General features: G+C 41.9%; 4 protein-coding genes across 9 annotated transcripts in view; 3 read left to right on the forward strand and 1 right to left on the reverse strand.

The window, feature by feature from the left end:
* The first annotated feature begins 2,360 nt into the window (after positions 1–2,360).
* gpcpd1 (glycerophosphocholine phosphodiesterase 1) lies at positions 2,361–15,323 on the forward strand. Of its 4 annotated transcripts, XM_041064092.1 has the most exons (21): positions 2,361–2,724; positions 3,017–3,106; positions 3,406–3,496; positions 3,658–3,742; positions 4,865–4,940; positions 5,873–5,914; positions 6,285–6,408; positions 6,687–6,927; positions 7,076–7,238; positions 7,340–7,469; positions 7,627–7,681; positions 7,770–7,862; positions 8,052–8,129; positions 8,253–8,292; positions 8,433–8,491; positions 8,698–8,763; positions 8,869–9,005; positions 9,462–9,597; positions 10,213–10,373; positions 13,596–13,831; positions 13,918–15,323. In XM_041064092.1, exons 2-20 carry the CDS (start codon positions 3,058–3,060, stop codon positions 13,792–13,794), a joined length of 2,025 nt encoding a protein of 674 aa, XP_040920026.1. In that variant the 5' UTR covers positions 2,361–2,724; positions 3,017–3,057; the 3' UTR covers positions 13,795–13,831; positions 13,918–15,323. The 4 variants fall into 4 exon arrangements, with proteins under 4 accessions (XP_040920026.1, XP_040920025.1, XP_040920028.1 ...); XM_041064091.1 differs by having other exon boundaries at positions 13,596–15,323; XM_041064094.1 differs by lacking the exons at positions 13,596–13,831; positions 13,918–15,323 and having other exon boundaries at positions 10,213–10,377.
* A 1,736-nt stretch (positions 15,324–17,059) lies between these two features.
* napbb (N-ethylmaleimide-sensitive factor attachment protein, beta b) lies at positions 17,060–23,673 on the forward strand. The gene is made up of 11 exons (XM_041064723.1): positions 17,060–17,345; positions 18,668–18,747; positions 18,876–18,992; positions 19,877–19,923; positions 20,359–20,436; positions 20,562–20,617; positions 21,326–21,410; positions 21,518–21,622; positions 21,706–21,774; positions 21,891–21,941; positions 22,402–23,673. The coding sequence occupies exons 1-11, from the start codon at positions 17,245–17,247 to the stop codon at positions 22,501–22,503; spliced, it is 891 nt and encodes a 296-aa protein (XP_040920657.1). The 5' UTR covers positions 17,060–17,244; the 3' UTR covers positions 22,504–23,673.
* A 656-nt stretch (positions 23,674–24,329) lies between these two features.
* gzf1 (GDNF-inducible zinc finger protein 1) lies at positions 24,330–28,760 on the reverse strand. 2 transcript variants are annotated; one of them, XM_041065217.1, is made up of 8 exons: positions 28,698–28,760; positions 27,181–28,157; positions 26,866–27,049; positions 26,568–26,737; positions 26,350–26,444; positions 26,013–26,180; positions 25,712–25,869; positions 24,330–25,517 (listed from the first exon to the last, which is right to left on the reverse strand). In XM_041065217.1, the coding sequence occupies exons 2-8, from the start codon at positions 28,143–28,145 to the stop codon at positions 24,741–24,743; spliced, it is 2,517 nt and encodes an 838-aa protein (XP_040921151.1). In that variant the 5' UTR covers positions 28,146–28,157; positions 28,698–28,760; the 3' UTR covers positions 24,330–24,740. The 2 variants fall into 2 exon arrangements, with proteins under 2 accessions (XP_040921151.1, XP_040921152.1); XM_041065218.1 differs by having other exon boundaries at positions 27,181–28,152; positions 28,698–28,733.
* Positions 28,761–68,932: 40,172 nt separating this feature from the next.
* The window catches only part of trib2 (tribbles pseudokinase 2), a 7,596-nt gene continuing 4,873 nt past the window's right edge, over positions 68,933–71,655 (forward strand). Inside the window, exons 1-2 of one of the 2 annotated variants that reach the window (XM_041064819.1) lie at positions 68,933–69,321; positions 69,905–70,308. In XM_041064819.1, coding sequence (XP_040920753.1) covers positions 70,039–70,308 — 270 coding nt within the window. In that variant the 5' untranslated portion in view covers positions 68,933–69,321; positions 69,905–70,038. Of the gene's footprint in view, positions 70,309–71,655 lie in introns of both variants that reach the window. The other variant, XM_041064817.1, reaches the window with a different exon arrangement.

The raw sequence follows: 71,655 nt of genomic DNA on the forward strand, positions 1-71,655 counted from the left end.
GTGAACAGTGTACAGTGTAAAAAAAAAAAACACACATGAGAAATAAATGTGTCATTTAGCTTGTCTGCAGCACAAGAATCAAAACGTTAGCTTGGGTCTCTTACTGTAAATCCACCCATGTCTTGGTTGAGTCAGGACATGTAAGGTCAAGTACTATTGGAGTCACATTAATAATAAATAAAAATATAGATTGTCTAATATTAGATTTGTCCCTTCATTTATTAAAAGAATAAATTCTTCTTACACTACAGTCCTGGCTGTTTAAGTCAACTTGCCAGCATAGAGCACTGGCCTCAGATTTATCTAACAACAGAGACAGATGACTGACCAGAGCATGCCACAGTAGCTAAGTAATACCAGCACTGAAGTGTTTTTGAGCAAATGAATATTCATCTGCAGTGGAGCAGTTCAGTGAACACAGCTGTGGTTTTGGGCAGTTTGGCAGTGATATAAACATGACATCAGCCGGATGCAGAATTCATTACATGCCTCAGTCCCTGGGCCAACGCTGCCCGAAAATTAACCATGTCCTCTTAATGATGTAGTTCCAGGAGAAATACTTTGAAGTTACTGGTCTTTGTCATTTGTTTCTGGTGGAAAAAACAAAAAACTTTAAACTAAAACGGTCGGGGTGTGATTTTAGAATAGGGATGGTGTGAAAGTGCTTAATGTAAAAGGCATTTAAGCCCTTTAATGCACGTGAGCCCGAGAGGATATTTGAGTTTAAAAGCAGCGTCACCTGATCCCTCTCTGCCCCCCCAGCCAGCCAGCCACATAGTGAGACTCCTTTGGGCCAGATCTTTATAAAAACTAGCAACCGACATATGTAATAAATGTATCTGTATCTGTCTATAATACTGTAGCTTTTAGTACGGAATAGCAGCAACAAAACACTACTGTAACAGATAATGATCATTCGTCTTTGACCCGCCGGCGACAAACAGCTGAGTTAAGTTATCACGTTTCGTGTTATGCAAGCGGACGCTTTCGTAGAAAGGTCTTTCTGGACAGGACATGACAGGACTATTTTCGTATGTTTTGCAAATCACTGCCAACTTTTGACGGGCGGTCAACAGTCAAGGATGCGGTGTCCGTGACATCACTGTCTGACGCCCCCCTCCAATCGGCCACATCTACAAAAACAAGTCACGTTTGCAACGAAAATGTACAAGTTCTGTGCTGTACGTTCACACTTATTGTTGCCTTGTTGCCACACAATGTCATTTTCTTTGACGTAAATTTTCTACAGCTAAGTTTATCCGTGTACAGTCGGTGGCAAATATAAACAGCCCCGTGATGCGACATTTTAAGTACCTCGTAAACTTCCAAACCGTACTGAACACGAGTACAGCCAGCTTGTTATTTCATTATTTTGTAATTATATAATTTCCGACTAGATTTGTTCGCAAACAATATAAACTGGGTCTGGTAACGAAAGTTTTTTTCAATTATAACTTGCTATTTTACTTCAGAAATATACACAGAATCACAATATAATGCAGCAACATATTAGAAAAGAAAAACGTGTTGTGCTTGGCCAGCAAATTTGATAAAGTGTATTTATTGCGTCGCGTTTACTGTCATCTGTTCCGCTAACATTTGGGCCATGAGATATTTTTAAAAGGCGCGAGATTCCCGTTTGTTTGGCCCTTTTTGTGGTCGAGCACGTGCACGTCAGCTTGTAATCGCGGAGTTTTCGAGGATACTTTAATGCAGCATAGCGGACAACGCTCGAGCCAGAACAGGGCGGAATGAACCTGCTTCGTCAAGTAGCCAGCGGAAGCTAACACAACACGAAACATGGGAAATTATACCTTCAGTATAAAATGTCTGAATGTCTGTAACGATAGCCTTGTAGTACTGGAAATTATCTGTGGAAGAATTGCACCTGAGGGAACTAAGTATTTTGAAGATTCCGAGACTATGCCCTCAGGTTAGTTTAACATACCAGCTCAATTTAACCTTAATGTGTGATTAACGTCCAGAAAAGCTGAGAAAAAGTGTGTTGTATCCCCCAGCAGCATGGTTTTCACATGTATATTATTTGTGTGTGGTTTACAGTATGTAGTCCATAATTTAAGCATTGCCTCAAAAGAAAGAAAGAAAGAAAGAAAAGTCGTTAAAATCCACGATGTGTAATATGTGTATGATTATATAATATAAACGTATCCCCCGGTCTTTAAATCCCTCCAAAGTACCAGTGATATTACCAGTCGTTATCTTCAGTCCATCCATCCCAGTTGCCTCATTATTTGTTCCATATTTTTCCTTGAATGATTGACTACGTTCAAGCGTGCTGTTCAGTAAACGTTTTACTTTGAAAGTATGTGCCGGAATTCACATTCTTTGTATCTGATCAACTTAACCGCTGTGTAGGAGGATGTTTGGTCTATAATTTCATCCTTTGTCTCGGCTTGTTTGTCCCCATTTAGGTTGTTTGACATTTGGTATTCGGATTAAATTCTTTTCGGCGGGGAGTTTTGCCACTATTGTATTTACCGCGTCAGGCCAGACATTATTTTTATGCTCGTATTTTTTTTTCAGTCGATGTCAAGCTAACATCGATTCGCTGTTTACTAAGCAGGGCAGCAATGGCTAACGGTGTACCGGCCGGTCACGTTTGCTTCCGCTCAGACCGATGCTTCTCAGCTGGATAGACAAATGATTTCGCTGTGAATTCTCCGTCTTCGAGGCTGCCAAGAACAGACACAGCAGCTGCCAAAAGTAAGAGTCAAAGAGTGTCTTAGCTGTTGTTTTTGCACCAGTGTTGCTATTTTCATAGCGCCGTTAGATGTGCAACTTAGCGGCAGGTAACTAGCTATTTATTTAACGGTAAGCTTCTCGAGTAAGCAGCCAGTGGGATGAATTAGCTACCTTTCAAGTGATGTTTTTATGATAAAAGTTATCAAAATTGACATTTGCCACATTTGGTACTCACCTTATGCACAATAGTGTAATAGTTACTATCATGTATTGAAATTACACCGTTTATTTAAAACCTGTTCATTTCTTTCAGCTTGTTTCTGCTGCCAATATTTGTACGTGCCTGTGTCAACTATGGAGACCACTCAGGTGACCCTGGCAGTCAGAGGAGAAACATCCCCAGGTATGCTTGTTAAACTTTACTGTTTACCTGAGAAGCTGCCCTTTACTTTCATTATGAATGTCTAATTGTAAAGTGTGGTTGTACTGTCGTTCTGTCTTTCTCCACATATTGAAATCATTGTTGGAGTTGTTCGACATTTTCCACGTAGTTTAGTTAAGTTCCTGGAATAAATGGAGGGTGTTGGGATTGTGAAAACTTGGTATTTGCCACGGTTGGACACATTTATTAGACACTAGGCTGTAACATGATGTCATTTTTTGAAGTTACATCAGGTAACAAGTCAATGTAAACATTTCTAGGTGAGGTGATTGCTGTTGTTGGTAGCTGTGAAGCCCTGGGATGCTGGAGCCATCAAAAAGCTGTGACCTTACATCCTGATTCTAATGATGGGTTGGTTAAACTTTACATATAATGTCTCACACATTAAAAACATGCCTTTAAAATATGACATACAGTCTTTAAACTCTGACAGGTTTCATGCAAGTAGTGGTCTGCATTTCTTATTATTTTGCTTTTCTAACATATTGATGTGAATGTTGATTCTCTGACAGAAGTACATGGACTACAACAATCACTGTACCTAGAGGAGTTGTATCCAAGTACCGATATTTCAAAGGCTTCTTTCTGGAGTCAAAGGTGAGCAGAGTCTCCTGTCTGTATTGTGGCATTGGTTAATAAGTTACATTTTTATTTGTTCATAGTTGTCAAAGAAATATTTTTTGAAAGCTATATTTGCTGTTACTTGTTAAAAAGATAAATACTGTTCAGTTCAAGGCCAAAGTAAAAGTCAATGTATTGTTGCATGTTTTGTGATGTGATGATTACAGGTTTTTGTTTTCTTTCAGTTGATACCTTTCCTTTTACAGCTCATCAGCAGGAAGGAGAGAAACAGGTTATCTTAGTTCTTTTCTGTTGCACTGTTTTTGAAAGCATGCTTTAGAAAGCATTAGATTTGCCAAGACTTGTGTAGAACTTTCCCTTCAAATATGTTAACGTTTTAGGTTAGTATTGTGCAGTAACCAGCCCCTGGCAAACTACAGGCTGGCTTGCTCTAATCTAAGCACGTGAGCCTTGCCCAAGCTACTGCTAAGCCCACCCATGTATAAATGTACACAAACATATCAGGGACCGATTTCCAGGAAAAGCACGAGGCAGAAAACGCGTCAGACATTTCCGTGGGGCACAAATGTAATAGTATCTAGCTCTCTCTTATTACTCTCTGGTACTATTGGTATGGTGTTATTTTGTTCTTCCAAGAGCGGAGCTCATATTGTGAGACCGAATGTCTGTCCTGACTTGACTTCCTCTTCTACTTGTGCTGTTTGAAATGGAAGTAAACTTATGAACCTTTTTTTTTTTAACTCATAGACCATGTTTTTCACAATTGCAGACTTCAGCAGTGTTAGGTGCTTTTTCCTCTGTGGAATGTTGTATTCAACACTGTAATGATTTCATTAAATTGCAGAGGTCAAAGAGAGTTGCTGCAAACATGTCATTGCTGTAGTTAATGATGACTTTATTACAGATAAAGGAAGCAGCTTAATGTGTAACTAAAGAAATGTTTCCAGGTTCTTTTTTTTTTTTTTCTTCACTAACAAATCCACTTTTCAGATTTCAACGCATGGTGCCCTAGCTGGGGATTGGTGACTATACCAGCTCTAATTCCTTTCTCACACTCTGGTCCAAAGGCAGCTTTGAGACTGAAACGTAGTTCAATGTATCTGAACCCTAACATTTTGCCAAACATTGGAATTGCAGAGTGCAGGTGGTCCCTGTCAAGTGATAGTCAATATGTGGGAGACCCATCATCACCCCCGCACGATGAGCCCCACAGGTATAGAACAACAAAGAACAGTGCACAGTGTGGTTGGGTTTGGTAAAGTGTGTCATACTCCAACTCCTATAGACCTCCCATTCCCTGCCCCAGCACTACATGTAAAAGTTGCGCATCAGCAGTAATGTAGGGTCAGTTATTGCTCACCCTACAAGTCAGATCTGACCTTGGTTTTGTTATTTTGGGCAACATGTATTTTAAATCTGACTGCAGTGTTTCCACCTCAAATGACGCTGTCTGTAATTTACTGGGAGCCTCTGGAACCATCTGCTTTTGTGGCGGTGTGTATACACTTTGGCAAAGATCAGGGACAACGCTTGGTGGAATAATCTATAGCCATTTTGGAAACACTGCAGTGCAGTAGATGTCACGTCCTGATATTGCAGACCTTTCCAGTTAAAAGCCCATTGTGTTGGCCTAACATAGACAAAGCTTGTTCAAAGTGAGCTTGTTAGGAACAATAGTTGCAGCCAAGACCACACCCTGCTTGATGTCTTTTTTGAACCCAGTCACCCCATTCTTGTTTTTTTTTCTTTTTTTCTTTTTCTTCTAGCAAATCCATAAAATGCTTTCCTCTTTAGAATAGTAATTTGTTACAAATATTAAGTTTATTTTTGTATTAAATCCTCTAGTGTTTTGTTTGATTTTTTTTGCGTAGTTTTGTAAACCTCCTGCTAAATTAACCCATATAACATGCTCATATTCAGAGTTGTAGTTAAAGACTTTTTTTTGAAACAAATGTGTTGAGTGGACTCTTGAATTTGAGGCAAATCAAATTCAGAGCAAACCAATGGAGGCTTAAATTTGGCGACTTGTTTAAAAAGTTTGTAATAAGGAAAACAATGGAAATGCTCTGGTTTGATCTGTCCTCAGGTTTTGTTCTGGTAAGATTCTTTGATCCTGTTTTTAAAGTCCTTTTTTCTTTATTGCAGCATCACACCAGAATATTGATGATGGGCAATTTGGAATCAGTAGTAAGTTGGATTAAAAAAACACACACACACACACATTCAGCCACCAATAAACTACAAACACAACAACTGTAACTAAGCAACTCTTCGCTTTAATAAACTTTTATGGGTTTATGCTCTGTAAGAGCTCCATGGAACAGAAGTACTGAAACACTAAATTGCTTAGTGATGTGCTTAATCCTTCAGGATAACTGAAATCCCTTCAGACTACATTGTTGTCACTTTCTGTTTTGTGTAGCAGAGGTTTTGAGTTGGTTCATTATAACAGAACAAACAAATGTCTGGTCAGCATTCATAGGAGACAAAAGTAGATATACAGTACATTGTGGTCAAATGCAAAAGCTTCCTGTCGGTGTCCTCCCTTTTTCTATAGACGGGGTGAATTGTGTTGACTCTGGGTGGCTCACATGTCAGACAGAGATTCGCCTGCGTCTGCACTACTCGAAGATGTCTCCGGTGTCCATCACTAAGAAGAAATTCAAGAAGTCTCGCTTCAGGTGAGGGATGACACCAAGGTCGATTTCAACTCCAGCTAGAGAAAGTTCTACTGAAAGGGACATGAGACGGATCATTACAGCTACTACTATTAACTTACCTGCTTGTCACATAACAGTAACCTAAGTCCTGCATACCTAATTATAGTAAGAGAAACTGATATTACAGCATAATTTGAACTTTAATTTATATGTTGATGCGTTTTCTTTTAATGTGGCTTCCAGTATGCATGTGTCTGTGCATTTACTCTTTACTCTTTATTTACTCTTAATCTATCCAGGATCAAGCTCACATTGGAGGGCATTGAGGAGGAGGAAGATGACGAGGAAGATGTGCTCAGTCCTTCATCTTGGCACAAAATGACCACCACTCTGGAGATCAGTATGATCAGTGCCAATGGCTATAAGTCGCGTCACTCGCAGCCTGAGTGTGGGTACGCCCTGGAGCCCTCCCAGTGGACGGAGTACAGTATCCACACCATGGACCCAGACAACCTAGAGCTCACCTTTGAGTTCTTTGAGGTAATGATTCAAGGGAATACTGCCTCATACATTTGTATTCTTGACTTATAAATGCGAGTGAAAAAAATAGAACAAATCAGACATCACAATAAGATTAATGTGGTTTCATTAGATCAGATTTGTTAAAGTTTTATTTATTTGTCTACAGGAGGATCTGAGCGAGCATGTTGTCCAGGGGGACACTCATCCAGGACACGTGGGCACAGCTTGCCTTCTCTCCTCCACTTTTTTGGAGAATGGCAAAGACAACGGAGTAGTCACACTGCCCATAATGGGTCGAAATTCCAGACAGACCATCGGAAAAGTTAGAGGTAAGATCCTGTAGAAGAGAATTCCACTTTGTACTTTGTTCACTTTCCTGTTGTTCACACATTTCACATGGTGAAACCTCTAATTTGTCACTCTGTTTCAGTGGATTACTTGGTGATCCGGCCCATCCAGGGGCTGCAGTGTGACATGAGCTCCTCGTACACCAAGTACTGGAAGAAAAGAAGCACTCTGGATGTGGGTCACAGGGGAGCTGGCAGCACACACGCAGCCAAGTGAGTCAAAGCAACAGTATTTGGCCTGGATAAGAGCGTGCACAGAGAAAACAACATGTAACAGATATTAGTGAATGGCACAACAACATCTCAGTAGGGTGCACGTCATGCATCGTTTCCCTTTCAACAAAATTGTCTTCTAATCTGCATTTTACAGGCACCACAGAGTCAGGGAGAACACAATAGCCTCATTCAAAAGCGCTGCCAAGCATGTAAGTTACGTAGATTATTAATTCATGAGTAAATATTTACTTTAATCGTTACTTCTGCCTCAATTATATGCCGATTGTGTGCACACAGGGTGCAGCCTATGTAGAGTTTGATGTTCACCTCTCCAAGGATGCTGTTCCTATTGTATACCATGATCTGACATGCTGCATTTCCACGAAGAAGGTAAGTTTAAGGCCTGTTGTACTTGTTGATGGACATTTGATTTTTGAACTCTTTTATAATTTATGGTTAATGTTATACTTCTTTGTTGGTATTTTAACTTTCACCATACAGTCAGAAAAGTGGCGAGCATGAACAAATGCATGTCACAGTTTGAAACACTTATTGTAAGTCTTCTTACCCCATCAACAGAAAAATGACAAGACTTCACTGGAGCTCATTGAGGTGCCAGTCAAAGATTTGACATTTGATCAGCTGCAGCTTCTGAAGGTAAAAGAAAAAACAACCTTTGTTACCCTTGGAAAGTGATTAAACAAGTAAGAGAATGTGTCGTAATGTAATCACTTGTCTTAGTAGCTGAGAGATCATACATGCTTTGTTTCTGTTGCACAGCTGGCCCATGTAACTGCAATGAAAGGAAGTGATAACAAAGGTATGCACCTACTGGTCGTTTTGTTTTTTGTTGTTTTTCTAAAAACCTGCATGTCCTCATTTTTGAATGCAAGTCTTGGTCTGCAGGTAAGTTGTGTGACTTGAATGAGCAGTCAGTCAACTGTTCTCTTTGTTATTCAGATCTGCTGGACGATGAAGACGAAATTGACGAGCATCAGCCATTTCCCTCACTCTCACAGGTAATGGCAACTCACAGTAAAACTAGGAACTCCATTTTCCCATATTTAATGGCCTTGTCTCCTAATGCCACTGTGAATTATCTGTTAATTAACCAATTACTTCTCAGTTATTCCCTACTTCTTCTTCATCATGTCCTGTCTTTCACTGTATTTTTTCATGTCAAAATAAAATCAATGAATAATATTTTTCATGCCGCTTTTTATAGATCTTTCAGGCTATCCCCGAGCATGTGGGTTTCAACATTGAGCTCAAATGGATCTGCCAGATGAAGGTGATTGACAGTGTATTGCCACAATTACCTTGCCTGAACGAGTCATTGTGAAGTAATATTTTCTTTTCATAATAAACCGATTTGATTAATGCTCTGTATTGACAGGACGGATCATGGGACGGGAACCTGTCATCCTACTTCAACATGAATACCTTCCTCGACGTCGTCCTGTCTTGTGTTCTGCAGAAAGGTGGCAAAAGGCGCATTGTCTTCTCCTGTTTTGACCCAGATATCTGCACCATGTAAGCACAAATGGAAACTGAAGATAAAGTTTTACCAGAGTTGATCAGACTGTAGAAATTGCAAACAGTTCAGAAAGACAATAATTCTATGGCAATAAGGTTATTGACTTGCATTCATTCTATTTTCTATTCTATTAGTATGCTAATGTAGCATGCCTGGCTCAGTTTTCCTCTCCACCATTAACATGTTTCAGATAAACAATTGTAGAATATCTTCTGCATTTAATAGGACTAATTACCTGAAAACACTACACCAAGATTACCCAGAAGTCCAGTTTCAGTTAGTTTAGGTTAGGAGATTTGAAACTACCGCTCATCTCAGAATTTAAAACTCCTGTAAAGATTCTTGCTTGAAGAACAGCCATGTTAGCCAGTAAACAGATGCTGTGTCTGCAGGGTGTAGTTAATAATAGGTTCTCTCCCACAGCTCCTGACTTCTTTTCATTTTTCTTTCAGGGTACGCCATAAACAGAACAAGTACCCCATCCTCTTCCTTACTCAGGGAATTTCAGACAGGTATCCCGAACTCATGGACATCCGCTGCCAGACCACTCAGATCGCCATAAGCTTCGCCCAGAGTGAGAACATCCTGGTGAGCAGTTGTGGCAGAAAGATATTTATCATAATGTGTCTGCTGAATTTACAATTCTGATTTTGTATAACTTCTATTTAAATATTTAATGAAAAGGTTACTGTGACAATCCCTTTACAGCTAAAGCAAAATGTCATCAGTTCTGTGCACGTTTTGGTGGACGCTGTTACCATAATACTGTTTACCTGTAATCAAATTCCTGATTCCAAAAATACAGCAGGATATTTGACTTGTGTTAGTTGCATTGCAGTGCCCTTGAGTAAAGGAACTACAGAAATAGCCCACAGCCCTCACGTCAGTTGAAACAGCAGTCCACATAACAAACAGGTCAGCTAACATAGCTTTGTGTCAGCTGTGTCTAAGAATGGTTTTAAAAGTGGTTTTAGGGACGGGAACATGGACTCCAGACAGCTTTAGGCAACATAATCTGACATCACTTGTTTTATTGAAGGTACATTTAGAGCTGAATTATCTTGCTTGTTATCAGTTATGATGACATAGGCACTTTACCAGTGTAACCAACATGAGAGAGTAAGAAGTTAATTTTATTTTGACATGAACTTAACAAAATTAAAGAAGAGTTCTGTTTTTTTTTCCTCACTGGGCTTCCTTTAGGGAATCAGTGCCCACACTGAGGAGCTGCTGAAGAACCTTACCTACATTGGGGATGCCCAGTCTAAAGGCCTGGTGGTGTTCAGCTGGGGAGATGACAACAATGACCACGAGACCAGAAGGAAGCTGAGAGAGCAGGGAATTGATGGGCTCATCTATGATAGGTAAGCAAAGATGTGACATGTTTTTCTGTGGCTGCCTTGTCTTTAGACCTTAGTGCTTGTAGTGCAGACTAGAAACACACAGACCCAAACACAAGCAACTCTGTACTGTACATCCAATGTTAATGTTCATTGTGGCTTAGTGTGGTACAAACTACTGCAGTCAAAAGTGAAACAGAAAATACAGGGGATTTTGAACATGTTATCTAATCAGACATTCATCAGTACACTTCCCTGCCATTTCATTGGAGATAGGACTTTACAAGATTTTATTGATACCAATGCCATGATCATTATCAGTGCCATTCAGCTTATCAGTCTGATTCAGTTTGTGTGGGGGGAAAAAAAGTAGGCCTAAGCAGGTTTTCAGCATCAACGCAACTTTTTTTTTCTTTATCTCTGAGTCTGAACACAGTGTAGGAACAGTTCAGAAAAACATCTCTGCATCGATTTTTGTCTGCAAACTGTACAGTACGCCCTGCTCTGTTTAGCCCACAGCCACAACCGAGTTACTAAGCAGGGCTGTCATTCTCATAAACTTGATTACTGCATTCATAGTGCTGCTCACTATCATGCCACTGTATGATTACAAAGCTCTTTTTTTATCAGGGCTGTTGTTCAGGATTCAAGGTTACATAATAAGGGATTGGCACACATGTTAATCATTTGGCACCTGCCACAGCTGCTGATGAAAATGGTTTGATTTGATTATTCATTGAGCATTTTGTGTGTGAGTGTGAAATTGGGACATGAATTGTGCCAGTACTGTTACATAAAGGCTGGGTCTCTAGCAGGGTGAAAGGGTTTTGTCTGGTCTTAGCAAAGCTGCGTGGTCAGCAGAGCCTGTTTGCTCAGCTGTTTCAGTTCCGTGTTTCCCTGTACCATGACATTTGCTCTACATTAATGACCGGACTTTTAAAGACCCCTGCAGAAAGCAGATTCTTGGCTTTGAGCTCTGTTACAACCCACTAGACCCTGAAGACTCCACAGTTAACATCTCAGATCAAAACATTTGACATCCCCAGGTTGTTGTTATAACTGTGCCTCTTTTTTTTCCAGAATTTGTGAATGCTTCGTGCCATATTTTGATTCAAGTCCTCCAGATTCCCGTAATGTCTTTCTGGTTCCTGTCTGTGTTTTGTTGATTTACTCACTGTACAACCCTTGGCTGATTTTTGGTCCCCCCCATGCCCCCCAAATACTGCCTGAAAGTTCATATCTTACTCATTAAAATGCAGCGGGAACAAAATAATGTTCCTTGACAATGATGCAAGACGGTTGACTTCTCATACAGTACTGTGCAAAAGTTTTAGTCATCAACCATCTGTTGGAGGACTCATTTCTCCTTGTCACTGAAGATGTTTTTTTTTGTCTCTAGTTGGATGTTTTGGCCCGTTGTCTTGCTTCCTGATGAACATGGGACAGATCAGACATCCCTCTGATAATATTGTGTGACGTACAAGAATCCAAAAACTTTTGCACAGCGCTATATGTGTGACGCTTTAAAAGTACAGTACAGTACTTGTTGTTTCAGTGATAATGGTTGTTCTAGTATTTTGGATTTTCTTAAAACTCAGATTGTACTAAACACGGTTGTTTGATTGGTCAACTGCCATGTTTATCATTTCTGAGGCTAGTTTCCCTTGCTGAAAGCTAAAGTCCCTTGCTGTTTTTTTTATTATTTTTTTTAATGCCTGATTATTGTTTTTTGGGTATGCTTTGGAAGACCACCTTAGCTCATACTTGGTATAATGCTCCGTGATATTCAGCCTAATTTTGGAAGCAAATGAGGCACCATGAGTGAATGGCTTGTGTCGTGCATGAGACTGTGTAACTTGACACTTTGTTTTTTATATGAATCAAAAAATACGTATTTATTTACGTGTCTCTAATGACCTTGATCCAAGAGATGTGCCTTTAAGCCTCATGCGTTAAGCTATTTACTTCACAGCACCTTTGTCAGATGTCACAGCATATTTTTCACAAGTATATTTTTCGTTGTTTGCACCTGTGAAGTTTGTGGATGATCTGCTTGTACTGCAGTTTGGTTTCTTTACAGAAGGGGTGATTGCACTGGACGTTTTTTGTAGGCTTGAAAATGAGCTGCACTGCTCTGTCTTCATTTGTTGAGGCCTTTAGCATTTAGCTTGTCTCGTGAAATTTGTTCACAATCAGATTATGTTGCCTGACAAAAACGAGTGTTGACGTGACATGTGGTACATCCATGGCTTAAAGCCAAACCTCAATCTGTAACCTACTGCAAAGCATTTTCTGTAACACTTATCAAATGTAATGAAGCACATGAATGAGGTTTGTCCTACATATAAGCTTGAATAGCAGTGATAGATGATACTGTACCTTCATGACAGTTTGTTGTAGCTTACTAGAATCACATTTATCACTGTCCATATGGGGATAGAATTATACTTTTGTTTCCCGTACCTGACAGGTGAGGGTGTTGGCCATACATGGGATTTAGCCTGGTAACATAGAGTTAATCTGTTTTCGTGTCAGTTGTAAACGGGAGCCACCCAAATAAAACTGCTAAGCCAAGATTCCACCCAAAATGATCTTGATAACTCACTAATTGCATTTTTGAGTCACGCCCTTGGATTTTGCTTCACAAAGTGGGGCATATGCCAAGCAGGTAAAAGGCGAGGTGCCCTAAATGCACAGATGGCATTCAGATTCCTCTGAACTCTTTATAAAACAATTAGAAAAGGCTCCTTCTCACTGCCAAAATGGCAACCAGTGCAATCATCCCCCTAGCCAAAATGAATGCAGAAGATGTTGCAGTTGTCATTAACATGGATGCATGAAAGAAATGTGTACTAATGTATGGTAACATTACCCCTCTGCTAGTTAGTTGGGAGCACAACTGGAGTAGTCTTTATAATTTTGCATCTTGCCCCATTCTGCTATTACCATTTCTTATATATCACATAAAATACAAAAAAAAAAACAGTAGATAGGAGGAAAATATTCTTACTATTATTCTGATTTATTGTTTAAATGTCAACCTTATCTCGACGTTTTACTGCTCATTTGTGTGAATGAATAGCTTTTAAACTTCTGATAGCAACATGTTTTTGGATCAGGAAAGCTCTGCTCTCACCTTGAAGTTTGAATGACGGACAGTATTCAAAGAAACTCGTGAGGCACCAGTAGATACACTAACTACTGACCACTCATCTAATTGAAGGACGTCTCTTCCTTTTCCTTTAGTATCTGTGAGGATCAAGGAGAGCAGCCAAATATCTTCCAAGTAGAGGAGCAGCACTCCCTGCAGGAGGTTATTACAGAGGAGACCCTGAAGAGCTCCACCTGTTCCTGCTACACCATTCCCTGCTCCATGGCTCCTTGCATCGCCTCCAAGGCTCGTGCTGGCAGCGCTGAGTCCGACTCTGGCCTCAGCTCCTCATAAACACACCTAAACTACCTATCAATAGAAGTCAATGCACGTGCGCGCACACACACACACACACACACACACACACACACACACACACACACACACACACACACACACAGACACACACACACACAGACACACACACACACAAACACACACTGAACAGGACCAAGGTGTACTTGCTTGGTTTGTGTATATATTTTAAATTTCTGACAAGATTTATTGTTTCTTTAAACCTGAAGATGTGCTCACAAGAATAACACCACTTAAACCACCTCCACTCCACTCAGTTACAGATTTTGTCTGCTGTTGTGTATCTTCACAGAAGGTTTGTTATTTATATTTTCTGTTAAAATAGGTGAATGGTTTGCCAAAACCTTAAGGCAGTCATGCACATGTTTTTCAATGACCAGTTTAGGGATCAAACCCGTCTGCACAGACATCTTCATAATGGTGGAATTTAACAGTGGATATTTATTTAGCCAATATGTTTTATCTCTTCACAGTCTAAGTGCTAAAAGTTAGTGCATATGATATTTTACGGGTGTAGATGGGTAACAGGACAGCAAAGTGTATGTCATACAGTTTATTTTGAAGGACTATGCTGTCTTATGTCTCAGCTGTTATGTCTTTTCTGCGTATGTAGCCATTACCTTCAATGTCTCAAATAGCAGTTGGCACTACCTCCTGATTGCTATTTCAGGTGTGAGAAATAATTTGGCCGCGGGTCTGGCACATCCGTTGCTGGGTTAGGTTTGCATACTACATACAGTGCTAGAGGATGTGCGTTTGGGGGACGGTGCAGGTTGCCATTAATGAATGCTCACCTCTCGGTGGACAGACTAAAGCACTTAGAAGACGCCTGCATGACCAATTAATTTCCTCTTGAACGGAGTGCTGAAAGTACTGGCGCCTCCTTTTCCCGCCTTCAAACTCCCGCTTATTGTCTTTTATGGACTAATAGCTATTATTATTAATTACATACTGCATGAATACTGGATGTATTGTATCCTTTATTCTTTTTATCTACTTGATTTATGGAAAAGCAGAAGAATGTTTTGTTTGCATCAGTGCACACATACCACAGCCTTAAGGGGGAAAAAAAATTATGTCTGTTCCTGGTCTTTTGTTTTAAAATTACCAGTACCTCACTCATCATCTGTTAGAATAGACTGAAGTTAGGATGTCTGTCCAAATGAACAAATACCTCCTACAAATCCTGTTTCACTTCACGCCACAATACTTTTCCTTGCACGGCAGATTATTTTTGGCACAAATTACACTTGAGATAATTCATCATTTGAGTATTAAAATATGTGTTGATATAAGGCGTATGTTAATGCTGCATTTTGAACACATCTATGTTTAGTAGTGCTGTCTCTATAACTGTCTTACCACACAATCTCTTAACTGCAAACTAATGAAGTCTCGCATGGTCTATATCTGTATGAATGAATAGAAAAGAAGCTGGTGTTTAATATTAAGTGCCACTTCAGGACAGAAGAGTGGAAATGGAAATGTAAATAAAATCAGTACCTGCATTTGTTTATTTTCTCTTTGACTTTTCTGTCTTTTCACATCACTTTTGTATGCGTTTAGTTTTACTGCATACATGTTTTGCTTATCAAATGATAGAGTGGTTGTTTTGAATAACTGGGAGGTGTTATTTGAATCCTAGATGTGAATGGATCTGCCTTTTGCTCCTTTCTTTAAAGGCTTCATATTGGAATACTGCACAGCCATTATCAAGACACTAAGAAAACTTTCAGCTGGTTCTGACATACACTTACACACAGAACATCTAAATCATTCACAAAACTAATATTTAGAGGTTCTACAAGATCTAAAAGTCAGTAACTTCAACCAATATCTACAAATGCGACAGTTTGTTTGGTCATGTGAAGCACATGTCAACCGGTGTCTTCTGTTTACAGAGGGTTTTAACTGAACACAGGCAATTATTTCTTCTGCATTTTTTCCCCCTCCTGGTTGATTCTGTTAATCCGGTTTAATCCAGACGTTAGACCGGTCAAACAGTCTAACAGAAGATGTTGGTTTCACCCTGCATGATCAGAAACTGATGTAAAATGTGGGTAATAATACCATTAGATTAGCTGAACACCTGACATTTAATCAACAAATACTTTATATTTTTATTTTATAGTTTATTTTCATGTACACGTGTACCCATCTTACACAAGGCTGTTAGATAACATAAGGTGAGGACAAGGGGCGTTAAAATCGTGCTGACTTTATCAGTAGCTGCTGTACATGCAGGTGTAGGTCCACTACACATGGCCTACACCCATATAACACTGCAGTTCTCATACAGTAGGCAATACAGGCACCTAGTTAATGATGGATCAGATAACACAAGTACACTCAGTCTTAGCTGGTACAACTGATGATAAGGGTTTTCTTCTCTTGTCTCAGGGTGATTGTCTATGGCAGTGGTTGTCAGTGACTCTTTAACAGGTTTATCAGTGATCAGTTGTTTCACTCGCACCCACATGGGCTATTGTTTAAGAATGATAAAGTGAGAGAGTACACCTCTCACTGAAAAATTACAACTATAAGGAGATTCATTTGGATGAGGTTACAGGTTTTTTAAGCCTATGGAGGCCATGTTGGGTGGAACAACACTGGGATAGGCCCCTTTTCATGGCAGGAGGAGCAGAAGATGTGTAATTAAGAACATGAACAATTGCTGCTTTGCTGTTTAATTACTAGGTGTGGCAGGCCCCGTTCTGCATGCTGACTCTCGGGTCACTAGACACATGGCCACATGGCTTACTAGATACAAAGCTTTGGTGAAGCCTATTTTGTATACTTTACATGCTGTTGAGAGATTTACTCTTCAGTATGCATCATATTTTCTAAATTAATGATTTTTAGGTAAAATGTAATGCAAGTTACAATCACGTTGTAATTGCAACGTGAATGTAACTGACATGAAGATTGTATGCTATTATATATTGTCGAGAAATGTACTCTGCAAGTAGTATTTGTAGTGTAATATTTTAGCGACCTCTGCTGTACGGATAAGCAACAAACACCGATTGTGCAGCTTCTTTTGGGATTTTTTTGGTACGATAATATTTTCTGTTTTCACTTTACAGCGAAGAGAAAATAAAAAGTGAATGTGTCAAATTTAATGACAAAAAAAATTAAGCTGAACCTTACTATGTTTTTTCGCGACCTGCCGTCAGGTATTACGTAACACGGGGTATAAAAATAGCTCCGTGTTTCTCTGGGAGTTGTAGTTTTTTTGCTTCGGGCCTCAGCTGTGTTCGTCGCGCGAGGCACTCCAACTCCCGCGATGCCACGGCACTCGCCTAAGCTACTAGCTGGCGCACGCCTACGCTAAATAAACCCATCGCCTGTAATCCTCACTGTACACAGCTGAATCCTTTGCGGGTATTTTCTGCCTCACTTTACGTTTGTTACAACTACAGCAAAGAAATGGACAACTCCGGGAAAGAGAAGGAAGCCATTCAGCTTATGGCCGACGCTGACAAAAAAGTCAAGTCCTCCGGCTCTTTTTTGGGAGGGATGTTTGGAGGGTAAGACAGCACTGCACCAAAGAACAGACGGCTAGCAAGCGTTAAGTTACAGCAGCAAAGTTGGCACGCAGCCTGTTTGCATACAGACGTACACATTTTAGTTTTCCGTGTGTTCAGTGGCAACACATTGTAGAAGTTTAGTTGTATAAACCAGAGGGAGGCGACACGTGACATTCAGGGTAGCAATTCCTGCAAGTCAGTTAGCTAAGTTAGCTATTATCATTGTAAACATGCCAACAGATCACGACTCTCTCATGGACCCAGCACTGGCCTGGAAGCTACGCAGCACACTGTGTTGAGCTAAACTAGAAGGTTAAACTATCTGCTTTGACTTTATTTACAGCCTCTTCTATAGTTTCACCCAGTCTCCGCATTATGACAGTTTACATAAATGTCATTGTGGGTTGCATTTTCCAAATAGTTGATTTCTTTGTGGTTATATTTCATTTCATGTCCTGGAATTTAGTTTTATGTTCTAAATCAACTTCCTCTGTATGAACCAAACACACTGTCCTCTGACCTAACGTCATAATCCCCCAAGGCAGTGAATGTATTGCTATTATCAGGGCAATGTTTACAGTTGTAAATGAATCCAAATGGTCACTTTCATCAGTGCTTCGATTAACACCTGAGTTAATCTCAAAACACAAAGACCCCAGGTTTCTGATAGGATAAGGCCTGTCAGCAATAATGTGCAACCAAAATTACATAAACAGAGGCAAAACTATGATGAAGGCATCTCATTTCAAGATTTGGCTCATCTTACTGTTAATAGCAAAATTAGCTTAAACAGATCCTAACAGTTGCCAGCTGTTATTGTCCCGTGTGATGCCATCTTTTTTCCTAAACCTCTGTTTGAGGTGACCCCACAGATGTTACTACTCAGCAGTTCCTGTACGTGATAATTCTTGGCAGCCTTTATACTGGTAATTCTGTGACTGACCAAGCAGTGATGTAATCCTCTGCCATGACTGAATGGCCAGAGTATTATTACAACCACAGGGAGCTCCCAGGGGTCCACTTCTTGTCAGGGAGGGACGGAGATCTATAGTGTCTGTGTGGAGGGATTTATTTAAGCCAGTCCACCAATCTGAGCATTGCATCAGCCTGAGAAATGAAACAGCCTGTCACGCTGTACAGTTCATCAACCTATGATGCCATTTAGGGTAATTTATTAAACAACATGTAGGCCGGACTGGTTTATTTGTTTTTTTTGTTTTTGTTTTTTTTTTTAAGATTAATTGGGATGCCATACCTTGTATGAACATCTTTATTATATTAAGTTTGTCTATAACTGCTGTCTTTTTTCCTTTGGTTTCTAGTGGACATCACAAAGTGGAAGAGGCATGTGAGATGTACTGCAGAGCGGCCAACATGTTCAAGATGGCCAAAAACTGGAGTGGTGCGATTGGCTGTTTTCTTCTCAAGATGTCCAATTTATCAATTTCAACACACTTGAGAGGCTGTAGGATTATGTGCTTTTTTTTGTGTAAGCTAAATGCAAAGTATGTGTTTATTTCTGGTTTTCAGCTGCAGGAAGTGCATTTTGCAAGGCGGCACGTCTCCATATGCAGCTGCAGAACAAACATGACTGTGCCACCAGCTTCATCGATGCAGGGAATGCTTACAAGAAGTCAGACCCTAATGGTAAGAGATGACCGACTGAGTTCAAATCTGACTTCAGTCCACTTCATACCCTTTTTAGCTCATAGTTACTTAAATCTATTTCTAACCTTTATGCTGTACAAATAAGAGAAACATTGACTGCACAGTTGGACTCAAGGCTCAAATTCCAGACATTTATTGCAAAATATATACAAGCTATCCCTGACTAAAACACTTATCATGTGTTTTCATGAGCACTGTTTTGTAGGAAAGTTGACTAGCTGGAGGATTTCCATACCCAGCAGTGGGGAAATGAGACTAAATAAGCAGGACATATCCTCTTACAGGAAATTAATCAAATCTCCTGAGATGAGTCATCATAGATCGAATGTTTTTGTAGATTACCAAAACACATTGTATCCCCAGGCTCAGGCCTGTTGACAGGAAATCAGGACAGTTTAACACTGAGTCTCTGGCTACGAGGCTGCTCTTTACTATGAGGCAGATTTCACTCTTCACAGTCTGCTTCAGTTACTTTGCTGTTGATATTTCAAGCAATTGATCATGAAAGAGTTATTGACCTTGAATTGCCTGGCATTTACCATTAGTTGATTTATAGGGCTCTTTGTTCTCTCGGTGGCCTCATTTAATATTCTCCTAAGCATAGATAAATCCATTTGTTTTGGGGGAGGGGAGCTGGCTGAGGGATTGGTTTGTAGATGAGGAGGGTCTTGCCTTTGGTTTTGTTTGATCTTTTGTACCTAACATCTGACTTGAAGCAGCAACTGGAAGTGTTATATATCATAATTTTCCCCATCCCTTGTTGACTCATCCTGGAAAAGGCGCAGTTGTCAGATATGAACAAAACTAACCATGTCTAACTGATGTCTAACTCTTCCCTCCTCTTCCCTTTATGCTGCCAAAAGAGGCAATCAAGTGTTTAAATGCTGCCATCGATATATACACAGACATGGTAAGATGCACGTAGAAAGTCTCCATCTGTGTTCTCAACAGTAAATCTGGCCTTTGACTTAACAGAGCTGTACATCTCATCACCTGGATAACTGAGAACCGTCACACACATCGAAGCTGCAGGCTGTCTCTCTGCCTTTCCCTCCACTCCCACGTTTCATTTTTGGACCCATATCAGCTTATTCTTAGCACACGTGCTCGTTTGTTTAACACTGATACCGTGATCAAATTGCCTACTTGTTATTCCTTTTATTGAGGATTAATTTCAGAAGCTAAAGCCTTGTAGATGTGAAGCCACAAGCTGCCACTTGACCTCGCCTCTCTGCACTGACAGTGTAACAAAGCACTTTCATTGACTTGAGAGGTGGCTGTGGATAGATCCAGTTAGTAATGATTTCACCTCCTCTTCCACCTCCTCCTCCTCCTCCTCCCCCAGGGAAGATTCACCATCGCAGCCAAACACCACATCAGTATCGCAGAGATCTACGAGTCTGATCTGGTGGATATTGAGAAGGTAACGTTACACTGTCAGAGGTTACGTAGTCAGATAGTACTACTACTAATTATTCAAACAACCAGTATAAGGAATATTTGTTTTGAAAAACACTGAAAATTACAGTTGTTTTTCTTTTTGTTAAGGCCATTGCACATTATGAACAAGCAGCAGACTATTACAAAGGAGAAGAATCAAACAGGTACTGTTCTCACGGTTTCTGTTACCGGGAGAAAACACTGCATCATCTGTATTATCTCTGTTTTTTTTTTTTCAGCTCTAAAATCTAATACTGCCACGTTGATGTGATGAGAGAAATGAAAGCAAAAGCTAACGTCAGTTTCCAAAGTTATGTGTACATCCAGACCCCTGCTGTACAGGTCTAAGACTACGTTGTTCAAAAGAAAGAATGGGCTGATGCCTTATTAGCTTAGTGTCAGTATTGGCTGTGATTATTTATAAAACTATTCACTGTAGTATTTATCACCCAAAAAGGTTCACATGTGATATGTGGAGATGAATGAATATCTGCAGTGAAAATTGGCCTGTATGCACATTACATGAGATTATCCATATAAAATACAAGGCAGTATTTACATGAATTTTGCATGGGTTTCTGGGACCTTCTCTCCCCATGGCTCAGGAGAGTTTGCAGCATTTTAAATCAGAGCTTGTTTTGTGGTATTGTGTAACTTACATCAAATTCTTCCCTCCCTTGAATGTCATAAAAAGGCAAAATATGTGTAATTTATTTCAGTGTCAAGACTGTTTCAGCTAAGAAGCTAATATGTATAAGCTATGACAGCTCCATTCACCGTTTTACTATCTAATGTTACAATGCTACTTTTTTAGTTTGTGTGATATTACATATGTTTGGGACCTTTTCTTATTGAAACTATTGAAACTTTAGTTCTGCCAACAAGTGTCTGCTGAAGGTGGGGGCTTACTGCGCTCAGTTGGAGCAGTACCAGAAGGCTATTGAGATCTACGAGCAGGTGGGCACTACTCGGATTTGTGTGTCATGCTTTGCACTTTCTCCATCACCAGCAACTGGTTAGTGCTGACATTTCTAATATATCTTGAATGATTTGGCTGTATCAAGGTTGGAGCCAACACGATGGACAACCCGTTGCTGAAGTACAGCGCCAAAGAGTATTTCTTCAAAGCCTCCCTCTGTCATTTCATCGTCGACGAGCTCAACGCCAAGGCGAGTTTATACCTCTGCGGTTCGGTCTCAGGATTTGGGACGAGGGAGCTGTGGTAGAATTTTAACACGCTCTGTCTCCACAGATCGCTGTTGAAAAATATGAGGAGATGTTCCCGGCTTTTTCAGACTCCAGAGAATGCAAGTTGTTGAAGGTAACTCGATGCTAAGAACACTGAGGAATCTGATGGCTTACTTTCCCCCCCCCCTCTTAATCTGTTCAGTTTCTATGAGTAACCTACATTTCTTTTTTTTTTTTTTGTCTTAACAGAAACTTCTTGAGGCGCATGAGGAGCAGAACAGCGAGGCTTTCACAGAGGCAGTAAGTCCTGTATACACCATGAAAGTTGTCAATTTTTAAAATAAAGCCTTTGGTGGGCACAGATATCCCACTGCCTCAGCTATTGTAGTTTTGTTGGATCCCCTGTGTATTCAGGAAAGATGAAGGCTGGATCTCAGGAATCCGCTCAGTCTCCCAGGACTGTGTGTTTATGTGAAACTAGCACTGACTCATGTGGTGCATCTCTTTTGCTGAGCTGAACCACTAAAACATTTTTCACAGTTAACTCAGGGAGGGAAGAGTCCTCATTTGAAATTTAGAGAAATAGATAAGAATTTTAACGGTGATTTTACACATAAGCATTGTTGGTGGTAGAATTTGAACCTAAATCAACTGTATATTGTAACAAAAATGCGTAACAAATTAAGAAAAGTGAGCAGAACTTTCTTATTTTAATTTGAGGGAAAAAAAAATCTTATCTCTGTCCCTTCTCCGCCTGCAGGTAAAGGAGTTTGACTCAATCTCACGTCTGGACCAGTGGCACACAACCCTCCTGCTGCGCATCAAAAAGACCATCCAGGGCGATGAAGGGGATCTGAAATGAGAGAAACGTGGGTAACACATGCAGCACGGAGGGGAAACAAATCCATCACGCATGCTTTCACACACAAACACAGACACACAAACAGACACTCGCCTCACTGTGTATAGCATCTGGAGAGAAGTGTCTGCCGATGATTTTCGAATATTCCACAGCTCACTGCTACACTGTCAGAGTCCTATCTTTGCTTTCCTTACGAGCATATCTGAATCTAGTCAGAATGTGAATCCTCTCGCCCTCACCTCTGTCTAGAGGATTGCTGCATACCTGTTTCTGCTGAAATCTGCCCCGGGGGATTTCAGAGCGGTATATCGTATTGGAGCTAATGTTAGTATTGATGACAAGCACTGCATGTTTTATACAATTATTGTTTCCTAGTCAGATGCGGCTTGTTTTTTTTTTTTTATCTAGTTTATTCTAGTTTCAGTTCGTTGTACATAAGATTATCATATTGTGTATGGATTTAAAAGATGTTCTATGATCTTAATTTGTGTTGTGTTGAAATAGAAGAGGAAGATTAAATCAGTGTCACAATTGTTCTTAAAAGGCATTACCATAAAAAAAGATTTAGGTTTCCTTTTTATCACCCGTGGGGAGAGACTCTTCGTGATGAAGGGCGATGATATGCACCAAGTGTAGACTGTTAAACATTTGTACCTAATCACCACCTGATGATCTTTTGTTCCCCCATTCACATTCACGATTTTATTACTTTTTGAGCTTATTTATTATTCCTTTAGTATTTGTTGTTGTAATAACACTTTGAATGTTTGAAGCTGCGGTTTCTAGGTTGCCTACGTGAACTGTATTCTTGAATGAAAAGCACTAACATGGAAACCCTTCCTCCTTAATCCCAGGGCAGTAATCGTGGGATAATGTGCATCATTAGTCACTCATCTCGTGCTGTTGTTGTGCTGTGAACTACTCAGTGAAGGTTTACTACTGCGGTGCACCTTCCAACTGGCCAGTCGCTAAGCATGTCATTGTGTATAGGGTTAGTGTCGTGTTACATTCACTAGTGAGCCAGACCAAAGTTTTTACAAAAGGGTCAGTCGCCCTGCGTATCCAGCCTCTTCCAGGTGGAATGACAATGGACTGTGGACATGATCTGTATGCTTGTGCGAATGGACAATAATAAAGGCATTATATCCCATACTTCCCAGCCTTTGATCTTTATATATATGTATATGTATATGTATATATATATATATATATATATATATATATATATATATATATATATATATATATATATATATATATATATATATATATAATCTATTATATTCATCTGCTTCATGTGCCATAAATAAAACAAATCTTTATTAAGGCACCAACTACTGTAAACGGCCTAAATACATTTAACTGCGTTAAAAAGTTCCTTTTTTCCGTTGAGAAAAAGCAGACGTTTTGTCATGTCATGGAGGCAGCCTTATGAATCCTTAAGGATTTCACGGAGTATCTGCTGAACATAACAAATACTTTAAAACACAGCTGCAGTTACACGTAAAATGATTCCAAAAGAGAGTAAAGCGCCAGGACTTTGAAGGATTTAAGCTAATTCATTTACATTCTGACCAGAATAAATCAACCGGGTTGTGAAAAGCATGCTGCCGTTCCAAAGGTGCATGGAAAGCTACTTGAGGATTCTCTGGGGCGACTGTTCTGTAGCTGCCAAGGACTCCTGACATGGTTCCCAGACTGGCCTACAGCACATCCAGATTGTAACTCCTGTAGTACATGATGTATGGGGAACAGGTGTCTGATGGTAACATGAGGACGAAAATGTACTGAACCTGATGTGATGTTTGGAATTTCATGAAATGAACTAAAGATCACCTTCATTTTATTTGTAGTCAATATTATTTATGCCACATTTCACACTGTACATTATAAGACTTGTACAATATTATTTCATTCAGTAATTATACCTAATAACACCTTGATTATACTTTAGTTGTATTTCTCTCAAGCATGTGACTAAAGCTCAACAGGTTCTTGTGATTCTTAATGAATACCTTGACGTCCCAGCAGGGTGGGGTGTGGTAAACACTGAACATCACATCCAAGTGACTGTTAATGAAACACTGGATTTTGGATGATGATGATGATGAAACATCACACAGTCAGAACACACATTCAGGCAATGCTTACTTCAAAGAGTATACATGAGGGGTTGAAATGGGATCACACACCCAGATGAAGATCTTTTTTTTTTTTTTTTTTTTTACATACATTCTCTACACAGCTTCTTGATCTGAGGCCCCTTTAGGTTCATCTGAAGAGTTATCCACCGTCCTTTGCTGTCCATTGCTTTGGACACCTGCCGTTTGTTCTTTTCCACAAACCTTGTCAGTGATGATCACAGTCTGAATATCGGGGTGTAATATGTCCATCTCAGAAGTGGTCTTTGTCTCTGAAACCGGAGCCAAAATGGTCTGTGAAGCAGCAGCTTCCAGGACAGATGAGGTCGAAACAGTCGGGATCTCTGATACTGACGCCAACGTGCCATCAGGAACAGGAACTGAGAGAACTGAGGGTACAGACAAAGAGGTGGAAGAGGCCTCAGAGGACAAGGGGATAGGATGAGCCATAGACACAGGTATAGAGAAGGGGACAGGGATGGCTGAACCATCTAAAGAAATAACGCTGGCCCCTGTGCCGTCGGCAGTCATGATGGGCTGGATCTGTGTCCCAGGAGGCACTTCGGTGTGGATGACAGTGATCCCGCCGAGGCCACTATGGCTGACCAGAGCAATGGTTCCATGGCTGCCCCATTCAGATGGGAGAGTGACTGGCTCAGTTGGGACCACAACAGAGTCTGTGTTGGTTTTACCAGCAGCACCAGCAGCGGTAGAAGCAGCAGCAGCACCACCACTTTTTCTCGCTGAACTCTTTTTCTCCCCTGCTCCTGCTTTTTCTGTCTTTCCTTTAGTGGGAGTTTTGGGTTTCTTGTCCTCCACATTCCCCTCCAGCACCACCAAGTAGGTCTTCCAAGGAGCATCTGAGTCATGAATCTGAAGATTTACAGAGCTCGTGTTATTTTCAACAGCAGCCTGACGGGGTCAAAGCACTTTAAACAACTTCTCAGATGATAAATAGCCACTGTGTGTAAAAGCGGGTACTTTCACAGAGCCACTTTTATCAACACAGTCACAGCTGAAAATACCGTTTCAGATAAGACAACTACAGTAAAATAAGCACTGCTAACCATAGTGTGCCTGCGAAGGGTGGACTTGTCGGTGAAAGTGCGGTTACAAAGGCCACACATGTAGGGTTTCTCCCCCGTGTGAATACGCTGGTGCCTCTGGAGAGCGTTGAGCTGGGTGAACTGCTTTTCACAGTCCTTACAGCTGTACGGACGCTCACCTGACAATCATTCCAGAGGGAACAAACATGTTCAAGTAAAATTAAAAAGTCACATCGAGTGTAAACAGGAAATCAGAGACAAAAAAGGAACAATGAATAAAACATGCTAATGATTTTCTTTTTTCTTTTTTTTTTACAATTACCTGTATGTATTTTTAAATGCTGGTGAAGGGAGTTCCTCTGAGCGAAGCCTCGACCACACTGTTCACACTTGTATGGTTTGGACCCAGTGTGGATGTTTGAGTGGTGCCTTAAGTATTCTTTAGAGGCAAAGCTTTTCCCACATGCCTCACACATGAAAGGCTTCTCTCCTAAAAAAACAGCAAAAGAACCATCTTTTCAAAAGTGCTCTGGTATGTGTGGACAGCCATGTGGGTACAATCTTCAAAGCCTACTTTAAAAAAAAAAACATTCTTAAATAAGGTAGATATTAGTGGAGATTAGGAAGTATAAATAGCTTTGATGTTATATCAGTCTTACCTGTATGTGATCTCTTATGATAGGCCAACATGTGCTTCTGGGTGAACCGAGCATCACACTCGTCACACGCAAATGGCTTCTCTCCTGTATGAGTCCTACACGTAGGGATACAGACAAGATAAACCCTCAACTATATTATACATGCTATTATAGATGCTAAAGTCAGCAACTCTGACTCCAAATCTGAAGTTTTCAGTCACCGCCTGAGAGTTCAGTACCTGCGGTGCATCTTGAGGGCAGAGTTCTGGGTGAACCTGGCCCCACAGTCGCTGCACTCAAAGGGCTTTGCGCCTGTGTGTGTCCTCTCGTGCAGCAACAGAGCAGTTTTGGAGCTGAGTGCCTTTCCGCAGTCAGGGCAGACATGACGCAGATTGTTACGTTCGTGTACCTGAGAAGCATCAGACGTGTAAGACAGAAATGATCAATCCACGATCAAAACATGCAGATAAATATGACACATCGTTAATGCATATTTCAATATTACGGATGTGTGTGTGGTATTTCATTAATCCTCACCTGTCTTTGATGGCGGACAACATCCTTCTTTCGTTTAAAAGTCTTTGGGCAGGAGTCACAGGGAAAAAGCCTCTCATTGCTGTGGACATGCTTTTCATGGATTTTCAAGTTGCTGCGGTTAGCAAAGGTCTGCAGGCAGGTCTCGCAGCGATACACGACATCTGCTTTCACTCCATGGTATGTACTGAAAAAGCAGCAACAGGTTACAACAGGTTGTCTCCATTAATATTAATAATCATATATCCTCTTTTGCTTCTGTCAAATATTGACAGTATTAATCAATAAATTAAACCCAGGACAACTATTATGTCCTACCTGATGTGCTTCAAGTAGCTTCTTTCATAGTGGAAGGTCCGTTGGCACTTGTTACACTGGAACTGGGCTTTGGACGTTCTTTTTGATGTCTCCTTGGACTGTCCCTCCTCCCCCTCCTCCCCCAAAGATAACGAGGGGTCTTCAGGATCAGTGCTCTGCACGTCGTTCTCAAATTCCCAGTCGTCCACATCAGACTCATCCCCTTTCTCTGCTTTATTTTCTGGCTGAGCCTCGGCTTTAGTGCTGTCCTCATACTCCTCTGAGTCTTCATTGGTAACCTGGTTTTCATTATTAAAAACCTCTCTTTTAATATCTAAACGCCTCTGAAGGACTTTACGGCCAGCCACCCTCTGTTTAACCTCTCCTCCTCGTCTTGTTTTTTCCTTCTCTGTGTTCTTTGCCTTAAATCTTTTTGAACTGACTTCTTTCTCAGAGCTCTGGGGAGAGAGCTGCCGCTTAAGAAATAAGCTTTCAGGCTGCTTCTTCCCTTTGGCCTCTTTTCCGTTCTTGTCACCCTGTAAATCATCTTTACCTCCAACTTTTGATGCAGGTGTTTTCTTAGTAGGTTTCTGTAGGATTCCAGCACTCATGGCCTCACCACAAACCCCTGACAGATCCTCACAATCCAACAACTGTGCCGCTGCTTGAACATCACCAATCTTATCTCTGGCAACCTCAACTTTACCAGTGTAAACAAATTCCAAAAACCTGGAGAAATCGTTGGAGTGCATATTTGAGATTAATAATTTGTCTCCGGCTGCATCCTGAGAGAGGAGGATCTTCTTGAAGTAGCCACTGGATGCTGCAAGCACCACCTTGTGGGCCTGAAACTCATGCACCTCGCCCTGGTAGTCGACCTGCACTGTAACATCACTCAGCTGTCCCTGCAGCCTCAGCTGATGCAAAGAGGCCAGGATGTTTTCATGGTGCGACTTGGAGGTGAGCTGGACCACTTTGACCCCCATAATTCATCTGTGCTGCAGACAAAAACAAAGGTGTGACTTGCAAGGCTGAAACGAAATGAGTTTCATTCAGTTTGTGAACAAACACATGCATATGCATTCTCACAGGTCCAGGGAGCTACAGTAAGATTATATTTTTAAGTTGCCCCAGTTCGTGCTTCTCATATATCATCATCACTGGGGCTAATTTTAGAGCACTGGATTGCCTTGTTCAAAGGCAAAATAAAGCTAAATATTTAGCCAGAACAACCTCTCTGTCTTAATGTGTATCTGAAATACTTCAAACCCCAGAATCTAAAGCCCAACAGCCAGGACAGCAGACTAAATGGTTTTGTTTATTATCTGCACTGCTAGGATTAGTAACTGCTAACAACAGAAACACAGAGACACAGTGGTAAACAAGCTAGGTTAGCTAACATTAACAGTCAACACAAAACAATCGGGATGGACAATGTGTTTAATACTAGTTCAACCTACACTGCACCGCACACAGTGCATGAGTGAACACGTAGCAACCAGCTAAACTACACAACAACACGAAGCAAGTTTTCTTACCGTAAGGTCGCTAAAATGGCAGCCCTTCACAAATGCTCTCTACGGCGGAAGATATTTCCTGTGCAAGTCGCTCCCGAAAACGGCTCTTGTCTGTTTTTCACTCGCCGACATCCGGTACCGAAGTGGCTGATTTGGGGTCAGTTTTCCATTTACGGTCGTGTTTAAAGTGAGAACAGCCGAGTGAGACTGCTGTTCCCGGATCATTTTACGCAGGTTTATTGATTATAAGCGCAATAATGTTATCGCTTGAAAAATAACGCCTCTCTTGTTGTTAAACGTTACATTTGAGGATTTTCCGGCCACACTTTCAAGCTTGAGCTAGGAAATATTCTATACAATAAAAATAATTTTATTTGTTTGGTTTTAAATATGCCCAGAATATAGTCGGCTTCAGTATCATTTTAACTGAACAATCAGGTGTTGCATTTCTAACGTTACTGCTATAGCTGTAACTGCGATTATATTTGAAGTTAAACTGTGCTTAATTTATTAGCAAGCTAGCTGTAAGACCGCATCATTTGAAAAAAATACGGGGTAAAAAGTATATATAGCAACAACAGCGTTACTGCTGAACTGTAAATAGTGATTTTGTAAAGTAATGCTGTTACCGTAATCCTAAACTGCAGTCGCCTGAGCAGTTTGTTTATTAGCGTCATTACAGCTTTGTACCCACATGGGGGCGCCATTGTACAGAGGGACACGACAGGATTTAACTGCTAGTTTTGGATTAAAAAGCACTTTAACCTACCTCTTTAACTGCCAAATTAGCATTTACCTCAGCATTATACAGCAGATGGTTTCACTGAGCAGACATACTCATTATGTATTAAACAATCTGCTTTAAAATAGTAGTTTTTTTTTACCCATTGTATGTTATAATAATAGTATACTGTGGTTGTATGAGAATGGTTCCAAAACCAATACAAAATAGGCCAACATGCTGAAAGATTTAAGCTGATTGGTTTACATTCGGAACAACACAAATCATCAACAGAGTTGCAAAAAGTGTGCTGTCTTTCCAAAGGTGCATGGAAACCTACTTTAGGATTCAGTGGGATGCTAGTCTGCAGCTGCCAAGGGATTTTTTTTTCTTCTAGAGGAAATCCATATACCTTACATTTGCCTTAATGTATTCTGCAAGCTAGCAATCTCCCCTGTTCCGGTGAGTCATGCTGCTCTCTGGACCAAAGCTGTACAGACTTTAGCCCTGACCTGGAACACTGTGTTCGCCTGTCTTTTATTACATTACCCCTCTGCCATACACACACACACACAATACCATATTTCGTAGATTAAACTTTTCATACAACTGGTCCTTTCTGATTCATCTTTAGAGTAAAGACGACAATATTCTACTTTTGCAGATGTAATAAGCTGCAACGGTATGCTCATGGGAATCAAAAATGATTTGCATAGATATTAATGCGGTGTAAAGTATGGTAAATAAACCCAGAGTTAAATGGATTACTGAATTACTATGTGCAAATTAATGAGACAAGTCATACAAATGAATTCTTGATTTCCATTAGTTCAACTTCTGACATGACTGAGATTAGAGAAGAAAAACATTTTTCACTATGGGTACAGTAGTGCAAGTCCACATGTTACAGAAATGCTCTAGTAAAATGATAAAATAACAGTTTCATATTAGGCAGTCACTGCTGTTATGATTGGCTGTTTGACATTTTCATTTTTCACATGCAGCATAATGTAACATATTTGAAAAGGCTGGTTCAGACTCAGGGTAATGTAAGTGGTAAATATTAAACCCAAGACAGTTCAGCCGTTGTGGTCTGTGATGTTGTCACAGGATGCTTTGTCAGACTGAAGATATGACAGAGAAGCAAACTTGAGGTTTCTACATGTCATCACTGGTTGGCATGTGTAATCAAAGGGGATGAATATATGCTGCTTGACTGAAATAACAAAAGGTCAAACAGTCATTTCAAAAACATGCCATTTTAATCTACTTTCAGCAGTGTTACTCATTGACTTTTCACATTACTCCAGGGAATTTTTTGTAATTTAAAGGTGAACTGGGGAGAGAGAAAGTGGATGTCATGTAACCATAGCTCAGATGGTGCCAGGCCATGGCATGCTTAATAACCAGCTGCACCACCAGGCAGTTCGGTAACAAATTAACTTCCCACAGATTCATCGTCACGTTGTCAGTGAAAAGGATGAGGTGCAAATAGCTGCTGAAAGGTGACGGGCTCAGCAAACAAAACATTTTTGACGACGATGGGCCCGTGTTTGCTCTGCTATGGGTAGACTCCTCCACAGAACTGAAAATATCAGCGCTGACGTTCCACAGAGCACAAACAACATTACAAAATGTGCGCTGTGTGAGAGAGAAAGAGCAAAAACCAATGCCAAGGCCGGTTTGAATTTGAGGCTACAGAGCACACGCAGTTTAAAAAAGCAAAAAGAAAAACACAGTAGAACTCGGGAGTTTGGTTGTGATGGTTGTGACCCGGCTCGGTTTGTGTGCTGGATCGTACAAACACTTTAATTTGGATGCAGTGGGGGTAAGTCACTCAGTCAGTGTCCTTGCAGGACCTCTCTACAGCTCCTTAACAGAGCTGACTCATAATCCCAGCAGATGAACTGAACTAGTGATGGTAAACACTAGAACATTACGTGGAAGTGCGGACACTGGTGGTCCAAGAATAACCGCAGTATTCTCTTTGTGCTTGCCCATGTAACCACACAGCTGATGCCAGACCAATCACAAACCGGTCCAAGTCAGTATCTGTGGTGTCTTTCTCTTCCCCTCCAGTCAGTGACCTCGGCTAACAGAAAACATGTTTCATGAACTTTTTTTCTAATCCTCTTAGACTTCTATTTCAACAGGCGTGAATACGTTTTTTATCAATGGCATGTTCCTGCTTCATCAGTGGGAAACATTTTATTGAGTCTATACATATTTGGAGAGTGGTTTTTGTTGTTTTAGTAAATGGACATGAAACTCCACCCGTATTTATGTAAGAAAGAAATTGGGCAGAAGTCAAAAATTGTACATGTTTGTGTAGCCCTGTCAAGGCCAAGGCTACTTTGCCAGGATACACACAGCAGCCCAGACCTGTCTATGGCAGTCTCTCCTAACACTTCAACCTAACTCCCTTCCCACTTCTCTCCTCCCTTTTTCACTGGCTGGACGCCACACCACATTCAGCCCATCCAGAATATCGCTGGAACCCCTAAAACCTCAAAGCAACATCAGGATATAAGAAACCAATGACTCACAAAAATTGCAGAAGATTCTTCGGGCCATAATGTGGAAATATGCTTCTTCTCGGTTTTTTACCAGAGGACACGACCTCACACACGACCAGATAGGATCATAAGCAGGAAACATAGGTCAAAATCTTTTGGCCTTGCTTGTGGCGTGACTCCAGGGATCTCTCAGTCCACCACTTTGGTCCAGACTGAAATATTTCAACATATATCGGATGGATTGCCATCAAATTTAGTACAGATATCCATGATCCCCAGAATCCTAATGACTTTGGTGACTTTTCATCTTGTACCATAATTTAATCAAAATTTAAATTTACATCCAAGTACTTGCCAAATTAATGACAATTTTGTCAGCCTAAAGTTGTACTTAAACTTAATGTTTAATGGTAATATGCAAACGTTATATCAGATTATATTAAACTGCACCTGCTAAACACCAGTGTGCTAGCAGCATGTCTGTAGACTGTTGGTCTTGCTCCGAACTTTCACTGCAGTGTATTGTAACAAACAACTTCGCCTACATGAAATAAATGTAGTGCAAAAATAACCTGTGAATGGTACAGTATCTGTCCTCTCCCCCTCAAATAGGCTCCATTTCACCGAACAGAGATGTTTTTCTTCTTGTGCCTGCCTGGTTCGGAAAAGACTTTCCTTTCATTGATGAAAAGATATATGGCATTCAGAGATGAAATTACTTTCCAAATGGCCTCTGACTCACCATCTCTATTCCCAGTGCTCTCTCACACTCACCCTCCCTCCCTCAACCCCTCTCCACCTTCAGCCGTCCTTGTGAATGTTCTATCTATTGTAACTGTATACAGCACTTAGCACTTCAGACGGCAGACAAACCAGCTCAAGGACAACCGCCCACTCTTGCGATGCTCATAAATAGACTATTTGTCCGGGCTTACCAATCACCTTACCCACCGAGCCTGTGTGGGTGCTTATGCACACTGAGTAGTTTGCACCAAAATAGATCTCTGCTGCTGTGTGAGGGTGGATTTGGGCCTCTAGCCCTCAGTGAGAGCCACCAGTTTGCACTGGGAAAAAAAAAAGATTGTTGTGCCTTTGAAAATTAACAATAATGACTCACAAAGTCTATCCCTTTATAATGTGTGATTTTATCATCCGTTTGCAATCTGTAGCACACTAAAACAGGTGGTGTCACCTCCGCAGAGTTTCCCAGAATGCAACACTCGCCCCGACTGCGTGGGACATGACCATCAGCACATTCCTAAAGAGCTGGATCCCCAGAAGCAACAATTCCTCCTTCCTCTCTTCCCTCCCTTCCTTCCTGCCGCCCTCGTGTCCTCTCCTTCGCTTCCGTGGATTGCATCACTCGTCTGCCTCCTGGCCTCCTCTGCTCGGACCCTTTAATCACATATGGCATACACACACACACACACACACAGAAGTAAATGTGTGCACACCACAGATACACACAAATGCAGACACAAAACACACACCCACTGCGGGCAGAAGGCAACCTCGTCAGTCCTCATACTGGTCTTGTGGCTTCAGTTGGAATTTTATGGTTGGTTTGAGCATAGGATTCTGGAGGATTTCCAGCTGCCCTCCAAAGACTCTGCTCCTCTCTTTCTCTCCCTCCATCTCTTTGTTCCTTCCCTTCGGCTTCCAAACCCCCCATCTCTCCCTTCCTTTCTGTCTTTCTTGGGCTCACACACACACACACACTTACTGTAAGCACACTGCACTACTCTAAGCATTCCCATACAGGAAACACATGCTGGGATCAGCATAGGCGGGTCAATGTGCCTTGCAATTGCACACACACACAAATATTCACACGCACGCACGCACGCACGCACACACACACACACACACATACTTCCTCCCACCAGGGGTCAACAGGCAATCCAGACAAGTAACATTTCGGCAGAAAAAAAAAAATCATAGCTCTCAGAGCTGGAGTTGTCATCTCTGAAGACTTTGTCCATCTTAAATCCAGTGGTTCAGAGACAGTAAACAAAAAGAGACTGATCCTTAACTTCTTTCCATGGAGTCACAGTCACTGGACTGCACCGACCCCAGCCAGGTTAACCCTGTTCCTCTGGGTTCACCTATTCTCTGAGTTGTGTAACATGGCAGAGATCCAGTACTTGTGTAATAACAGGGGCCTTGGCTGGCTGAAAGAACGCCAGTTCAGCTAGTCATCCTTTCATATCTTCGGGTTAATGGAGGAAAACACAGTCTTGCCCAATTAAAGGCAAGATCCTGAGTCTCACAGTCATAGTAACACAGATGCTGCGTTAGGGTTTTTGAGCAGAAAATAATGACTAATCTATATGAAACTGATTTTACTGTAAAGAAGTTTTCTTCCTTTTGTGGGTTTCACATGCTATAGTGATTGTGCACAACACAGGTCAAATTTATGATTCATCCATACATCACTATCCCTTACTGTGAAAGGGTCCTTTTCAGTCTCTGTTCACTTTCTGTGTTTCTCACTAAAATGCATTGTCTGTATTCTTGTGGGTCTAGCAATGTGTTGAATACATTTCCTTCCTCATAAAACATTTGCAAAACCGATCTTTCTGCTAATTTTGAAACCTAGATTGTTCACATGCTAACCAGCTGAAGAACCAGCCTTTGGAACATATTTCTTTTTGGTGTATGACCACTATCTGTGGATCAACATGAAACCATTGGTAAGAATTTATAGTGCATCACCCCCATTCTTGATAAAACAAACAAGGCAGGGGTAGTACAACCTTATGATCCTCCCAGGCCCCAAACAAATTTATTACATCCATTTCAGAAATAATTTTAATTCACTTTTCACTTCTAATATGTCCACGTGAATAACACTGACATAGAGAGCTACCTGGGCCCCCAGGTGTGAACCCAGGAAGTCAAGTCAATCACTTGCAGTGACAGGAGCTTTTAGAGAGCTGGCCATAGTGCTATTTCCAATTGATGCTTTGACAGGGAAGAAGAAAGACTCTCCCAGTAAAATAAACCACAAATAGTTCTCGAGAAACACTGCACCCTGCCACTCGGTTTCTGCTTGTTGATACAACGGTTCAAGACAGATTGTTTTTCAAATACGCAACCAGTTGTCAAATATACAGTGTCAAATTAACTTTGGAGTTGCCTCCCTTTTCTTTGGGTTGTCTCCCAGAAGTGGAGGAGACCACAGACATGAAAATACCTATGTGAAATGAAGCCCAACCATACTGCCAACTGGCTCGATCCACATAATATATCCTGCCTGTAGACATACAGTAAGATGGCAAGAGCACTTTTAATTATTCTCATGGTGTCTCTGCAGTTTATATTTTTTCAAATCTACTATGCATTTTTCTGCAGCCACCAGTTACTTGGTTCAGAAAAGGGCTGTGTAAGGTAAAATTCAGTCTCATACTTGGTGATATTTGCTGTTCATAATTATCCAATCCTTGAAGTAAAACCTTGAAGTAAACTCTGTCTGTACTCGGCACTATAGCTATGTGCTTTCACTCCATTCCTGTTGTCTGCGGTAACCGCAAAGCATATCACAATGCCAAAAGGCAAAGAAATCTGGCTAACCTCCGGTTATTGCAACATTCTTCACCCACATGTGCCTCCTTCTCTGCTGCGTTGTTTAACTGTCTACAGTTAACCAACCAGAAAACTGCTAACCTAGCTGCGTTCTCCACTCACCACACATTCTCCCATGACTCCCATTTCCAACAAATGTAAATTCACTCAATTGTTGCCTCCAAACAAATACGCCTTTTTCGAATTCCATGCCACTATGGTGAGTGGTCCAGTAAAAGTCTCTGTGGATATCATTTACCGTCCACCAGGACAAATGAGTGATTTTGTTGCCTCCCAAACACAGCTGTCTGCTCCTCATCCTAGGTGATATGAACATCCATTTAGACAATCCAAGGACTTCCTCTCGCTGATATACTCACTTAACCTACAATGAGTTTGCAGCCCTCTGAATCAAAAAGCCGGCAAAGAAACTGACCTCATTCTCATTCGAAACTGTGCCACAGACAGCCTAACAGTCATGCTTCTGCACCTCTCTGACCATTATTCCATTCGCTTCACTGTATGCCTCCCGGAGCAGCCCTCTGTTCCGCCACCTCCGGTCTCAATCCACTCCAACCTCCAGCCCTCTCAGTCCTTGGTTCTTATATTGCCAGACCCTTCAGCAGCCACTGACCACTGGATCCTGCTATCTGTGCTCTTAGAATCCGACCTCAATGGCTGTTCTTTCAGTGTTTCATGGCACGGATAAATGTTCATATCCCATTGCCTCCCCACAGAGGTTCCCCAAGGCCACTTATCTTTGCAAGAAGGGCCCCCTTGGGTCCGATTATCAGCTCACATTCATTCTCATCAAACTGCTATGCAGATGATCTCCAACTATTTGTTTCATTATGGTCTCAGCTTGTCTCTCAGACATGTCCACATAGATGAAGGAAAGCCACCTTCAGCTAAACCTTTCTAAGACTGAACCAGCTATCTATGAGCTGACCATGCCACTTTGCAGTGTACAACATAAGAAAAATTTTGTGACTTACCTGACTCAACTCTTGGTAAAGGCCATGCTTATCTCTTGGTTGGACTACAATGCCCTTCTACAGATTTCTTGGGCTACACACCTGGATGTCAGTCAACCTAAAAGGGCAAATGTCAGTCTGGTGCACACTGACGTTCACTGGCTACCCATGGCTGCCCAAAACAAATCCAAGTCACTAATACTTGCCTACAGAGGGACTTCTGGGTCTGAAGTCAGTCATTTCAGGCTTATGCTCCTTCTTGGCCACTGGGTTCCTCCAAAGAACATCATCTGGCATTGCCATCTCAACACACAAGGCAATCTTGTGTGTTGAGATGGCAATGCAAGCTCTCCTACTGCACTGAAGGGTGAGTGTTATCCCTCAATTTTGAGTTGCTTCGGATAAAAGCGTCTGCCAAAGGAGTAAATTTAAGATCTTGACTGCTGACCTATTCCATTTCTGCTCTTTGTGGATAACCACAAAATCCTGATAATCCCAAGAAACACAGCTTTGCTTTAAGAGCCACCATTTTCTTTTTGTGTGAACCCCGCTCTCCCTCAACATCCTTTTGAAAATGTCCAAAAAAGGAAAAGAGAGAGGAAAAAGAGCATGGGGGGGAGAGAGGGTGGATCTGACAGGCTGTTCCAGTGATGAGACCCATGACTGACAGATTTACTGTGGAACAAGACAAGTATGTGAGTGTGTGAGAGAGACAGTCACAGGGAGTGAGAGGACGAGATAGAAATAATGCCTTTCTCTCTTACACACACACACACACACACACACACACAATCACACAGAAAGTGAAATGTTAACAGATAGTGTCTCTTTCTGTCAGCTTAGTGAACTCACGGGATCGAAGCTCCAGTTCACTAATTTCATTCCATCCTGGCTTGGCCAGGGATTTTGCAGGGGCTCAGGCATCTCAGCAGGCCTGCAATCTCTTTATAGTCTAACTGCAAGCCTTGCTACAGACACTGATGTGTCACTTTTTCCATAATGAGCTCTCATTTGATCTGCTGCCATCGAAATGGCCTTCAGTCTGAGACAACTGTCACTGTTTATCCATATTATGAAGATAACAGGGCCATCTTCTGTGGTTTGGCGGTGTCAGATGAGTGGAGTGTGGAGGAGATTGTCAGAGGAGAGGAGGGTGATTCATTGTGTTGCTCTGTAATTGAATGATCCAGCATTCATCGTGGGCATTATGGTGAGATCATCCCCTAACATTAGACCTGGAGCTGGACTTCAGGACAGTGGTGTTGTTCACAGACATTTAAAGGACCATATGAGTGGTTTTGCATGTCTTTGCATAATAACTACAATTTGCAAACTCTTCACTTAACTGCTGACCATTTTCCAAAGAAGACCATAAGTGTTAGATTAATGACACCCCTTACAGGCTGCCACTGGTGTCCATTTATTTCACTACAGTGTGAAAGCCATTTAGCAGCAACTTGAAATTTCCTTGAAACAGGTAATCAATCACAGCAAACTTTTTCCTGTCTTTTCATTTTTTCTGAACTGTTTTTCGGGAGCCAGCTTTCATATCATGGATGTACAGTACCAATGCCTGTACTACTTTCACAAAAATAAAGGTGGCAAAATGTTTGCTTTAATGATCTTCATGTGTTGAGCCAGTGGATAGTTCCTATAATTTTAATTCACCACTATGATCTTTAGCTGAGGCAAAAGAGAGCATGTTTTACATAACTTGTGTGAGTGAGGTCCCAGTAAGCTTTCTTTCTTGATAGATTTAATCTAAATTTACATAAGCAGTGTGACTGTGGCATTTGCCTTAATGATGAATAGCCTGCATTGCACTTTACTGAAACAAACAAACCTTCAACAGCACCAGCAATCATTCATTAACATTCATTTGGTGGAGAGATTATTTTATGCCTTTAGCTATCCTACATGATCATGACAGTGAATCATGCAGATTTTTTTTAATGCAAAAAAGATGAAAAGGGAAACATTGTTTGTGAGTGACACAAGATAAGAGAAGGTGTTTGCCCTCTATTTAGAAGCCATCTGTTGAGTATGCTTTCAGTTCACTACAGGCAGTCCCTAATGGAATAAACAACAACAATAATTATTATGTGAGATAAGGCATTATGTGAGATTTACCCTTATGCCCATCCTTTGGAATCATGTCAAACATCTTTTTACATATTCCAACAAACTAACACATCATTTTAGATAAAAACTATTGAGGCCATGTGGCAGTTTAGATCACACTTCATTAGTAGGACATATTGCTATCATAACATTTTGCATACATGTCTGTAAAGCGGTAGCAGAAGCAGTGCGCGGGGTCACCTTGACTTTGCTACTGCAGTGCAAATCAGTAAGTCAGAGCAGGTAATCTTTTTCACATTTGTCCAGCGAGTTTCACATCAGACCACAAAGAAGCAATCTACCTTCTCAGTGTTGCACAAAGTAAATACACAAACTGCAGCCATAACCTTGCCTCCTCCCCCCTTGCCTCCCTCTCCCCCTTTCACCTTGTTCTGTGGGCACGAGTGATAAAAGGCACGAGGACGGGAGAAAGACTACTAGGTACACAGGTAGATGGACAAAATGATCCAGTTTGCTTCATTAGAGAAAAACGTTATGTTCCCGGCACTCCTGGTAGAGCTGGGTTGTCATGGAAACCAAGCAGCATTGTCGCAGACTGTTTCCGTGGGGTTCTTGTCTGCCTGTCTCTCCACATTTGTTCTTCATCAGGGACACTCAGATCACTGATATTCTACACCACGAGGCTATGAGTCATACACATCTTTTTTTTTTTTTTTGGCTTCTGGAACAAAAAGGGTTTGGAACAAAGTAACACACATATACTAGACAGGCCAGGCACACATACACACAACTTGTTGCGCATATACAAACATATGCGCACATGCATGTTCTCCAAATAACCTGTGCACATATGCAAACATGCCCAGAAGTGCTGCCTGTATTTTTAAAATCAGTTAGAGAGCATAGGTGGCTCTTATGCCTTTGTCAGTACATGACAGATGTGCACCACACCATGCAGTTCTCATTTCTGAGTGGTTATCTTCATGTCTCTCTGCCGGGCTGTTTCCCCTCATTATATATCAGGTGCATTATGTGCTTTAATCGCCCCTTTAGTCTCACAGATTGGCTGATGTGCTCAGTGTGTTTCCTGCTTATCTAGGCCACCAGATGTCAAAATCTGGGGCCTTATGGAAAGCCAGAACCGCATTCTCAGCGCCATGCAGGGAGAGAAGATGAATGATGTGGAGGAGAATGCCAAACTTTGTAAGGAGGAGACAATATGTGGAGAGGGGTTGTGTGAAAAGGGGCAAGATATCACAAACTGCTGTGGCAGCACAGGTAGGAAGGACATAAATGCCGACACAAAGGCAGGCTGCTGTAGTGAATTTGCTTTTAATGTAAGATATAAGGCTCACAGGCAGGAGGTGAGCAGGCAGGCAGGCTGACAGGCAGGAAGATACAGACAACAAGGTTCTTTACACAGGGAGCAGATACAGAGGGAAAGACAAGGTTTTTAGGTGTGAGAGTGAGGAGGGACGCTCAGGTGATTGGAGATGTGAAACAGGTGTGAAGGTGGATGAGAGAAGTCAGGGGATATCTGGTGGGCGTATGAAGAATGGAAGATCTGGGTGAATGAAGGTAAGAGCATGGCTTTTGAGAAGTTAGCAGGGGCTGGAGAGGGGAACTAGGAAGCAGGCTGTGTCTGCCAAAGATGTTTCAGGTACACCAGGTGATTTTGATTTCAGCTGAAGATAGGGAGCACTACATACTTAGGCCAGTGCAGGACACGCAATCACACACACACACACACACCCTGAGGTGCAAGATAGAACAAAGTGATGAGTGACCCACTGTCTCATCATTCTCCTCCCATTGCCTACAGCTGTTTCATCAAAGCCTTTCTTCTGGCACCTCTTCATGTGCCTGCCTGATGCACACACACACACACACACACTTACACACATATGCATGCACAGGCACACACACGCACACATGTCTCTTAGCCATTTATCTCTCCTGCCAGCTTGATCTGGCTTATCTCTTCAATCTTTCCCTAACTTGGATGGACACGCACGCACGCACACACGCACACACACACATACTTTAAACTGGCATTAACGACATATGGCTTAACTACATTTTACATTCCACATATGGATCTATGGAAGGAGGATAAAAACATGTTCAGGACATTTGATGTGGATTCGGAGAGAAAGTCTTTAATCATTACAATCCCACCACTGCAACATCTTCCCTCGGTTGTTCCTCCTCTTCACTTATGGATCATGTGCTTTCGATGTTAATCATTCTCAAAAAATCCACATTCACTGGTTTGTGTTTTATCATTTAGCATTTATAACCAGCTGAAATATCATTACAGAATCAGCTGTAAAACTTTAGTTTGCAGTCATTCCTGTAAATGAGACCATTGTTAGGAGCCTCGGTTTCTCAAAATTAGGACCACATTCCTATTAAGTCCTGGTTTCTGTCACAAGGGAATGCTGGTTGTTGAGCCTCTCTTTTCCCGCTGGGCTTTGCTTCATGGTTGCATGGTGGAGGATAAACGTGTTAGCTGGGATTTTTCAAGCTGCCTTTTATTTGGTCCACTATCTACCATTTCAAGAAATTTTTCAAGCTTCAGCTGTGTGTCCAGGAAGAATAGCAACCCCTCTGGCTTTTGTTCCTTGCAGTAAAACCATGTGACAGATTCATTTCAAATTTTTAACCAATTCTTCTTCTAGAATTTGTTTCATTTTATTAAGGTAACTGTTCTGGTCTCTTAAATTAATCTGGCAAGAATTTAGTCATGTGAATATCTCAGCATAACACCTTTAACTATGAAGTTCAGCACCACCTGTCTCTGTGTGTGTATTTTCAGCATGCACCTGTCATTTTGACCTTGAAAATCCTGACTTTGCTCTACTTGTTTGTTTTTCTTTAGCTATGCTCTTGTTAATCATTATAATGCAATACAGTAATTCCTTTAGAATTTGGTCTGTTAAGAATGTAAAACCTAATATAAAATCTATGAATTCCATTAATCTTCAAGCCAACATAACACACAAACAAAATAAAATGACACGACGCTGGAATAAAAATAGCTCATGACCTTGACCTAATCGAGAAAAGGCTGGTACGTTGGGACGCACGCAGAATTTTGCCATCCTGCAACTGCCTCTTTCCAAAACCATCTGTATCCATCTTCCAATGCATTAAATTAACTAATGAGGTGTGAAACTGGCTGTTAAAGTCACTGATTGCAAAGTGTGGTGCTGCTTCCATAACAGAACTGCATGGAAGATGTAAAGGCGGCTATTTTGCAGCCAACTGCAAATCAAACATCAGTTAACAAGAAAGTCGGAGTCTTGTATGAATCTCACCGGAGTCTTGAGCTCAGCGGTGCATAGCTAATGAGTTTCCTGCCTAACTGCTTCCAACCAGCCAGCCAGCCGCTCCCTGGCAAACCAGCCTGTGTATGACTCATCACATGGAGCATGTGATCCTTCTCTTAATGCACACGCGAACACACACACATACAATCACGTTTATCTGCCAGGGGCTTCCCTCCCCAACAGCGCGCTACATTAAGAAATCCCTGACAAGCATACAGAAAAGGGAAGCCCCTTTCTGTTTATGTTTGTGTCTGTGTCCACGTGCGTGTGCGCGTTTCTTTGTGTGGATACGTTTGAGAGTGTTTGTATTAGTGACAGTGTGAGTGGATGTGTGAATGGGAGTGTGTTGATTTTCCTACAGGGCTACCGTTTGATGAGGGATGAGTCATCTGGATGGAGACCCTGAGGAAGACTGGCAGGTCGGTGATTCACCCTGCTAAAAAAAAAAATAGAAAGAAAGCATGTGATGTGTGCGTGAGTGTGTGTGCATGTTCTTTCTAGTAACTATATATATATATATACACAATAAATCATTATATGTGCATGTGTATCCATATGCATATTTATGTATGTGTAACATTAATGAGAGTATACACAAACATATGTTATCATCACAAGTGTGTGTGTGAATGCTCAGGAGTGTGTACATGTGTATGTGTGTGTCCTATGGGTAGACAGCTTGCTTTGGGCTGTTTTTGTTTATCTTCCTGCAGAGTGGGGAGAGTGGGTATATGCATAATCAGAGAAACGCTACAGGGAATTGTTGACTCCATTAATCCAGTACGCAGGAGAGCGTTCCTCATTCCACACCACACACTCCCAAACTCACACTCTTATCAGCCTGCGGAAACAATATGAATGGCGTAATGAAACGTGGATGTAAGCATCTCCAGTTGTGCACAGATGTGATAGAAGTGATCTCATTATTTCCTTGTCTGATATGTCTATACCTTCAAAGCAGGAGAGTGCAACATTCTGTGGCGGAGAGGACTTTATCGAAGTTATCAGAGGCTGAGAGGACCGAATTGATATTCTGGTGGCCCTGAGATCTGCATCTTTTTCTTTTATTCAAAAGTCTTTTGTGTCTGGTGAGAAACATTCCAGATTTTCTGACAGAATTGGATTATTAAATGATTCATTTTGATCATCCAGCTTTACAACTTTCACAAAACTGCCTCCAAATGAAGACACGAGTTCTCAGCAAACTTTGGCAGAGACTCTTCTGGCAAATTATGAAGCGTCACGACAAACAGCAACAACTTCGTGCTTTTTTTTTTTTTTAAACAAGCGCCATTCACTAAGATTAATATAAGGTCAACAAAGGCCTTCAGTTGTGTTATGGACATACTGCGTGCATCATGGCATTCACAGGAGGAGTTCACAGAGCCCCGTAATGAGTGATCATCAGATGAATGCGGCTGTGGTTAAAGCAGTCAGAGTCTATCTCTTTACATTAAGATGATTGATCAGCAAGGCGGGATGCTTGGCTGATGATGAGGCAGTTATCTGTAAGAGACAAGAGCAAGATCATTAATCTTCCCCCATGATGAGGAGGCAGGGGTGTGTGTGTGTGTGTGTGTGTGTGTTTGTGTGTGTCAGGATGCACGTGTGGCTTTTTGATAGGTGAAAGCAGCACTTGTTTGTTCACAGCAGCAGATGAGGATTTATCAAAAATGGGAACACTCTGTCTCTCTAGGTCTCTCGCATACACAACACGCAAACACACACACACACACACACACACACACACACACACACACACACACTGATTTGCTCTCCCAAGGGTCACCTTGAGCTGCACAAATTGGCTTTGGTTGGTTGAGGTCTCAGCGGTTGCAAATTAGTCAGGCGCTGCATCTCTTTGAAAGTCTGAACTCGACTCACTCTCCCAACTGTCTTTCCAAACATCATACTTTCTGTCTTTTGTTCTCTCTCTTCAGCCCCCCCCCCCCCCCTTTTCTTTCTGTTTTTGCAGCACTCGCTCGTGTTTTTTCTTTCTCTTACTAATTCCCCTTTGCTTGCCCCTCTCATTTATCAAGCCTGTATCTCTTTCTCACTTCATCTTCGTCTCCTTTCTCCCTTCGCTCACTCACTCACTCCTCTCTTCCTCTTTCACCGCTGATGAATGGAGTGGAAAGTTCTCCTGCAGTATCACTAAACGCAGCTGCTGTGGCATTTCTTTACTCATTCATTCAGAAGGCTGTTAAATACAACGTTCCACTTTCCAACTGTTACTCTCCCTCTGCTGTTAATGCGAATGCATTACTTTAGCTTTACTTATCGTCGCGGCGAATGAGCTTGTTTGCTCGGCTGACATGCAGGAACTTGGGAAAGTGCTTTCATTTGGGGAGAATGATACTGCTGTGTCATCTACATTGTCAGTAGAGGGCATGCATCCATGTTCAAAATGGAGACTCAGAAGTCTGTTGACAATCAGGTGCATAAATAAAAAGTGCATCAATAAAATGACTCTATGAATGGCATTAGCATGTAAACGCATGTATTGATGTTGGGTTTGGCATTATGATGAGCAGCTAATATTTACTTCCTGGTCTTGTCAGTGTAGCAATTTGTATTCTGCAAGAGATCTGAACTTGCTGCATTTTATTGATTGTCCTTTCACATCACTCTAAGTATCCCTCCTCTGTTCTCTATACTTGCAGATTTGAATATTTAGCCACTTGTTTTTAATCAGTCTAATTACACTTTTTTGCATATTTTCCAGTTTCTCCTCTAACTGATCACTTCATGCACCTCCGTAATTAAACTGGAGCCATTTTAGCTACGCCTTAATAAGGCGCAGTGCATCACACACAGCACTAAAGCCATATCTATTCTCTACAACTGTTATTCTTGTGAATCCCAAACAGGGGTTGATTGGGGGTACTTCTGCAGTTGCCAAGGTGTATGTGGAAAGCTCAGTCAAACTTGACAGTTACGATTTAATAAACAAATAAATTCTCATATTGAAAGAAAATTAACAGCTAAAGAGGATTACAAATGTGTGATGCTGCTTTAAGTGAATTTACATTAACCAGTAAGCTGAATTCTTTCTTTCATTCTTCTTCAACAGTTACAGTAGCTAAAAGTGGGTGGATGGATAAATGATTTAACAGTTTATAGTTTTATAATGTGTTAGCTAAAACTAATGAATAAACTATTGACACTGTTAGCTGAATAGGATAAACAGTTGAGCTGGTTACATTAACTAAATATAACGAGTAAATAGTAGAAACAAACAGCTAAAAGTATCCAAAACAGCTGAAATAATGAAAAGTATTAGAAAAATAGTTGAAACGACCAGTTTCTGTCACTCAGAGTGCTAGTATTATGAACACAGAGTTGTCCAAACTGAACTTTTTGACAATCAAAAACACTATAACAATATCCACTTTTATATAATGTATGGTGTTAAATAACATGCAGCTCATAATCAAATAATAATATATTTCTAATATGTCAGGTGATTTCGATGTACCCCCCAGAGCCCTGTCATCTGACAAGGCTCATGGGGTACATCTGATGAAAAAGGTAGGGAGCCACTGCTGTACGATAGTTTCTCTTTTTTACATCTCTGTGTGTTCGCTGTGTCAGTTTCAGAACGTACTAGATAGCAAGAGCAGCAACAGACTGAAGCAGTGGTCTCTTTGATCAAAACCAACTGAGCCCTCATCTTTTGTCTTGCCACTGGCTGCGTTGGCATGGAAACCCCGGCAGAGTGGGGAACACTGTGGTCGATCAGCAAATGGGTCACATGGAGAGCAAAACAAGCACAGACCCACACACACACACACACACACTTAAAACTTATATGGCAATCCCCTTAGCATCTAGTGCAGTGTTACAAAGTAAAGAAACCCCTCACCTATTTCACCACCAGGGAAAAGAATGAGGCCCTTTCTTTTGCACAACATGCTTATGTTGCAACACACAACACAGTTAAAGTACAAGCCATTAACCAAACACTGATCAGCCACAACATTAAAACCAGTAACTGGTTTTCAGGGTTGTGGCTGATCTATGTATGTTTCTCTTTGTTAGTGCACTATTTGGGCTTTTGCAGAGGACTGTGCATTTCACTTTACTTTTAAACGTTCCTTTTAAGTTATTTATTATTGATATCTTAGATGGCTGTCGGTTTGAAAGATGGAAAAGCCATTTGGAAGGCAGATGCAGAGGAAAGTGTCTGGAAAAAGTGTCTTGTAAAATTAACATCGCCCCTCTCTGAGGCAGCCGCAGCTTCCTGCTGGTGATGCTGATGCAGAAGTCAGGAAGAGGGCTAGGGAGGCACCGGCCTCTCTGCAATGAGGAGAGCCCCGCACAGTGACTCATTACTGGTTGCAGGGAATACTCACTGCAGACAAAAGAGCAGGAAGTAAGGAGAGGAGATTAGGGAGAGAAAAGAAGAGAAGAGAAGAGAAGAGAAGAGAAAAAGAGGTCATGGCAGATCATTCTCTGACATTCATTCAGCTCTTTGACTAGATGCCCTCCTGACCAGTTCACAGCCTGAGACACTGTGCGCTTGGCTCCAAAACACTTGTATTTATGATCCACAAAACCACTCAAAAGATTTAGTGTTACAGGAGTTTTTGTGTGCCTTGGTCCATTGCCACATCTTGGTGACCTTGTAAAAGTATCTGCAGGGTAACGTGATGCAATAAAAGATCATGTTTACTGCAGTGAAATCTGTGGAGGCAAACAAAAAGTTTGCAACAGGAAATAAGTTCTCTGTCTGACAACCTTTTGCAATTAGTAGTAAATAGTGATACAAGTGATGTAAAGAGATATAAAGAACACACACACGCACGCAGACACTCCCACATTTCTGTGTGTCTGGCTGGCTCTCCTACTTGGTTTAGGGCTGGCATTCAGTTACATCATTCTTCAGAGAACGGAAGCTCAGATTACAGGAAAGGCAAACACAGGCCTCTGGGGTCTGTATCAGTGTGTGTGTGTGTGTGTCTGTGTGTGTGTGTGCAATTGCTCTCCCTGTATGCTCTTCTTATATAACCAATCAGAATGCCCGACACGTTTCTCTCTATGGATGCGGTTTCGTTTGGGTTCAGATTTCATCATTCAATTTCACACACAGTTTCGGGGCTGTTTGTATAGTTGAGATTTGGGTGATGTGTTTGTCTCTGAGCAATACACTTGTATCACTTTCTGAGATATTCCCTGTCACTGTGTTAGAATACACTGAATTAAATGATGAAAATATCTCAAAACAGCTTTGATATTTCATTAAAAATATATTTTGGTAATATTAAATGTGCTCAAATGTAATACCTGCATGTTTAATACACATTTACATATTGCAGCACCAGCATGGAAGCAATACTAGAGCTAAATGAACCAACTGTTCATGCATTTTGGGGGCTTAAGATAAAAAAAAAAAAATCTAGACTGAAAAGGTCATTTGAGGTCTTTGCATTTTATCTCACAAGTTGAGCCTTCAGTGTATTTAGAGCAAAAATCCTCTGCATAATCTTAGCTGGAAGGCAACATATTAGTGCTGGATTTCTCCCTGAGTAGGTAGATAATATTTCAAGGCATTAGAGCAGTTAACCACGCAAAGGGCTGCATAATTACCATGGAGACGTACAGTAGCTGAGAGCGTCATCGTGAGGCAGGTTGAACAGGAGATAAAGTAGAAGTCAGGACACGGTGCTCCACAGTTCACCAAGCATCTCCTCCCTTGTCTCTGCCACTGAGCATGTGAGTTAAATTACTGCTGTATAATTAACAAGAGCAAATGGGCTCGCAGATGTTCCAAAGTCAATTGAACATCAATAACTCCAGCTGAGGCCGCTGACCGTCTCTCACTTTATCTCTCCAGCGCTCCCATCCCTTCTGTTTGTCTCTCTCTGTCTTCCTCTTTGCCCAGCTATAAGTCAAACTCTGTCCCTCCATCTCTCCCTCCCTCCCTCCCTCTCCTCTCTTTAAACTGTGGAGCTGAGATGGATTTTACAGTCTGTTTAAAGCTGCTTTTTCAGTCACCGTGGATGGATGGGTACAGTGCCTTTTCTGTTTGCCGCTGCTGATACGGCCATTTCTCCCTCTGCATCTCCGGAGCTGGCGAGCTGTCACATACGTCTGCTGCTCTCTGCTTTGTGCCACTCACAGCTTTCATGCTCTGATCACAGTGATATAAGCCAAACCTATTGATTATGTATGCGGCATATGGAGGGGAGTGCCACCCCCTGCACTATTCACACATCATAATGTAAGTAGGCATGGACTGGTGCCCCTTTTAGGCTCACACTTAATAATATTAACCAAGGCATCTCTGCATAGAATGAAGCTTCACCAACTGCCAAAATAAAACAAGGTCTGAGTCCAGCTAATGGAAATCTGGTGCAGGTTTTGGTTTTGTCTGCTTAGTCATATCCCTGTACACGTGATAATAACAGTATGCAGGTTTATAACCACCTGTCTTGATTCCTCAACATCACACTCTTATCTTTGATGTAGGTATTCTATACTCAAGGTTCACTTACTAGCTTGTTCCAGAGCTTTTGGCAAAACCCTAACTAAGCATAGAGACAGGAAACAGGAGGAAACCGCTAATTTGTCTCTGTCCGAAGCTAAGAAATCTTACCAACCAGCTCACTAATTAACACGTTTTATGGGGTTATGTGCAGAACTTGTTATTGAGCTTCAAACATGCTTACAGGTGGATTTTACTATCTCTGGAGGGAGCAAAGAAGGATCGAAAGGTGTGTGTTAGGTGTTGGAGCTTAGTGCCAAGATTTGTGTTTTGTCACGTAAAGGACTCCCACTGGGATGCGTCCCATGGCTCCTATTGAGTTAGCACAGTCTGTTTTAGTCTCAAGCTGGGGAGTGATTTTCATTATTCTCTCCTTGTACCCGTAGTAAATAATTCGTGAGTTTAGAATATTTTACAACAGATGTGTCCAAGGTCAAGAACGAGTCTCCATGTTAAACAGGGCGAAGTCTCTCTGAAAGTATGTGAAGCCATTCTCAAATGTCATTTTCAATGCTGTGAGCTCATGCTGTTTCAGACGTAACACTTAATACTCTAAAATGAGACATTGTCCTAATACAAGTCTGCACATGCATCCACACATTGATATGCTGACTAGATTTTGCCCAAACTAGGCCAACATCCCACATGACTTCAAAGGCTGTGAGGCGAAGAACACACGCATTGTGGGTTTTTTCAGCTAGGATTCTCAGAGCATTACAATCTTTTAAAATTTGTCTAGAACAGCAAGTTCTGCTGTTAATTAGTTCAAGAAATAGTGCACTTCCGCCCCAAGGCTTTATTAGCAGAGAATCAGATTGAGCTATGATTAATCTGTGCTATGGTAAAATTGAAGTAAAAGGGCACTTCATACTGCACGCGCTTAACTGTGCTGTGAGACACAAACTCGCTGAAGTCTGAAAGGCTAATTCACAGGAGGGCAGGACAGAAACTCCCCCTTAGTGAGTGCAGATTGAATTCACCCCTGCCTGGAGAAGAATGTCTCTCCCTCTCCTTTTTCACTCTCTGGAGTCTCCTTCACTTACTTTCTATAATGCGATTCAGCAAGGTGACAATAATGTGGCCCACATGCAAAAGCTGCCGGCCATATGCAAAACACAGTCACTCAACTCAGGGGGAGGAAGACAAAGCTGATAAGATGGCAGTGATGAAGGAGAGCACGCTGATGGCTAGAGGTTGATACTGCGGATCCTAATTTCAATTTCGTAGCTCTTTCATAAATCATAGGCGGAGATGGTTATCCGTGAGTCTGCCACTGCGGATGTTGTCCCACCATGTCATTTTTCCTCGATGTGGCCAGCTGCACCAACGTTGTGCCAACCGACATCTTTTATCCTTGTCTCCCTCTTGAATTATGCTCTTTTTAATTGTTGAACTCCCTTCCTGACTCCATTGCTCTTTCTCTCTGTATTTCAGCCTCCCTAACTGTGGCAGTAGGGTGACTCATGCACACTGATAGGCTGACTGACTACTCTGTACTACTCTGTTCCTGCTTTTCCACGAAACATCACAAGTATCATGAATTTTTTTTTTCCCTGCCCAGAGTCAGGCTCGGAGAAAGGGGAGATGATAAAAGGGGAGCGTAATAGAGGCGAGGTGGGGGTAGATTGACAGAGCCATAGAAAGACACTGGGAAAGGCAAGGATAAACTTTTGACTTGTAGCTCTTGAATGAATAATCCGCCACGAGAGAAAGGTAGACAGAATGAGAGAACGTAGGAGGAAAAAAAACCCTCTCTCCTCTAGGAGTGCTGTGATGTGGTGTGTGAGGTGATGGCAGTGAACACCTCTCTTAGCAACGAGAAGATGGTGTTCAGCCAGGCAACAAAGTACAGTCAGGGTTATGTTGGTAAACGAATAACCCACTGATGATCCTGGCGGTTTTGGAACATCTGGCCTGTGAAAACACAACACGAAACTCTCTTGCAAACACTCATGCCTGCAGAGATCTACAACAGAAACAGATTTGGAGAAACCACTTTTAGAATTTTACAAGCTTCTAGCTTTTCACAAAGAAAAATATGGGGTGCTATATCTGCAAACGTGTCATCTGAAACCTGCAATTACTGACTTTTTAACCTTTTGTGGGCAGCACACACTTACATATCATCACCTTTTACATTGATATGGCAACTGTATTAGCAAACATGACATGGATCAATATTAACATTCATTTGGAGTTGTATTTCTGGTCCCCTGGCAAGTGTAAGTCCAATATTTACTCCCATTCACAGCCAGTTGCTGTTCTGCTGCTCTTCACAGATGATTCTTCTCAGCTGCTCTTTGCTGGAGAGGGTTTGTTATTCTGCCTTCTGCTCTGAAATAGTCCAACAGTTTTATAGTGGATTGAAGTCAGGGACACACTTGGCCAGGTATGAGTTATCACTTTTTCCTATTTACAAACTCTTGTGTGATTGCTGCAGTGTGTTTGGGATCATTGTCATGTTGGAAAATTCCTCTCCTGCTGAGCTTCTTGAGACTGGGAGTCTTCTTTTGATTCAGTATTTGGGTAAACAAACATACATTCACAGTGCCGTGTATAAATGTCACCTCCCCTGCACCTTTTGCACTCATGCAGCCACATGTCAACACACTCCCACCTCCATGTTTTACAGTCAGAACTAGGCAACTACTGTGGTAGTTCTGGCCAAATCCACACCAAACATGCTGGACCTCATGTGACCAAACACATTTATTTTGGTTTCATCTGACCTCTTTTCATGTTCTTTGGTAAAGGTTGTCACAGTTTCCTGCTATTTTTGTGAGCACCGGTTTTCTTCTTGGACGCGGTGTCATGCAATGTCCTTCACATTGTCTGATCAGACACTAAAACACTAATTCCACAGATAATCCTTGTGCCAAGTCAGAAGCACTTACCCATCTGTTTTTCAGTGCAAGGCTGTGTAAATACCAAACTGTGTGTGTGGTGTAATTTTTCGAGGACAACCACTGCGTCTTGTTATTGGTAGTATGGCTCTTCCTGTACCTCCTAACTGCTGCTGCAGCTAAGTTTCAGCTTGTGTTCAGTAGCTTGCTGATGCTCTGATGTACCCTCTGATCTGTCTTTGTGAAGTCTTACAATCTGGTTTCTTGCATGTTCAGGCACTTCCTGACCATGTGGAGCCGTGTAGCACTGAGACACTTTTTGCAGTGATCACAGGTAAACTGACTTTTGTTGCACTGAGGTTGAACCTGGGCCCGTATTTTCACCGTAGTCTATCTAACCTGTTTAGTTTTGATTTATACATAAGATCAAATGTCTTGCACACTACATCACAGTGAGCCCATAAATAAGTGAAGCTCAGTTTCAATCCATTTTCGGTCTCCATGCGTTGTGTCGTCTGCATCGCTGTGTGACTTACAAGCAGTGACTTTGCCATCATGCCGTCAGTGCCAGTGGATCACTTCTCAATGTCAAATGATGTAAATCTATGTAAAGTATACGCAAACCACCCTGGAGTGATGCACATGAGCTACAAGTTTGTCCCTCTGAAGCGTGTGAGACCATGTAAGAAATCAGAGAACACAGCATCAGTGGTAGTTATCTGTAAACCTGTGTATATAAGGATTTCTCGTTTAACAAGTTTGAACTTGCAAAGAAACAATACGACAGAAATTAAAAGGCACAGACCCAGTGACTGAGCGAGTAAAGTATCAAATGTTGAGAGGTTATTTTTTCTTTGAAAGGATGAGCACTTTGTACAATACTGTCACTTGTTGGCTATTGGCCATCCTTTACTGCAATGCAGTATATCACCACTGCAACAGTGTAAAGGAATCAAACATTTAGTTTCTGTCTCTGTGATAAATATTGTAAGCAGAGGAACTGAGACCAAATAAATTTAAAACTGTCGCCCCAGTGCTTCAAAAGATGGTCGAGGGGGGTGAATTATTCGCTGAGGCTTCCTGATTAAAAAGTGATTAATCAGTCCATCCAAGCTGGCCCAAATGGAAGCACAATCTTAAAACACTGCAGAGAGGTATTAAGGTTGGTTGGAATATATGACGACAATCTCATTATAGAGGCCAACAGCATGTAATCTCCTTTTTTTTTTTCTCCCCCATCCTCTGTCTCCCTGTTTCACTTCCTCCTTCTCTTATTCTTGCTCCTTCAAACATGCAAAGGAGGCATTTCCCCTTGTGCTGTAATGAGCACAAAATATGCAAAGCAGATCAAAAGTTGGAATTTAATAAGTTTCACATTCACAACAAATTAGGTTTTTATTGAGGTGTCTCCTCCCCCTGGTGCAATGCATTTATGAGTTCACTCATGTTTAATTGCGGAGCCTCAAAGCTGACCTTGAAACAATGAATTTATATAAAAAGACACAATTTTCAACACAATTACACCCTCCCAGCGAAAGACTGGATTATAAAAACTTGAGAATGGAGAGGTCAAACACGAGCAGGTCCTTATTTTTGTCATGCTAGAGATGATGTGTAAGAACGGCAGCAACCTCTCTCTTTGAAATGACACAACCTCTGTTATCTGTGCTGCAAGAGATCTAATGTAACTCAGAATCATTCTTTCAGTGTGTCTGTGTCCTAAAACCCACATCCATTTATTAAACTAGGCCTGCTGAGTCACACACATAAACACACATACGTATGCACACACACACACACACAAAGATGCCTCCGGCTCTGCTTACTGTTTGTGTGTCTGCTGCGTGTGTTTATGAGCTGCATGAATGTGTAGGTAAATGCGAGTGTGCATATACATGTAGATACATGTGCGCCTGACACCTTGTGTGTGTGTCAGTGAGTACTCATCATATCATTATGAAGCTACACATCGTGCACTCCCGAGATAATTTTTTATGCCAAGCATGAACCCTCAGGGGTAATGCATTAGCCTTAACTCATAAACTATATTGCTAATAAGCCAGGGGGCGATGTTAATGTTCGTCTGGAGAGTGGCTGCGTTCTGAAGCATTCGAGTATGACTGACTAGTTAAAAAAGGACAAGAACAAACTCACCAAGAAAAAGTATTTAAAATGTTGCTGCTGTTTCTTCCGCCACTTTTCCTCTCAGCATGACAAGCAGAGGATGACCCCTGCAGAATGGCATTACGGAGTGACGGCAGGAAATACTGTGGTTATGATGATAATTGCCCTGTTTTAGTTGTGCAAAAAAAAAAAGAGAGAGAAGATGGTGTTTACTGCCAGAGTGCGCATTGGCAGGGAAAAACAAAAACATAAACCGGAGGCCAACATGTTAATTTCACACCCACTAACCACACTCCACTCCCACTTGCATGTCCACATCACACAGAAATACGTACGCCCTCTTGGGCTCGTGCACGCATGTAGTTCCGACTTCCATGGGATTGAATTAGCAGTCAAGAATCAGTTTAACCTCTTTCCTCTAAAGTACTCATATCCTGCCTCTGCCTGTCTGAGTTGGAGGAATGACTCCGGCATGGCTTCCAAGAAGAGAATCAATTTCCATCCAAGCGTTAAAGCCATCCTTAAAAAGAAATGGTTGAATCCCAGTGATGTTCTAAGACAGATATATAATAAGAAAGAAGGTGATAATTACTGTCTGTTAGCGTGAGCACACAACGTGAGTTTAACTCACCACTGTCAAGCTAACACACATGCGCACATTCAGAAGATTAACACGAAACCTCGTCTTGATCTTCAAAACATCTTTGTGTCATTTGTTGCTGAATGTTGCAGATTCGGTGCATATTTGTGCATTTCTCTCTAAAAACACGGGACATTCTCGCCATCTTATCAGTTCAAGTAAATCTTCGTCATGGGGCCTTGTATCTTTCCTGGGCTGGAGCGCAGCTTGGTGTCTAAATGCCTGAAGTCAAGTCAGACCTCATCAGCAACAATCAAGGTGAGATCCCTCTCCCCGGGCAAAGCCGAGCCACCAGCCACATGTTTCTCAGTCACTGCCCTGCCTTGCATCATGTTCTGATCATAGCCACAACAAGAGACATTACATTGGAAAGACAGCACGCTGCAGTGCCCAGGGCTGGGGCAAAAACTGCAAAATTTTACATCAGAATGTTTTTTTTTTTTTTTTTTTTTTTTTTTTAAAGACTGGGTGTGTCCAAAATTGCTGAAAACTATCGGAAAGAATTTATAGGGTTTCGTTATGTGCCAAATTTCTGTGATTTCCTGTGTTGCTACATATGTAGTTTTTCCTAATGGCCTACAAAGTTATTGATTGCCTCTGTTCTGCTGCTCAGAGCCAAGCAGCTACATCATAAGTCCGTCCGCTGTGAGTCTGTATCCAGCCGTGATGAATGGAAGTGCTCTGGTACTCCCCCATCAGGAGACGTGCTTTCCTGTTGTCCTGTCCATTAATGCATTATAAATGAGCTCACTAGCATCTTCGGAGAGAGAGACACGTGAGGCTCGTCAGACACCACAGACCAGTGCTTCCTGTCTTCCAGTAAGGAGCACCCAATGCCGCGTGACCATGTCGGCAGGAAACCATGTGACACAGCAGTCCAGAACCACCAGACCAAAGACTGACTGCAGATTTAAAGAACAATAAATCCACACAATGCACAGTCATTCAACTTAATGCTATAACTATATATTTAGAATTCCTCCTTACCGTGTTTTGACTGAGACATAAGGAAACAATCTGACAATTTAATTTAACAGTTCAGCAACATTCACCTTCACCACAAATCATTCGAAATACAGCATCTGTAGCCCAAGAGCCAATCAGTGAGACAGTAAAGCCACAGCCTGCATGAAATTTTCATATGAAGTGATCATCTGACTTGCAAAGAAGTCACTTGTGACTGGTAGACGTGCCTGTTCTCATTTTGAGTGACACACCATAATGGCTGACTCCTTTGACTCTCAGAGCCATATCAAAGGCTTGATTTCGGGGTGCTTTCTCCAGGTATTATGCGGTAAGAAAAATCCTGTCCTTACAGTGGTACCACGTTTGATGTCTGAGCCAAGAGCTCTCAGCTGAAGCACTGCTGCACTTTGAAGCTGCTTGTTGTGCAGGCGCAGCCGAGAATTCATTAAAAGTTCAGATAGTTGCAGTTTGTCACATGATGGGCTTAAGCATGAAAGCTGAAGCTCTGTAAGGGTGCGAATAAAGATTTCCCTTTTAAAACCCCTGGCTCTGCGCTGTGCGCCACCATATGCTCTCTGATGCTGTATCCTGCCCCATGCTCACGGCAGCCTCCAGCTATCTCTTACATACATAGAGCACAAATAGAGCAAGCACGACATTAGGTAGACTGGAGGAAAGAAAGAGAGATCGTGCTGCGATCCACTTTGGTTGGTAAAGCCCCAGAGCAAGCACAGTGGTTATACGAACAGCAGCAGACACACACACCACAAACACACATATAAAGACACACCTGCACACACACACACACACACACACACACACACACACACACACACACACACACACACACACACACACACACACAGAGAAAGTTGCCCTGGGAGTGTGGGAGCCACAATGGAAACTCTGAGTCATGAGCTCTCCTTTGCCATTCTGAACCTAAATCATTGTGGCATTGAGTCACTACAGGGCTTCCTGTGTGTTCATCTGCGTGTCTGCATGTGTGAGCTTGGACAAACTCAATCTACAGTCTGAACTCTGTGTATTTTAAAGATGTGTGCTGTTTTATTTTGCGTGACCGTATAGTCTCATCTCATTTGCAGCGTTTCCTGTCATGTCCGGAGGGTGCTCGGGGATTGTACTGGCACATAGAATATATATGATATATGTGCATGTGTTCATGTATACATTATGATCTAGAGGAAACCCCTTTTATGAGAGCAGTGGAAACTGCACATACGGTATCCTGTGCTGCTGAAGCACTTGTGTTGCAATGATTATGAGAAGAAAAGAGAAGAGAAGCGAAGAGCAGAGAAACCAACCTGTACTCTTAAGTGTAGACTTCAGCCCAAACACGTGTCTGGTGGGCAGCTTGTCTTACACATCAAGGGTGTAGGCAGTCGAGGATGCTGCAAATAGCAACATAGAGGGGGGATTTTTATTTCTCTCTTATTACTGTCTTACACATCTTTCTCTTGCTCACCTTTCACGTCTGGAGACATGCTTGCCTGGCCCCCCACATGCACTCTGACTTTAATTTTCTTAACAGCACAGCTCAGTCCCAGAGCTTCAATGCATTCTGATAGCACATAATAGGGTTGACATGTCAACACAACTCTGGTCAGCAATCACGCATTTTCCATTGAGATAATGAGGGCTTTTAACATTCCTGCGGCACCAACAAGATTGTGCAAATGCACACAGGTACATGCACACGCACACACACACACACATGCACGCATACAGAGCTAAGGGGAAATGCAGAGGGCATAATGACCTGTAGCAGCGCTGAGATGTGTTTGTGGTCGCAGTGGCTTGATAAGCAGGATACCTACATGAAAATGAATGTGATAAAACATTATACATTGTGCTTCCTGGCCACGATGTGCCTCAATTCGATGCTATCGCACAGCACTTGGCAGCCAGCTAGCAGTCATGGTAACATACTTCCCACAGAATTTAAAGATAGCATTTATAGACCAGTCACCACCCAGATATATTGCAGTTCATGGAGATGAGAAAAGCACTGTTGGATTCTGCTGAAGGAATGGAAATTTTAGACCAAAACAGTGTTGTGGAGTTCACATTGTGGCCAATCGCAGTCATTTTGAGCAATCATAGAAGATTGTGCGAACACCAAACACCCCTCTGAGACCACAGTGAAAATTTTTTTTAGGCATCACGATTGCCAGTTGTTGATCAGAAGTCATCTCAGTCTGAGCTGGGCCCCGAATTGATGCGAAAATCTGTAGGAGTGATTATGAGACAGGAAGGTGGGAGGCTTTGAAACTGAAACCAGCCCAAATGGAATCAGATGCATATTCAGCCAACCGCCATCAGCCTACTGCTGGCTGCCTAAAAGCTTCTGACCTTTGAGAATTAGACGGATATGGAAATTGTTGCTTAACAGGTTTTGAACACACACACACACACACACATACACACGACGGGCCTGCATGAGTATCCACATGAATACACACACAGGTTCTTGGCTATGGTGACTGTGCAAACACTCGCAAAATTATCAGAAAAATATCAGTAGAGAAATGTGTTGCAATTCAGAGGTACACACCAGCACTAATCACTAAGTCAGTCTCAGGAGTGGTGCATGGTGGAGGCTGCACTTTATTTGTTTTCTAAAAGGCATGATCCACCAGAGAGAGCAGGTAGTAGCTGAGCTTTTTGACTCTCCTCCACTTCAGGCAGGCAGACCAGGAGAAATGAAGCGGCTGGCTGCCTCAGATGACTCATCCCCATTGATGAGCTTAACAGCCATCAATTCCACTCTAGGGAGCAGGGCCCAGCACTCTCCCCCACCCGCCGCACTTCTGCTTGGGCTAGGCTTCCTCTACACTCCCCCTCTCCCAGCAGAAGGCCTGGAGCTTAAATTAGAGCTCTGGCAGTGGGCCATGAGAGAGAGGAGCAGTGAACAGGCAGCAGCCATTCATTCCTCTGGAAGCCTGAGTCAGATTCATTGTAACACGGAGACAGGGCTGGGGGGCTGGCTTAGAGTGGGCCTGTTTGTTTTTCCACAATGGAGCGGAGCTAGTCTTCTTCTGCAGAAAGGTTCCATCACAGTTTGAGAAGAACTGCTGTCAAAATTGCAACTCAGCACAAATTGCAGATTAGCTTGTCGTATGAAATCTGCTCCTGGTCCACATGATTTTAGTGCTTTGTCGTTGTTGTCCATACAGAGAAGACAGCGTCATTTCAGCATAATAATGTACAGAATGCATCCCTACACACGAGACACTTCTTTTATTTATTTATTCATTTTTGTACATTTTTTTGTACATTAAAAAATACAGCACTGTAAAATATACAGTATATGAACCAATCCCCACACAAAGTTAAATTACTGGAGAATCTCAAAATCTGTTTTTAAGTAACTCATCAGTATCTTCCATATAGTCTTCAGTTCAGAGTTTTTTAGGGGCTACTTGAACGCAGTTATTTAATTATCATGTCTTTCCTGTTTTGTGTCTCACATGTTCCTATACTTATTATAAAGCGTTACCAAAGAGGGAATTGCCCAGCACAGCACGTCTTTATCTGAATGATCTAAATCTGACCAACGTACTGGAACGTAAAGGAAAATGCTGTTAGTCATCGGTTACTGGTAATAGATCTGGAAGCATCCACAGGTCGTTGATAATATACTTAATACGTGATTAACATGAATGTTATTGTTATGCATGCTACATGACTGACTACTCTTCCTGCTGCTATCCTCAGTATGTCATCAGCCTGTCAACATTACCCACAGATCATTTAAAATACCTCTAAAGGAACCTCTAGTGTCAGGGCCTCAGAGCAATACCCAACCATATGTATCTCACACTTCGATCGGCTGAAATCGATATAGAGTGAAAGACTCATTACACAGACATCTGCGAACTATTGTTGTATAATATTTGATATTTTCTTTCAATCCAGTCCCTTTGTTTTCTGTGCCTCCAAAGTGTGATGTTATCACTGTCTGAGGAGATTGCTTTTTGGTTCGCTCCCTCATTTCTTTGGCAGTTATTACATCTGAAGTCAGAGAGGTCACCTCAACATATTGCACAGGTTGTAGAAAGCCATCTGTTAGATTTCATATAATGTAGTGGCCCACTGGCACTCGTGGCACATTTCAGAGCAATAATACACCACATCCAAACTACATCCCCAAAGTAATTTGCTCCACAACATCTCTGACAGGCAGACAATATGTGCTGTAGCTGTGCCACATCTGATACACCACTGCATCACAATAGGACACATTTCAGAGAATGATATTAGATACTAAAGGTGCTTGTTCATGTCTGTGGGCTTTTGTGACTTTTGAAGAAAGGCCTGTTGAATATGTGAACCACTCATTGCTCTAATCACTCTCCTTAGTATCATGATCATTAGGATTGGCATCTGCTGCAGCAGCAGTGACTTTGTTATTGTTAATGATCAAAGACAAATATTATTCCCAGGCACCTCTGAGTTTATGTGAAAGCGAAACGGTCTAAATCTACTTGATTCTTTAAAATCACATTTTCTTTAGCATTAATGGATGTTTTTCCCACACATGGCTCATCGCAGCTGAACTCATTCAGAGACAACAGTGGACCATCAAGCGCAGTTGATGATCTGGCGATGTCAGCGGTCAGGGTGGGATGTGGCTACAACATCTGTTTAGTCTGATGGAGAGCACTGTGAAGGAAATGTCTTTCCCTTCTTTCCTAGAGTACACACACAGCAACTTTATAAAAGAAGCCATGTGACTGTATCCCCTTGGGAAGAATAGTTGGCTGAAAGACACAATTTCCAGTGTTTTTTTTTTCTTCTTTTTTTTTTTTTGCCTCAAAGAACATACTTCATGATATTACAACAGAGATATAAATATGCCTCCTGCATTTTTAGTGATTGTTTTTAATTACGTTACAACAGCGGTTCTCATTTGCAGGTCATTCCTCAGCAGGAAATGGGTAGAATTTTCCATGGCTGCAATAATTACATCATGCTTCTGTTATTTGCATCTGTGCGTGTGTGTGCATTGTATGTGAACATGCGTGTGTGAAAAGAGAGAAGAGGAAGCGTAATTAGATTGGAATGAAAATGAAATCAAATGAAAATGGATGTGCATCTGTGTGAATCTGTCGGTAAACAACACTGGAGGGAGTTTTCTGTGTCCTGAATGCATCACCTTTCCTGACTTTGTTTGCACGAACGCTGTGTTTATTGTTAACAGAACACACTGATGACCCATGATGGGGGACACAGGATGATGACCTTCAAAAACAAAGGAACCTTGTGGGAAAGCGAGCAGGCAAAACTTTCTCTTTCGCTTTAATTTGCCTACACGCACAAACACGTACATACACACACCTGAGAGGTCAGCATTAAAGCAAATCTCGTCCTACTCAGCAGAAAGGCGCAGCTGAGGTGCTGCCACTGAGAAACTAGCAGCTGAGCTGTTCTCATCCTCAACCCTTATCTCCTGATCTGCGCTCTACTTGCGGAGGTGTGCTGCAGAAGGGGTTGTCCTGTTCTGAGGAGGAAAAACCATCAAAGATACAATCACTGCGATGATATCTCAAAAGCTTGCTATAATGCTCCACCCACCTACATGTCCCCCCTCTCCCACCGTCTGCATGATAAACCACATTAGAGACTTATTTAAAATCTGACTTAAAATGAGTTACAGGGCCTTTCTGGCAGACAGTTTGAAAGGTTATGGTAATGGTTTATCTGAGCCATCAGCAGAGGGCTTTCCAAGGCCTTTTGAGCACCGAGACATGGCAACCCTTCTCATTATCCATTTCTGTGTAAGCCATCATTTTCAAAAAGAGAGAAAGAGGGAGAGAAAGGACTTAAGAGCATAAGCTTTTCTCTGCGCTGGCTTCCACAAATGCTTTGGTAGCAGACTGCAGTCATTTGAGCTGTAATGGTATGCTAAATACATTGACCTATGCCCAGTGCTGATTGCCACAGGCATGGTTTGTTTGACATGCCAGCCTCTGTTAGCCAGATATGGTAGAAACAGATCATTACTGTCACAGCTAATGCTGTTAATGTTGCTTACTGTGACAGTAATCGCAGGTCCTTCACTCCTCCCTTTCTCTTTCTCCCTGTATCCGCCCTCTTTGTTTGTCTCTGTCAGGCTTGAGGCTATTTCGCCTGAAGCGAAGGCCTTTTGAGACGACAGTCAATTATTATCTCAATAGCTGCACTTCCCCAATATGTGAATACATGCCATATTCAAAACCGTTTGGCAAACAGGCCACACACACAAGAGTCTCTGAAACTGCTACGGAAGGCAGGCGTTCCCTTTGCGACTCTCATCGTCTAACTATTCATATTTTTTAAACTAAATGATGCATGCTCTTATCTGATATCTGCTGCCCTCAATCTCGCGTGACCTAGATCCTCATTTTACAACGACTTCCCCGAACAGATTTCACAGCACAATAGGAGGCTTCTGCCAATTTGATTTTTCTTAAAGGCAATGTCTAGAGTAAACAGGGAGAGAGCCTTGTTTGTTTGAACTGATTGTCATGCAGCAGTTATCCCCACTGTTTTCAACAAGGGGTTGTTTGACACCCACAGTATAATGAGTGATTGCACAGAAGTGGGATTTCAAAGCACCCTTATATGTGTGTGTCTGCGTGTGTGTGTGTGTGTGTGAGAGAGAGAGAGAGAGAGAGAGAGAGAGAGAGAGAGTGTCTGCACCTGCCAGTGTCTGGTAGGTACAAACACAGAGACTAGGCTTGTCATATGAGACATGGCAGCACTACAGGCAGGAAGTTGAGTGATGAAGTGCGGTAGCAAGTGATGTTCTCGCCTGCACTTTATCAGCGTCTGCTTCACTGCTACATCCCCACGTCAGAGTCTGCTGCTGTTTAATTGTTCTGCACAATAACGGCACATAAAGTAATTTCTCAGTATTCTTCTAAAATTGAACAGTGCACAAGCTGCTGCCTCACCTAAACGGATCTCATTTGTATAGATTTCAGTTTTGTTGTCGCATGGTCTCAAAGCTGTTTCAGAGGTTGTTCCAGCTCATCAGGAAAAAAGACATGGGGAGCAACGATGTCGCATACAAAATGAATACGGCATAATGAAGCGGTAATTCACTTTTAGATGATGGAAGTGGCAGTGAGCCGACCATGATCGTGCTACGATGGAGTTCTGTGACTGCATCATGATGCATGGTATAGCAAAAGCAAAGTGAATCATGTCTTATTGCCATGATTTTCCTTTCTAAGGAGGCATGAAACGTACCTTTTGGCACAAAATTGCTCACAAACTGAGCAGAGTGTTCTTTCCCAGGAGATTAGAGCACGGGGTCCCTTATGTGTGTTTCACTGTATGTGTGTATATCGTGTGTGTATGTGTTTGTGTTTATGTTTACGGTCCTGTACAATATTCCCTGGGGAATAGAAACAGGTTGCCATGGCAGCAGCTTGAATGTTGCGTGAATTGCAGTGATGTGCGTGTCTGTGTGCGTGTGCGTGTGTGCGTGTGTGTGTGTGTGTGCATGCGTGTGTGTTCTCATGTAGAGGCCAGACAAGGACAGTGTGCTCTCGTCATTTCGTAGCTTATCATACAGCCTCTGAATCACTGAAAAAGACCAGTTTTAAGTGACCTTCAACAATGTGAATATGCCTTCAGTGTGACCAGAAAGTAGTCACATTAGACATAACAGCCACCTACATAGTTACAGATATCACATTTTATTTTTAAACTGCTTTCAGCCACAATATCATTCATGTTTTCTTGCAAGCCACCTGGAAAGGTTGTGTGGCAAACAACACTGCTTGGTTCAATTTGTGTTTCGACCTTGTCCACTAATGTAAGCATGGCACAAAAAACCTCACATGCAGTCGTTTACAAGATAATATTATAGAACATATTACACAGGAAGTGGACATAAAATCATCATTGTGAAATCAGGGTTGTATGATATTTTAAAGCATACCAAAAACCCCTTTCAGTGCAGTGACCTCATATTTGTCAGCACATGCCGGTATTATTTTGGCATAACAGTATAACATGCTGCAGTCCAGTACAACGACACCACATTATTCATGTCAGAAAAAAAATCTCTTACATTTCTGTTTTCTGCATGACACAAATCTATCACACTGATTTCCTTTTCACAAGATCTGCCGTTCTCTGCTTCCAGGCCGTTCAGTTCATACATCACACTCCACCGTCTGTTTTTAATAACCATGTCATCATACTTTTACAACTACCAACAGTCCAGGAATAGTCATCAACGTCAGCCTGTATTTTTCAAGTGTTTCAAATGCCCAATTCATAATAATAGGTCTATGTATCTGATATTCTACTCCCACTAATTTTTATAAACTTTGACCCACAGCATTTTATAGTACCAGCCAGTTTTATTTTGAATGTACATCAGTAACAGTATTGGATGGTCATCGCTGCTTGTTTTGCTTCTGAAATTTGATGTTTATCCCTCAGAGCAGGGCCACATCAACCTTGGCCTTAGGGCAAAAGTGAGCTGCAGGTGTGCCCCTGCTGCACCTGCTGTCTTAGTTTTTGGTAAATGGATAGAGCACAAACTTACTTAGGAATAGAAATGCACCATGTTAAGTACAAAATAAACCAAAACAATCATCATTATTATCATTATTTGTTATCACCATTCTTAAATCATCATCATCATTATTATTAAAATAGGATTTCAATTCATGTTGTGCTTTTGTTGCGCTTAAAGTGTTAACACACAGAATTTCAGTTTACAGATAACCAAGACTTGCCAAGCACTGAACTTGAGCTTTCGGGCCCCCCTATGATCGGGGGCCCCATGCAGAGTAATCGCCCACTTTGCCTGGTTGGTAATCCAGCCTTGCTCAAGGGGAGCCTCACAATAAGCCTCTTGGCTTTTTGGCTCTGCCTGCACATCTGTTCTTACTGTATGACTCCTATCCTTGGGTTTTAGCCTGTTACAGTTTTTTAAGTTCACATCTTTGTAAATGCTGCAGTTCACCTATGCACGTAAGCTGGTCTTTGGACCGTGTGAGCAAACCCACATGAGAACCCGCTCGACACAACAACCTCCTTCTTTGTTCTGAGGCATCGGTGATAACCACTGAGCCACCAGGTGTTTGTCCTCTTCCAAGTATTAGAGATCTTCACCCAAGGCTGTTTTCTAACCCCCAACAGACCACGCTACCAGACATCAAAGACATCTTTGTTGGCTTTAATAACTATACTATCCTGATATGGTTAATAAATGTATGGAAACATTATCAGCATGATGGAAACTATGTGGCGCACATTTATTTACAGGAAAAAAAGATAATCCAGATAGATTATAGATTTTTTTTCACCAAATAACATTTAAATTTTAAAATAATTATCTAAATAACTTTTTATGAGGCATTACATTGTACTGTAACACTGCATACTGAGTTCACTTCCCTAACTGGGCTGGCTCCCCTGGTATGACTCTCCTCCAAACAGCAGGCATAGGAAAGTTGTGACTGACTCACCACCAGCAAATGCAGTATAATGTTGGTGTCTTCGCCTTGCGTCTCCAAAATGTCAAGTGTTGAGGAATTTTAATAAATCTGCCTGGTTTTCCCTGTGACGCCTTAGGCGGTTCCATGCAGGTGTAGCAGTGCCAAGAAATATCTACTTTACAGGGAAGACAATATCAGCTGTCAAGCTGAGCCCAAAGAGAACGCAAATCAAGACACCACTGATATTGTATTCGCTCGGATTCTCTTATATTTTCCTGGCAGTTTTGACATGTCACGCTTGATGTCTTAATATGCCTGTTGCTTGGAAATATACATACTGCATGTAACAATAAGACATTTATTTCTTTTAAACAGTCACCAATTTAGCTTGAAGACGTTTACATTCACATAATTGTTGTCTAAAACCCATGAACTGTCACAGAAATGAGAGATAGAAATGCGTGTTTTGCTTTGCAGCAGAGCCATTTGGAGGGCTTAAGCTGCTAAAGCCGAGTGATTTCACTTCTGCGGATCCAATGTATGACTATTATTAACCTCTCCACTTATGAGTGAGTGAGTCACCCTGTCCAGTGACAGAGCTGCCACAAGTCCTCACTCAGCTGTCTGACTTCATGAAGGAGAGATCCAAGCCAGTGACGCCAATCCTGTCTCCCCCTCAAGCCAAGATCCTTCCTTTCCACGTAGAGGAGGTCTTCATCTGCGTGACCTGCCACTCACAGCCACTCATGCTTCCTCTTGCCTCAGAGAGGAAAGCGGAAAAATGTCTCACCAAAAAAAAAAAAAAAAAAGTCTTCAGGCAGTACATTCTGAGTTCATCAGCACGAGGCCTTTTCCTTTTGATTTGTCTAGTGTAACAGCACGTAAACTGTTCGTCTGAAGGCAGCAGGTTGAATTAAGGTCAGCGGAAGTGCCAGTGTTTATTTGATCTGCTGAATTGTCCCCTTGGGCTTCCTCGAATGCTGACTGGACACTTTTTCAAGCATTGTGTTGATTAATTTGCACTCCTGCATTTCCTGTACCGCTGTAAGTAGACAAAATGTGTATGACTGTAAAGTTATTAAGCACCGTGAAGAGGCCAAAGCTTTTCTATTCCAATGTACCATATAGTACGGAACATTTTTTAGGTGTTGCCTGTGTGTGCATTTTCCTGATCCACTTTGATCACCGTGCACCAGTTGTCTTTACTCTGCAAATGGAAGTTTTAAATTACTATTACACGTTTCTTCAAGGGTGAACAATAGAGGCTGTCTCTCTGCAAAGGTGCTGTACAGTTAACAACAGAAGTTCAAGGGCTCTTATTGTCTCGGATTCTGAGAAAAGATGAGGACATTGCATCCATCAGAATAAAAAGTGGTGCTTTTGGACCTCTCGACATATAGAAAAGAATAGTATGCGTTTTCACAATTACCAAGGAGAGCTCATCCATTGTACAACATGTTATTTAAATGAGTAGATCTGATTAAAAATGATATTGAAACAATCTTCCAGCTGTAATTGCGCTTCTTTTTTATGATTGCAATTCTTGTGTGATGAGCTGCTGCATCAAGTGGAATTATTTGGAAAGAATGGGAGAAAATGCGAGTATCATCATATCATCAGTGAAACATTATGTACCCTACTCCGTGCTTTCTTTCCTCTCTTCCTCCCTGCCCTCGAATCTGCAGCTCCATCCCTCAGTCTCTCGGTTAAAAACAGGCCTCAGGTCCCAAAGCGCCATGGAGGGCAGAATGTGGCACATGTACCCATCCCCAAAATAACTTGTTTTTTTCTCTCACTTGAAATTGAAGGATATTGCAGCTGTTGCCCAGTACCAACACGCTCACTGTGGGTCATAAAATGAATGGGTATCATGGGAATTTCTGTAATTCTCAATAGTAAATATAAAAATAAACCTAAAGAATCCATGGGAGCAGGACCTGCAGTCAAAACAAGACTAAGAATACCTCTGACATTAACTTGATGTCATTACTTTCATTATGACTGAAAGTGCATGCCATGTTTGCTTTGTTAAACATCTTTGCTGTTCTGTTTTGATTTGATGCCCTTTACTCCCACATATTTCTGTACAATTTTGTATTAAACAAGTTGTGCCTCGGCTCAACTCTCCAGCTGGCATCTCCCTATCTGACAGAAAGTATTTCCCCTATTTTCCAAAGATGACATTGGGGAGGAACAACACTTTCTGTCACTTTCTGCCTCTTCCCACTCTCTCCACCACTCACCACGTTCTCCTGCTGCCTGCTTTCCAGTTCTCCATCCTCCTGCCTCGCTCTCCCTCCACATCATCTCCTCTCACACTCACTGAATGATCTTATCCCTCCTGTGCTTCTGCATCTATCTTCTCGCGTATGATCGAATTTCTCAGTGGAAGTTACCCGCAGGGTGTGGATGTGACAGCACTGATTCTGGCTGGTGTCAACATGAGCTGGCTAACTCTGTTGCTATGTGACAGCGGAATATTTGCTATTTTCTGAAAGTATAATGCAAGGAAAATAACTCTCATTTGACTCAATTTCATGTTGCACTCTAAAAAATTTCATTTGATTGCAACCACTATGGAAAACACATTCCTCTGGTGGATCTAAACCCTTAGGCCTTCCTGTAACGTCAACATTACAGGGGAAACTGACCTTAGATCATTTTCTACAGGGCAACACAGCCTATTAGCAAGCTGGTGAGTAACATTGCCCAGGGGACCGTCCTCATTGACCTCTGTAGTCTTCCATGGGACACATCTTGTTTCAGTGGAATACACACACACAGTCATAAGTTCTCGCTGGAAGGCACTGCTGGGGCAGCCTGCTGTTACTCCTTGGCATGTAGGCGTGTCTGGAGAGCTGATGAACCTCAATGGATTTTCTCAATTGCGGCTCTCCGCTGCAAATGAGTCACACAGCGTATCAGGGAATGGGGGCAAAAGGAATCTTTGGGGATTATTATTCTGATTCATGCACAGCTGTGGTTTAGGCTTAACAGAATCCCCATTTGGTGTTAGAGCGATGGGCAAATGTAGAGATGTCGTGGCCTAAAACAGAAATGTACTACAGTTGCCTATCACTGTGTTTGTGCACGGTGTACTAACCTGCAAGTTTTCCATAGTTCAGAAACATGTTCATTTTGTTCTCAACAGAATGGGTGAAACAAAAATGAAGCTACTGTATACTGAAGAATGTTCAAGCACTGTAACAAAGAATAAAGTGGGAGGCTCACAGAGATTATATCACAAAACCCAGAAACATACATACACATAAGCTTGAGGAGAAGAATATAAAAGCTTGTGGGTGCAGCCACATTCTGCAACTGTGAACCACCGTTTGTGAGATGAGAGGCCTCTGTGTGAAAAATGCATTTCCATGTTGCGGGGGTTTATTCAGGCAGGCAGCGAGAAAGAGAAACAACGATTTAGAATAGTGCATGTGTGTGTATGTGTGTGTGTGTGTGCTGCTACTGCCTGCAAGCAGGGGAATAAAGGTTAAATCGAACACTTCTGTCAGTGTCTTGCATCCAGCTGCAAGCATTCCTCTCACCGCCCCGGATTCCTACATGGAATTGCACAATCCTGCTGTCACACCCCCAAGTAATCTAGGAAGAACAATGAATAATGAACCTCTTCCATCCTTTGTTTTGTAATATATTATGGGGGCACAACTCTGCAAGAACGGAATTTGTTACAAGAGACGTCTCAGAAGCACACAGCCATGTGCTAGCTTTTAATGAATTCTGTGGTCTTGTTTTTCAACCTTGGCACACAAATCTGGAATATAATCTCATATCATATCAAAGTTAATACTTACATTTCAAGCACACACATAAGCAATTTCTTCCTCAGTGGTTTAACCACTGAGTAATCTCATTGCAACACTCTATACTGTTTCTTCGCACTTTTTTGACACCATGTGTTTGATTCTCCTCTATTTAATTTTTCTGTTGTTTTTTTTTATTTCCTTCATTATGTCCCAGCATAATACATGTTTTTGTTTCGTTCATTGTCATTTTGCTTACACATCCTTGCAGAGGAGGGACCTTGCCTTGCAACAGTGAGTCACACCAGTAGCATGTCATGTTTTCTTACCATTTGCTGCATCTGCAGCAGATATGTATATGTATATATCAGATATGTATATGTATATATCACTACTGTATAACTGTGTTTGATGGTGTATGTCTGCTACTGTGAGGGATCCCCCTTCGCTTTCTTTTGAATGATATTTCAGGAGGAAACACAACACAGCACGTACAGTAGTTATACTCTCACTCCCACCCCCCTTTCCCCTCCCCTCCCCTCCTCTCTCCTCCCCCCTCATCCATCCAATTTACCAGCATGCGATGCATTTAGATTCCTGGGGGTGTAGCCACACAACATGGTTCTCACATGACCGCACTGCATATTATAACTCAGGTTGGAGGCCAATGAGGTTTCGATGTGGGTGTGACGTCAGGGGGCGGATCGGTATGCTCGTGTGTGTGTTGAGCGTGTGCGTGTGGGCGCGCGCGCGTGCGGTAGAAGCCCCCCTCCGCCAGGCAGCTCTCTCGCTCTGTACAGGCGCAGTGTGTGCAGCGTGTGCAGCTCGGCTGGCCTCCCCTCCGCACTGAATGGACTAGATTCCCAGCCACGTAAGAAGCACAGCGGCACCACGGGAGAGAGGATGTCCTGCTGAATCAAGGGATAGGCCTGGGAAAGTCGGCCGGCCGTCCCTTCCTTCCTTCCAGCACCTTAAAGCAGCAGACATAATAGACAGACGACACTTTTCTTCCGTAGGACTGGACCAAGAGAAAGAGAGAGGACGTCGACTCCTGCACACAAAGAGCTACGGCAGTTTTTTTTTTCCGGATGGGGTTTCTCCTTATGTGGTAGATGACAATCGCCGTGCATGGATATGATCCTGGGGAACAAGGCCGTGCACTGACCTGGTACTAGTTAGCCAAGCAAGCTAACTAGTTAGCTCTGCACCTGCTAGCCATCATTTGTCTGTCACATTTTGGCTGAAAACCGCCGCTGTAATTAGCTTGCAAAACTTGCTTTATACATTTTGCTTGTGCTTTTTTTTTTCTATGCCTGTAAGCTATCTTCAACAAATTGTTTCCGTTTTATGAAACGTGCCATACCATTAACCGGTAAGATAAGCTAGCAAACAAGCTGCGGGTTAACTTAGCACTCTTCATTCATTGTAAAAGCTGACTTTTGGTAGCCTTTGTTGCAGTTTAGACGTGCCTGTTCGCACTGCACGCGTGAATGAAATTGCAGCAGGTCTGTGCAAAGGGTTTTCCGTCGACGTGGGGCCATAATTCTGTTATTTTTGCCTGGCCTTATCTCCTAAATGGAAAACAAAGTGGGGTAAATGAACAGTTGAACTGCAGCAAAATTACAGACCCCGTTTTGTCTTATGAATATCTACGAGCCAGCAGCTTAGCCTGTTGATAGTCTGCCATTGCCAGCAGCAGGCTGCAGTTAAATCAGTTCTTCATCTTTTTTTGTTTTTTTACTTTGTTCAAGAATTGTTCAAGAAGTGTCGGACGATTTGTGACATTGCACTGAGTTTACAACAAAGTGGTGCCCTAATCAAGAAGAAGAAGGAGGAGGAAGCCCCCCCACCCCCCGGTACTGTGGAGTTATCACACTTATTCCTCATGAACATACAGAGGTCAAATCCAATTAACATTTCACGTTATGGGAGATCGCGGCACAAATCGCACGATTTCGAAGAATTATCTTGCTTAAGGACTACAGAGTCGCACCAGAGTTTCAGTCCCAACCTCGGGTCCCCCAGCCCGCCGGAGACGCCGGACTCCTCACACTGTATCTCCCACATCGGGGACTACCTTTTGTTGGAGCCACTGGAGGGAGATCACGTATTCAGAGCCGCCCACCTGCACAGCGGGGAAGAGCTCGTATGTAAGGTTAGTAGGCAACATGTTAGAGTCGTCCTACCTTGATGTTCTCAGAATAGTACCTCAGAACAAAATGCGGTGCTCTTACCAGCCCACCACCTTTGCATTGCACATGAATGATTATGGTTTTATTTCAATATTTATTGCCCCAAATGTATTGAGCATACTATGCATTGAAGCACCGAGTTGGTGTCTATGTGTTGGCATTTGCAGCAAGTCCACCCCTCTCAACTTTTTAATAATTGCTTGAATTGTAAATAGAGAGCTGGCAGAGCAGCCTAATGGAAAAAGTGAATGGGGCGAGCTGCGTGGTTTGGATTGCATGATGTAACGTTGACAAAGGAGTGAGTAACCACGCACACACTCCTCTCAGTGCTATTCTCGCTTTACCACGGCTTCTCTCTTTCATAGTGCAATGCTATAATCGTATTATTTCACCCTTGGTTTTATATTTGATGCATAAGCATAGTCGTACTGTGCCTGTAGCACAAAATATTAGTAACTGAAATCTTTTGAGGACAATTGCATTGAGAGAAAAGCACATGGGGCTGGGGAACTTTACGAGTTCAGCAGTGAGCTACTGTGACATTGACCTCTCTAAGCATAAGAAATAAACCAGTATTCCCTTAAGGTTGAGGACAAGCTCAGCGCCCATATTGACTTTCCTATATAACGGATCAAACAGGCAGTGGAGTTGAGGTGCATTCCAGCTTTAAAAAGGCTTAAGTGGATTGATGAATTGAGACTACAGTTATGTGCACCGTTGGACTCATAAGGCATGACATATCCAATAATCTGTACCTTTTGACTTGAGATAATGTTTTGTCACGGCAATAACAAATTAATGGCCTTTGGCACAGCCTGTGAGCTAACTGCTGTTTGACCTCATTTGCTTTGTGCTGGTTTCAACGCAGCACCAATCAATCCCCACTTCCAGGATTGATCATTCCTGCCAAGCTGGAAGCCTGGGTCACAACTTAAGATCTCGAGAGCTGTGGGGTGTATTTGTATTGACTCCGAGCAGAGGAGCCCCCTCACCTGAACTGGTTGTGCTGAAAGTCAATTGGGGGGGGGGGGGTTACTATGGAAACAAAAGAGACAGTGCAACCCAGGGCTGCAGTACAATACTGTGCACTAAACACAGTGCTTTCTCTTTGCCTGTATGTAACCTTAGTCCCTCTGCCAAAAGATTAAACACACGCCTGGTGTCACGAAAATGTGGTAGATTGCTCACATTTCGGTTACATTGTGCTTAATTAAAGGGCAATTTGAAGCTCTTTCAGTTGGATTTAATTGTGTGTGTCCACAGTGGGAAAGGGAAAAAAAACTGTTGGCAGATGTTCTTACCCAAAGATT

The sequence above is a fragment of the Toxotes jaculatrix genome, chromosome 19 (assembly GCF_017976425.1).
Source record: "Toxotes jaculatrix isolate fToxJac2 chromosome 19, fToxJac2.pri, whole genome shotgun sequence".
Classification (NCBI taxonomy): Eukaryota; Metazoa; Chordata; class Actinopteri; family Toxotidae; genus Toxotes; species Toxotes jaculatrix.

Coding starts and splice junctions, on each gene's coding strand:
- gpcpd1 (XM_041064091.1), top strand. CDS start 3,058: ATGGAGACCACTCAGGTGACCCTGGCAGTCAGAGGAGAAACATCCCCA. Junction 6,928..7,075: donor TCACCTTTGAGTTCTTTGAG/GTAATGATTCAA, acceptor ATTTGTCTACAG/GAGGATCTGAGCGAGCATGT. Junction 8,293..8,432: donor GAAAGGAAGTGATAACAAAG/GTATGCACCTAC, acceptor TTTGTTATTCAG/ATCTGCTGGACGATGAAGAC.
- napbb (XM_041064723.1), top strand. CDS start 17,245: ATGGACAACTCCGGGAAAGAGAAGGAAGCCATTCAGCTTATGGCCGAC. Junction 18,748..18,875: donor GATGGCCAAAAACTGGAGTG/GTGCGATTGGCT, acceptor TCTGGTTTTCAG/CTGCAGGAAGTGCATTTTGC. Junction 18,993..19,876: donor CAAGAAGTCAGACCCTAATG/GTAAGAGATGAC, acceptor TGCTGCCAAAAG/AGGCAATCAAGTGTTTAAAT.
- gzf1 (XM_041065217.1), bottom strand. CDS start 28,145: ATGGGGGTCAAAGTGGTCCAGCTCACCTCCAAGTCGCACCATGAAAAC. Junction 26,738..26,865: donor TTGTCCGCCATCAAAGACAG/GTGAGGATTAAT, acceptor GATGCTTCTCAG/GTACACGAACGTAACAATCT. Junction 26,445..26,567: donor GCCCTCAAGATGCACCGCAG/GTACTGAACTCT, acceptor CCCTACGTGTAG/GACTCATACAGGAGAGAAGC.